General features: G+C 43.9%; 2 protein-coding genes and 1 long non-coding RNA gene across 3 annotated transcripts in view; 1 reads left to right on the top strand and 2 right to left on the bottom strand.

Annotated features, from left to right (window-relative positions):
* Positions 1-14,559, top strand: part of cyb561d1 (cytochrome b561 family, member D1) — a 14,926-nt gene extending 367 nt beyond the window's left edge. The window contains exons 2-3 of the mRNA XM_078546477.1: positions 2,494-2,531; positions 10,984-14,559. Coding sequence (XP_078402603.1) covers positions 2,494-2,531; positions 10,984-11,487 — 542 coding nt within the window. The 3' untranslated portion in view covers positions 11,488-14,559. The remainder of the gene's footprint in view (positions 1-2,493; positions 2,532-10,983) is intronic.
* Positions 14,560-48,575: 34,016 nt separating this feature from the next.
* amigo1 (adhesion molecule with Ig-like domain 1) lies at positions 48,576-59,361 on the bottom strand. The gene is made up of 2 exons (XM_078546480.1): positions 57,077-59,361; positions 48,576-49,726 (listed from the first exon to the last, which is right to left on the bottom strand). Exon 1 carries the CDS (start codon positions 59,076-59,078, stop codon positions 57,558-57,560), a length of 1,521 nt encoding a protein of 506 aa, XP_078402606.1. The 5' UTR covers positions 59,079-59,361; the 3' UTR covers positions 48,576-49,726; positions 57,077-57,557.
* LOC144683453 (uncharacterized) lies at positions 52,528-59,495 on the bottom strand. The gene is made up of 2 exons (XR_013577258.1): positions 59,356-59,495; positions 52,528-56,732 (listed from the first exon to the last, which is right to left on the bottom strand). It is a non-coding gene; the product is annotated as an uncharacterized LOC144683453 (long non-coding RNA).
* Between the last annotated feature and the right edge of the window lie 12,594 nt (positions 59,496-72,089).

Raw genomic sequence — 72,089 nt, 5'->3', positions numbered from 1 at the left:
TAACGGGGTGGGGGGGGGGGGGTAACGGGGTGGGGGGGGGGGGGGTAACGGGGTGGGGGGGGGGGGGTAACGGGGTGGGGGGGGGGGGTAACGGGGTGGGGGGGGGGGGTAACGGGGTGGGGGGGGGGGTAACGGGGTGGGGGGGGGGGTAACGGGGTGGGGGGGGGTAACGGGGTGGGGGGGTAACGGGGGGGGGGGGGTAACGGGGGGGGGTAACGGGGTGGGGAGGGAGAGAGGGGGGGTAACGGGGTGGGGAGGGAGAGAGAGGGGGTAACGGGGGGGGGAGAGAGAGGGGGTAACGGGGGGGGGGGAGAGAGAGGGGGTAACGGGGGAGGGGGTAACTTTGGGGGGGGAAGGGGGTAACTTTGGGGGGGGAGAGAGAGGGGGTAACTTTGGGGGTGGGGAGAGAGGGGGTAACTTTGGGGGGGAGAGAGAGTAATGAGGTAACTAGGGCTAATGGGGCAACTGGAGGCAAAGGGGCAACTGGGGGCAAAGGGGCAACTAGGGGATTTGGGGGAGGGGCTAATGGGGCATTTGGGGAGGGGCTAATGGGGCATTTGGGGGTAACGGGGCATCTGGGAGAGAGGGGGTAACGGGGCATCTGGGAGAGAGGGGGTAACGGGGCATCTGGGAGAGAGGGGGTAACGGGGCATCTGGGAGAGAGGGGGTAACGGGGCATCTGGGAGAGAGGGGGTAACGGGGCATCTGGGAGAGAGGGGGTAACGGTAACTGAGGAGAGGGAGTAATGGGGTAACTGAGGAGAGGGAGTAATGGGGTAACTGAGGAGAGGGAGTAATGGGGTAACTGAGGAGAGGGAGTAATGGGGTAACTAGGGGTCACTGGGGCATCTGGGGAGGAGAGGGGGTAATGGGCTTCTGGGGGAAAGGGAGTAACGGGGCATCTGGGGGAGACGGAGTAACGGAGTTATGGAGTAACTGGGGTGGAGAGGGATTAATGGGGTAAACTGGGGGAAGAAGGAGGTAACTGGCAGGAAGAAGGGATTGGTGGGGTGAGGGGGTAATGGGGAAAGGGGTAATGGGGAGAGAGGGACTTAACTATGGGAGAGAGGGGCAATGGAGGAGAGGACTGGGGGTAAGTGGGGAGGAGTTGGGGTAACTGGGGGGCTAACTGGTGAGGAGATGGGGTAACCAGGCAATAACTGGGGAGAAGGAGGGGAACTGGGGGGGGAAGAAGTGTGTAACTGTGGGTGATGGTGGGGGGGGGGGGGCGGTGGAGAAGGGATTGGCGGGGGTTGACGGGGGAAGAGGGGATAACGGAGAGAGGGATAAATGGGGGCAGAGAGGGGGTATTGCGGTTAATGGGGAGGGGGAGAACTGGGGGGGAGAGATGGGGTATAAGTGGGGGGGGGAGAGGGCGTGAGGGGGAGAGGGGGGTCATTGGAGGTAACAGGGAAGAAGTGGGGGGTAACTGGGGAGGAAAGGAGTGGCTAACTGGTGAGGAGATGGGGTAACCGGGCAGTAACTGGGGAAGTGGGGGGGCAACTGGGGAGAAGGGTAATGGGGGTAACTGGGGAGGAGAGGGAGTAACTAGGGATTACTGGGGAGGTGAGTGGTAACTGGGGGTTTAACTTGAGATGGGGTAACTGGGCGGTAACTGTGGAGGACAGGTGGTAATGAGGGTAACTGGAGGAGAGGGGATAACGGGGGGGGTAGAGAGGGGGGTAACGGTGGGGTAGAGGGGGAAACTGTCCGGAGGAAATAGTAGTGGGGTGAGAGATGGGGGGAAACAGTCGTGGGGGGAGAGAGTGGGAAACAGCCGGGGGTAGAGGGGATCACAAGGGGAGGGGGTGGGAGTGGCAACAGGGGATAACACCATCTTCTCAAGCCATTCAAATAGGGCCTTGCCAGCTCCACCCAAATCCCATTAATGAACTAAAACAAAAAAGAGCCCCAGTATTTCAAGAATCTGAGACCCTCTCTTTTTCTCTCTTTTTGATTCAATATTTAGAAATGGGAGTGGGGAGATAGGGAAGAGGGGATGGAGCAGAGGGAATAAAGAGTTGGAACGGACTGAGAGTAAAGCTCCGTCTACACTCCCCACTAGATACAGCATGGGTCAGATCCAGATTACAACTCCTTTCAAATGTGCAACATCACAAACTCCAGAAATTCGTTCTTACTTTAGCTCTGTGACATTTCCAAATTCCGTGAGTCATCTTGTGGTACTCCCAGTTAATGGGGAATGCTCTGTGTGTGTAAACCTCTGCCCACAGAAACTGGACACAGTCCAGGAGGTTTAAAGGAGATAAAGAGGATATTTTTGCTGTCAGCCTGGGCTGGTTCAATCCCCGATTGTTTCCTTTTCCAATGCTGGTCAGAGTGCCTAGAGCAGTATCGACTGCTGATCAAAGCCCAGAGCAGTGCGTGGTGCCCAAACTGTGCTTTAACTGGCATCATCAAAAAGTATTTTATTCTGGATTGGCCTCAGTGCTATACTCATAATGCTCACCATCTGAATATTTTCTCTTTTCAGGTCGCTTCTCCTGGCACCCAGCCTGCATGGCTATCGCGGTAAGTGTTCTGTTTCAAAGCATTAAAATAGTTTGAAGTATAAATAACTTAAAAGAGAACATTCTACATATTGGTTAACGTACTGTGGTTTCCTTTTGCATGCAGCCTTCACAAGAGTTTCCTGACTTTTTTTCGGCAAAGGTGCCCCAGAATCTTGCGATCACCTCGTGAAGCTTTAACCCTGTCCCCGTTCATTTTTCCCCTACCCTGAGTTGGTAGCTTCGTAGATATTGAGGTTTGGATTTCAGTCCTGATTTATCTTGCGATGAGGCAATGGCAGCACCACCAGTCTAAGCACTCAATTCAAACTGAGCAAGCCAGGGAATAAGTACAGATTGATTTTATTTGTGGTTTGAAGGCCAGAAGTGCAGTGCTTGAGGTCTGCAGGATGTGAACCTCAAGAGACATTGAATGACTTTTAATAAGGGACAATGGAATGCTGAATTCTGTACATTCAATAAGCAAAATACAGTGTTGTGGAGCAAAGTGTCTCCTAATAGGGAAAGGAGCTAGCACTCTGGTGAAGGAAAATAGTGCTGTAGTAATACTTGATTTTTCAAAAATCATCCGTTTGTACGCTCTTCATGCCACCTGTTCCAGTATTAGTTCCAATGGCCACTTTCACAATGGCAGCTGCTTGTATAAATTGCTTGCACTTAGCTGAACTCTGGAGGTGCTGAAAAGTGTCACCGTTAGGAGGATTTAACCTCGTTATTACAATTCTAGATGGGAAGTTTCCATTATAAATATAGGCGTAAGAATTTATATTTAAGTATCATAAGGCAAGCTAAAAGCAAAATACTGCGGACGCTGGAAAACTTAATTAAAAACAAAATGCTGGAAAAACTCAGCAGATCGGGCAGCATCTGTGGAGAGAGAGAGAGAGAGAGAAACAGTTAATGTTTCGAGTCCATATGACTCTTCTTCAGAGCTAAAGAGAAGTAGAAATGTGATGGATTTTATAACTGTATAAGAGGAGGTGGAGCAAAATAGAAGGTCGATAGATAAATAAATAGATAGAACGGAGCTGAAGAGAAATTGGACAAAGATGTCACAGACACAGGACAAAAGGAGTGTTAATGGCAGTGTTAAAGACTAAAGAAGGTGCTGATAGTGGCATAAAGGTAAGATAGCAGAATGTTAATAGCAGAACAAGGGTCAGCGCTCTGTGAAAGCAAAACATAAAAACAAGTGACGGATGGCCCACAACAAAAGCAGAAAATGCTGGAAAAACTCAGCAGGCCTAGAGGCATCTATGGAGAGAGAAACTGAGTTAATGTTTCGAGTCCGTATGACCCTTCTTCAGACCTCTGTTGGGGGGGTGGTGTGGGGAAAAAGGATTATAAAAAACATAAAATAAAAATTAAGAAGTTTTTGGATTAAAAAGGGGTAAAGATGGAGGAAAGAGTTCATTGTCTCAAGTTGTTGAACTAAAGTCCGGAAGACTGTAAAGTCTACTTAAAGTCTGTAAAGTAGTCGGAAGATGAGGTGCTGTTCCTCCAGCTTGCGTTGGGCTTCACAGGAACATCGCAGCAGGCCAAGGACAGACATGTGGGCATGAGAGCAGGGTGGTGTGTTGAAATGGCAAGCAACAGGAAGGTCTGGGTCATACTTGCGGACTGAACGAATGTGTTCCACAAAGTGGTCACCCAGCCTGCGTTTGGTCTCCCCAATGTAGAGGAGACCGCATTGGGAGCAGCGAATGCAGTAGACCAAATTGAAAGAGGTGCAAGTGAAATGCTGCTTCACCTGAAAGGAGTGTTTGGAGCCTTTGACGGTAGGAGGTGGAGGGGCAGGTGTCGCACCTTCTGCGATGCAGTGGGAAGGGATGAAGAGTTGGGGGCAATGGTGGAGTGGACCAGGGTGCCCCGGAGGGAGCAGTTTCTACGGAATGCTGACGATGCTGACCATGAACTCGCGCCTCCAGCTTTACAAAGAACAAAGAAAAATTCAGCACAGGAACAGGCCCTTCGGCCCTCCAAGCCTGCGCCGATCATATCGCCTGTCAAACTAAAACATTTTGCACTTCCAAGGTCCGTATCCCTCTATTCCCATCCTATTCATGTATTTGTCAAGCTGCCTCTTAAACACCACTATCGTACCTGCTTCCACCACCTCCCCAGCGAATTCCAGACACTCACTACCCACTGCGTAAAAAACTGGCCCCGCACATCTCCTCTAAAGTTTTCTCCTCTCACCTTAAATCTATGTCCCCTAGTAATTGACTCTTCCACCCTGGGAAAAAGCTTCTGACTATCTACTCTGTCCATGCCACTCATAATCTTGTAAACTTCTATCAAGTCGCCCCTCAATCTCCGTCGTTCTAGTGAGAACAATCCGAGTTTCTCCAACCTCTCCTCATAGCTAATAACCTCTAGACCAGGCAGCATCCTGGTAAACCTCCTCTGCACCCTCTCCAACGCCTCCATATCCTTCTGGTCATGTGGCGACCAGAATTGCACGCAATATTCCAAGTGTGGCCTAACCAAGGTTCTATACAGCTGCAGCATGACTTCCCAGCTTTTATACTCAATACCCCTGCCGATGAAGGCAAGCATGCCATATGCCTTCCTGACTACCTTATCCACTTGCGTTGCCACTTTCAGTGACCTGTGGACCTGTACACCCAGATCCCTCTGCCCGTTGATGCACTTAAGGGTTCTGCCATTTACTGTATAATTCCTACCTGTATTAGACCTTCCAAAATGCATTATCTCGCATTTGTCCGGATTAAACGCCATCTGCCATCTCTCCGCCCAAGTCTCCAACCGATCTATATCCCGTTGTATCCTTTGACAATCCACTTCGCTATCTGCAACTCCTCCAACCTTAGTGTCGTCTGCAAACTTATTAATTAGCCCAGTTACATTTTCCTCCAAATCATTTACGTATACTACAAACAGCAAAGGTCCCAGCACTGATCCCTGCGGAACACCACTAGTCACAGCTCTCCATTCAGAAAAGCACCCTTTCACTGCTACCCTCTGTCTTCTATGACCAAGCCAATTCTGTATCCATCTTGCCAGCTCACCTCTGATCCCGTGCAACTTTACCTTCTGTACCAGTCTGCCATGAGGGACCTTGTCAAAGGCCTTACTGAAATCCATGTAGATAACATCCACTGCCCTTCCATCGTCGATCATCTTTGTCACTTCCTCGAAAAACTCGATCAAGTTAGTGAGACACGACCTCCCCTTCACAAAACCATGCAGCCTCTCACTAATACGCCCATTTGCTTTCAAATGGTAGTAAATCCTGTCACGAAGAATCTTCTCCAATAATTTCCCTACCACTGACGTAAGGCTCACCGGTCTGTAATTTCCTGAATTATCCCTGCTACCCTTCTTAAACAATGGAACAACACTGGCCATTCTCCAGTCCTCTGGGACCTCACCCGTAGCCAGTGAGGATACAAAGATTTCTGTCAAGGCCCCAGCAATCTCCTCCCTTGCCTCCCTCAGTACTCTGGGGTAGATCCCATCTGGCCCTGGGGACTTATCCACCTTAATATTCTTCAAGATGCCTAGCACCTTTTTTGATCTCAATATTGTCCAGGCTATCTACACACTCTTCCCTAGACAAATCGACCGCTAAGTCTTTCTCTTTGGTGAATACTGATGAGAAGTATCCATTTAGTATCTCTCCCATTTCTTCTGGCTCCACACACACATTCCCACCTCTGTCCCTGAGTGGGCCTACCCTTTCCCTGGCTACCCTCTTGCTTTTTACATATGTGTAAAAAGCCTTGGGATTTTCCTTAATCCTGGTTGCCAATGACTTTTCATGACCCCTTTTAGCCCTTTTGACTCCTTGCTTAAGTTTCTTCCTACTTTCTTTATATTCTCCACGGGCTTCATCTGTTCCCAGACTTCTAGCCCTTACGAATGCTTCCCTTTTCTTTTTGACTAATCTCACAATATCCTTCGTTATCCAAGGTTCCTGAAACTTGCCATGCTTATCCTTCATCCTAGCAGGAACATGCCGGTCCTAATTCTTATCAACTGACGTTTGAAAGCCCCCCACATGTCAGTTGTTGATTTGCCCTCAAACATCCGCCTCCAGTCTAGATTCCTCAGTTCCTGCCTAATATTGTTATAATTAGCCTCTTTTTTAAAAAATCCAATTATTTTTATTTATTTATTCATTTTAAAATTTATTTTTAAGTCCTTTTTCCCAACAGCCTCCCCCCCCCCCCACCAAACAGGGCCATCAGTCACTTGTTTTTATGTTTTGCTTTCACAGAGCACTGACCCTTGTTCTGCTATTAACACATTCTGCTATCTTACCTTCATGCCACTACCAGCACCTCTAGTTTTTAACACTGCCATTAACACTCCTTGTCCTGTGTCCATGACAATTTCTCCTTAGCTCCCACCTATCCCTGACCTTCTATTTGTCTCCACCTGCTCAACCCCCTCTTAAACAGTATACAATCCATCACATTTCTACTTCTCTATAGCTCTGAAGAAGAGTCATATGGACTCGAAACATTAACTCTGTTTCTCTCCACAGATGCTGTCTGACCTGAGTTTCTCCAGCATTTTCTGTTTTTATATCATAAGGCAAGAATGTTTGTCTTTCAAATGAGGGCTAACTGCATCTGCACATCCTGCTCTGTAACTGCATCTGAAGACTGCATTTGGCCTTGACACCCTAACTCTCTCCTTTCTACCTTTCCTCCTTTAAGATGCTCCTTAAAACCTACCCCTTTGATCAAGCTTTCCTAATGTGTGACTCAATGTCAAAGTGTGTTTCAAAAGCTTCTGTGAAGTGTATTGGGATTTTGTAACCACATTAAAGACATTATATAAATGCAGGTTATTGTTCTGCATGTGCAACACTGCAAGGGATGGACTAATTTAAAATGAAGCTTGGCATTAAGGAACAGTGTGATGACACTGGCAGTTATGACACCAACAGTCCAACAAACAGCCCTTCTTCGATTTGGATCATGGGAGAAAGCCAGGAATTAGTGAATTTACCCTCCGGAGTTTGGGAGGGGGTGGGTGGATGACTTTGGTTCAGTTTCCCCATCCTTTATTGCAAGGAGGTTGGAGTGCCAGAACAAGGAAGTCTTGCTACAATTGTAAGGGACGTTGTTGAGACCACACCTGGAGTGTTGTTTGCAGTTTTGGTCTCCATGTCTAAGGAAGGATATACTTGTATTGGAGGCAGTACAGCAAAGGTTGGTTTCTGGATGAGAGACTGAGTAAATTGGGCCTGTACTATGTGGCGTTTAAGGGAATGAGAGGTGATACCATTGAAGCATACAAGATTCTGAAGGAGCTTAATAGGGTAGAGGTTGTTCCTCCTGGTTGAGGAATCTCAAACATGGGGAGACAGTTTCAAGATAAGGGGACGATCATTTAGCACTAGAATAAGAAATTTCTTCACTCGAATCTTTGGAATTGTCTACCCCATATTTTTGTGGATAATCCATTATGGAGTATATTTAAGCCTGAGATAGGCAGATTTTTGGTGTCTTGGAATCCAGGGATATGGGGAGCAGGCAGGAAAGTGGAGTTGAGATAGGAGATCAGCCTTGATCACATTGAATGGTGGAGCAGGCTGAAGGAGCCATATGCTCCTATTCCTTATGTTCTTATCTCTGCTCAGGGTAATTCATTGCCTGGAGTGCTTTAAAACATTTCCTTGGCGTGTACGTAAACTGCTTTTAACTATGTGAATGCTGAGGTTCCTATACCAATTCCACAAGAACATCTCTGCCCAACCTTTTTAAATCTCAAATCTAACTTGGATTCAGTGAAGCTGTTTTTTCCCCCAAAAGAAAGCCACCTCAGTTATTTCTCACAACTGTCCCTTTGAGTGGCAACTACCTGTGTGGAAGATGTCCATTGTAAGACAGCAGTGTTGGTATGAATCTGACACACTCTTAAAAGCAGCTGTAATGGGCTATTTTTGTCTTGGTTTCTTGGGAGAGTGACTTCTGTATACCATGTTTTGCATTTGCCATTGAATGCTCATCTCTAGGTATGTGTGGACTTCACTATATTATGGGCACCTCAAGTGCATACAAACAGCTCTCTGCTTTCGCCTTAACTGGACTGCGCAGACTTAATCATACATCAGTCTGATAGACCTGCATTTTCATGGATTTATGACACCCTGAAAGCTAGGTCTTTCACACCTTGGAGAAGCATATATCTGTTGTCAGCTGCGCTTCCCTGGCTCCTCTTCAGGGCAATGGTGGTACCTGTGTAGGTACAGAACACTTTTCCAAAGAGGTTCCCTCCATCCAAAGAGAAACATGCTCCTGTTGCCATTTATCTGGGATTCTGGGGAGTTGTGAAATCATGAATGCAGTTTGCTGAAGATCACAAATGTGATAACCCTGGAAAGATGTAGTTTATGAAGCTCCTGAACTGGCGTGGCAACACCTGTCCAACCAGTGCACTCTTGTGTTGACATCAAACATAAATTCAGAACACAAGCATCATTGCAGAAACTGCTACTGCTAGGGCACCGTGGGAGTTAAGTAGTTACCTTGTGGCTTCCGCCAGAGCATAAAAGAGCTAAGAACAAGCAGAGAAAGAAATGTTAATTGTTATCATTTAACAATTTATTTCATAAGATTGGATAATGAAATACTCAATCTGTGTTGGCGTTTCAGTTTACTAAAGGCTACAGTAGCAAGCAGTGCGCAAGTTTGCTGTGGTGAAAACAAAGCTGTTAAAATTCTCTTCCTCACTGAGTAGCTGTTACTGGCAAGTAGAAAACATCTACTGTGTAATTTGTGTACTTTCTGCACATAGAAGTAATCAGTATGTATATAACTGCCTTGCTGGGTCATTGCTATCTGTATGTGGACTGAAAGAACACCAGTTTTGATTGTCACTCAGTGCCGATCTGGTCCAATTTGACAGCTGCACCATGGGCAGAAATTTTCGTTCGGCGGGCAGGCACGCGCCCAACGCGCTCATGTGTGAAATGATGCGCGTTGACGTCGGCTGAGCGTGCCAGCATCAAACCGCAGTCGCGCAATAGTTCGGTCGGTCGGCGCACGCCGGAGCTGGCAGCACACCCGCTGTCAATTAAAAGGCCACTGGCGGGATGAGGTTTCCAAAAGCAAATAAAATAAAAACTTTAATTTTTCATTAATAACATATCCCTGCTCATGTGACAATCACATGAGGGGACATGTTTTATTACGTTTTTATTTTCTTTATTTTTTTTATATCTCCTCATCCTCCTGAGGCAGCTCCGTGCCTCAGGGAGATTATGCAGCACTCACTCGCGCGCGTGAGTTAGTGAAGTTCATGCTTGGACCACTCGCCCTCCTTCCCCCGCCCCCACACAGGCTTTCACGCTGGGCGGGCCTTAATTGGCCCGCCCAGCGTGAAATCGCGGTGCGGTGCCGATCGTGGGCAGCGGTCGGCTTACCGACTGCCCCCACCGAGCCTGCCCGCCAAGGGCAAAATTCTGCTCCATGTGCCTCTGATCCTAGGGTAGTGAAGGGAAAGCAACCAGGTTTTCCCACTGCTGGTCGCTGTAAGTGATTCCTGCTCAAATTCCTGCAATTTGTGGATTATGTTAAGGACAGGATTAGTCTTTGCCAGTGATGGCCCATAGTTGACATTCATTTATGCAGAGTGGCACATGATGAATGACCACTTGTCCAAAGCACCAGAGGGCTGGAAGTGCAAATGGGCCCAGTTGCTTCATGTTGGTGTTTATACTCTGTACCATTTTTTCCCATAACCTTTAGAAACCATTTCCAGTTCAGTGAGATCCACGTGGGGAGAAGGGAGCTGGTTCAGAATTGCTTTAGTGACATGTATTTTTTTTTGGGAAACTTTCCTTAAAGGTTTGCATTTATGTATTGCCTCATCACACCTGAAAGCTCTTAATATATAATGAAGCATTTGAAACATTTCTGAGGCATAATACTGAGACGTGCAATGGCTGTTGTGCTGTGATTAGCTGCATCTAGGTTGAACAAACTGTACTGCTCGTTTATTTTCGTGGTGTTGGTTAAGGGGGGAGTGTTGGACCAGATGCTGGCCTGCTCTTCGGTTAATGCCTTTGGATCTTTAATGCCCAAGGATAGTGCCTATGTTAACACAAGAGCTTGAGTTTATATGGTATTTTTAACATAGTAAAGCATCCTGAAGCATTTCTCAGAACTGTTATCAAACTGAATTTGGCACCAAGGTATGTGAGGTTTTAGGACAGGTGACCAGAAACTAGGCCAAATGTAGGTTTTAAGGTGACTTTGAGGAGGGGTAGAGGGGTTTGGGGAGTGAATTCCAGAATTTGGGGCCTAGGCAGCTGAAGACACAGCTGCCAATAGTGCAGTGATGAAAATCGGAGATGCTGAAGGCATAAGAATTACAGCAATGGTTTGTGTCAGTCTGAACCTATAGCCACCTGACTCCAGGGTAGGGTTGAAGTTGAATTGCATTGATGAATGTGTATCTGTTTTGTTTTCCAGGTTTGTTTCTGTATGACAGAAGCCATTCTGATCTTCTCACTGGACAGTTCACCCTTCTTCTTTTGTTCAATTAAAGCCAAGGTACGAATTCACTGGATGATGCAGGTCTTCGCCACCATCTTTGGCTCCATTGGTCTTGTTTTCATCGTCTCCAGCAAGAACATCTCTGAGTCCCCGCACTTCACCTCGTGGCACAGCATCCTTGGGGTAGGGACTGTGATCGCGGTATGTGGCCAGCTGCTGTGTGGTCTCTGCCTCCTGTTTCCAAAGTTAATTAACACCTACTCAGTGGCCAGGCTGCGCCTTTATCATGCCACATGCGGTCTGCTGGCTTACATGATGGCCACAGCTACTGTGGTGCTGGGCCTGTGCTCGGATTGGTTCAAAGCCCAGGTTAACGGAGTTCTGTGGTACTTTTTCTTAATCGTTCCGCTAATTCCAGCTCTCGTCATCATGAATCAAATCAACAATGGTTACCTCTCCAAGAAGAAAATAGAGATTTAGTGTGTCAATGTTGACCATCAATAATTGCCATGGGCTGCTTGTGCAACATCTCCCTATTATGTCAAGTAAAGATGAGCCCGAAATCTAATATAGAGCTGGCAGAGTACTCAGCGATTGATTAGTCTGGACAATAGCTTTCTCCTTTGAACAAAAGCTTTAAAAAACCTTTAGTACTTCTTGCTCTTTTTTCACCATTAATTCCAAAACTGGTCAGTAAGAGGGGCTCGAAGCAGCACAGAATGTGGCAAATTGCCCTGTTCCTGCTTGCTGCTCACTGCAGGCTCCAATAATTGCAAGTAAAATTTCTAATGATTTATACAATTGATTTTAAATAATGTGGATAAGATGGATGTAAATGTGCGTCCTTGTGTGAAATGCTGCTGTGAATTAAGAGGGTAACTATATGCTTGATGTTTCTGGACAGTGTTATGGAGCAATTCATTGACACTTTCGGTGCAATGCCGCAAGATGTGAATTGTGAATTCCTGCCTATCCCTCATGCTCCCTGGCAGGGCAGAGGCAGGGGGAATCCATGGTCAACAGATCCCTCGGTTTGTCACAATGCACTGGCTGTCTAAGTGGAGAAAATATTATTTAAATTCGATATTATTTAAAATCGTAAAGTGGAGCAACATATCTTCTGCAGATTTATTTTTATATATTTGTATAACTGTTAACAGTGCAATTGAAAATGCTTTGACTATAATCAGATTGGTTATATTACTCTGAGGGTGGGGGCTAGGTAAGCAAAGGTGTATCTAAAATCATTTTTTAAGTTATTGCAAGCTAAATGACACTGGGATTTTGTTTTGGTTTCTCTGCGTCCTTAGGTAATGAATAAGACTTGTGATCTGTCACTGTGTGACAGCCATGGGGTTTTTATACTCTCTTATCATGCTGCTCTTCTGCAGTGTGAACTATTTTCAAATTTCAACTTACAGGATTTTTTTTTTTAAAAAGTAAGACCCATTGCTATAATAAGCAAAGTAATAAAAACTTAAAATTAAGCACCAGAATCAGCTAGATTATCGGAAAACATCATCAGCCATGATCTAACTGAATGATCGGCTCCTGTTCCTTTGGGTGCTGCTGTCTGTCAGCTGAAGTACAGTATTACAGGTATGTTCCAGCTACAGCCCAGGAATTCTGGAATATATAAATATATATATATCTCTTTCTGCTGGAATCAGGTTTGTTCCTGGTGCAAATTGATGTCTTTATGGGAACCCTAAATGCGGGGCATGGTGACAGTCTTGACCCAATTTATGATATGTGACAAGCTCAGCATAGTGCAGGTGTTGATCCTGATTTCATTCCCATGTGCTTAGCTAGCCTGGAAAGTGGAAATGCTGCAATTGTTTGGGAAAGAGTACATTTCGGGGGTTGGGTTGAAAATTCAAAGACCTGAGCCTCCATAGTACTATCCTTATTTGTATGGTGAAGACCCTTGATTTGGGTAGCTTAAGTGTGCTTGCCACTCTGTGCGCAGGTAGAATCATATTCCCATTTTCCCTCATTTTACCTTGTTAATGACCAAAATATTCGTGAAAGTTAAACTGTGTGGTCAACATCCCAGATCACCAGGAATTTTCTGCCAGTCGCTATACAAATTACTTTATTTTGTACTTTGCTACTTGAATGTTTTTGTATTCAGCTTCAAATGTTAAATTGGTCCCAAAGATTGCAATGTTGCTGTATGTAAAACAAAATTGACATCTAAACTCTAACCTGGCTTCAAATGGGTTGCACTGGAGTTGAATTTTGGTCTTCTATTGTAGGTAGCTCAGTAATTTCACGTTGAGCAGGGTTGGAGGTGATGCCTGAATTAACCAGCGTGATAGGAGCATGTCCATTTTACTTTCCTATAGTTTGAAGATCTTTTAACCTGAGAGGCAGCTTCATTCTGTTGCAGTATCGGTTTCCTGGCACTAGAGGTTGTTGTTTCACAGTATTTTAAATAGACCTGAAATATTACTTCCAGGAGGCTTTACAGAACTATCACTGTCTCTCATTTTGCCCCTACGTTGCGTTAATTTAAAATTCACTGCAATATAGTCTCTTTCTGATCTTTTCACTTTCTGAATAATAGGGATGCTACAAAAATCACGGCTGCTTAAAAATAATGTGCAGAGAATGGACACTGAAATAGATCAGATATTTGGTCGCCTGTGGGGCTGAGCTTTCACTCTCGGCAGCTAACCCGTTGTCAGAATGTTTGTTTGCTCTGTCCACCATCACCCTTCCCCTATGATCTAAAGGCCACATGACTGGTCCAGCTAGTACTTGCATTGGGACCTTATAATCCTGATTAAATTTAACCTTGCAACATAACCCAAAAATGTATAATAGTTTAGTTGGCATTTGAAACATGCAGATGTTTGGGTTAGGGCTCATCCTGAGCTGTAACCTCTGCCAGTATTTAGATAAATAGACCAGCTGTAGTTTCTTGTGACGATAGAAAGCTTGTTTTCAACTTTTATTTTCCTTAAATTGGAACAGTACTTAAGCACAGCGAATAATGCGGGTGATGTGCATGCATAATGACATTAAAGTCTATAACTGCACACATCCCCTTATTTTAAAGCCAGCTGGCCCAATTACAAGCATCTGTGTTAGAGGAGGATGTAGGCAGACTAGGCTCATAAAGACCAATTTTTATAATTTGCTGTTTGAATGCCTGGGTCTTTAGTGAAGCAATTGAAATGTGTTCATTTTGATTGCTATGTGACCTCTGACAATGTAGCACTTCTTCAATAGGCCACCAGCTTGTCAGGCTAGATTATGCAATGTGCACTTTCTGTTCAGTTCGTAAAATGGCAAGAATTACAAATGAGAAAGGTCATTTAGCCCATTTTAATCCATTCATCCTAATGGCCCCAAATGTTCCCCCCTCTCACCCCTGTTGTAGCATCCAGTTTCACTGTAAATGGTTCCAGCATTTTCACCTGCACCTCTTCGCAAGTTGATATGAGCAGAAGTATGATTTGAATATTAATGCAAAGTTCAAACTCCCCTCCCACTGGGCTTCCTGCTAACTCAAAATCCAGTGAGTCACTCAGCTTGTATGACTTATTCTATTTCAAGATGTCTGTAAGATAACAATTTAATTTTTTTTCTAAATTTCCAGCCTGTCATTTTCCCAGCCACCTGTTTATTCCTCTAAACACTCTTCAGTGAATAGTTGAGCCGTACAAACCAGGGAGGCGACTGGTTAAATCCCTGCTCTGTGCTAAGTAGCCTGATTCCCGGCTCGAATGACCATTTGAAGCAGCCACAGTCAGGCCAGGATTCCCATACCTTGTCCCTGCCCAGTGACCCTGCAGAGAGAGCACGTGTGTGTATGTTAGGTGAAAACAGAATCAAGGTCCACTGTGATGTCATTTATGATCAAATAGCCCACCTGAGCTGAACCCTCGATGTGGGAATTTTGAGAAATATGAGCTATACACTTGCAGCTATTTTGCTTCAGCACCCTGGAGGCAATAGGACAGACTGCTACTCAGGTCCCTCCTTAATGTGCGATGCTAAGCTAATTAGGATTGAAATCAGGAAGCATTTTTTCACAAAGGATGGTGGAAATCCACAACACTTTTCCCCAAAAAGCTTGGGTGCTAGGGGGACATGTCAGAGGGGGTGTGGGTGGTACATCCAGTGCAAGTATTCAAGACTCAGATCGATTGAATTTTGTTAGGGCAGAGGTATGATGAAAATGATTCCTAATTTTTTTAATTGAATGCCAAGGACCAATTTACAGAGTTAATAATTGTTTTTATGTATTAAAAATAAAACGGGTTCCCAGTTTGTGATGACTTGTAAACTGGACAGTTGTCAAGGTATTCCCTCTGAAATGCCAGCATTAGTTGCCCTTGAGGAAGTAGCTAAGTGAATTCAGCACTGTTAAGGGTGTAACTTTAAATATGAAAGGATTGAGAACACTTTATATTGTGCTACTGGCTGATTTGTATTCTCCACACTTGGGTTAATTACCTATAAATTATTTCAATGCTACATTTTCTTTGTATACCAAGAGGAGGAGTGGGCCATTCAGCCCCTTAGATCTGTTTTGGCATTCAATTGAATGCTTTAAAGTGTGTTTTATAATTGGGATAGGGAACAGGTGGTCACCCAGCTCCCCTCACTCACAAGTGTGAATGGAAACCATGCCTCAGGGTGAGCTTTACTCTTGAATTATATACTGTGCTGATTCTATCAGCAATAGCCATTTTGCCGAATTCTGTTTAGCCCTGTCAGACTCCCACTGAGTGTTTTAAATTTAATCCTTTCAGCTGCTACCCTTCTAACCCTTGTGCCATTGATCGATAACACTTATTATCTCTTGTGTTTGTCGTGACCAGGGAATAGATGGTGCAATCTTCGCAATGTCATGATCACCGTGCAGTCTGCAGCCTTGGAAAATACAGAATGCAATTTCCCTTTTTCTATTAGTTTTATCTCTGTTTTGTTAGAGAATAGAAACCCGGGAACCTTGTTTAAACTGTAATATGTATAATATTTTTCCCTTAAAGAATGATTTCATCTCTGATTCTTATATCGTACTAAGATCGGTAGCAGCAGCTCTTTATTCGGCTCTCTCCCTGCTGTTAGCGCACTACCAGGCTAAGCAATCTTGGTTTTCCAGGTCTTAATGCAATTTTAAATCAGTTTTTGATTCAAACTTTTGAAATAGTCGGAAGGTTTTTATTTTCAGGAAAATTAGTGACCTAGGAAAGGAAGGCAGAAGGTCAGGACAAGGAAATGGCAAAATATTTGAGGTGGACCTACGGTAACACTTTGGTTAGCCATCTGTTATATCTAACACATTTAAATGTCTCACTCTGCAATAAAGAATGATTTTGTTGTGAAATAATGTGAACACATGCAGTGGTCCACTGTACGAACCATATCCAACATATACAAAAGCAAAACGCTGCAGATGTTGGAAATATTGAAATAAAAGTAGCAAATTCTGGAACTACTCAGCAGGTCAGGCAGCATCTGTGGAGAGAAACAGAGTTGACGTTTCAGGTTGAGGATTCTGTCCTGATGAAGGTACATCATCGACCTGAGACATTAACTCTTTCTCTTCACAGATGCTGCTTGACGTGCCGAGTATTTCCAGCATTTTCTGTTTTTATTCTGGCATCCCTATATCTGCAGTGTGTGAGATAAATATGATGGGAAATGGCATCCACTGACGTGTTAATTTTTTGTCTGCTGCAGGGCTGTTCACTTTGGACGCAATAAATCCTTTGTATTGTGAATCAAAACATCAGCTGCCCATTCAACCCTTGATCATGTGACCAGGCCTAGACTGTTCTTCTCTCTGTTGCCACCATCATAGCATGGGCAATGTGATAGGAGTGTTACCTGGAACTAGAACCAGCCACAGTGTGTTTATAGATTCCAAACAGTTGCTGAATGTGCTACCAACATTTTTTTTAAATTATCAAGCCTCAAGGCTGAAAGAATTCCACCCCCCCCCCCCCCAACCCGCCTCACCCCCTACCAGCCCTACCCATACGCTGATAGGCAAGATAAAGCAGGATGGGAGGAGGCTCATGTGGAGTATAGACTTGCTTTGTTGAATAGCCTGTTGCTGTGCTATAAATTCTCATTAGATTGTAAGAAATAAGATTCATTAAGATCATGGCTGATCTGATTATAACCTTAGGTCCACTTTCTTGCCTGTCCCCAGAACCCTCGACTCCCTTGTCGATCATAAATCTGCCTAATTTAGCCGTGAATATATTCAGTGACCCAGCCTCTGCTGCTCTCTGTGGAAGAGAATTCCAAAGACTTATCTTCTGAGAGAAAGAAAGAAATTCCTCCTCATCTCTGTCTTAAATGAGAGAGCCTTTATTTTTTCAACTGTATCCCCAGTTCTAGATTTCCCCCACAAGGGGAAACATCCTCTGAGCATCTTCCCTATCAAACCCCCTCAATCTTATATGTTTCAATAAAAGCACTTCTCATTCTTCTAAACTCCAATGAGCATAGACCCAATATTTTCAACCTTTCCTCATAAGACTTTCCAGGAATCAACCTAGTGAATCTCCTCTGAACTGCTTCCAATGTAAGTATATCCTTAAGTAAGGAGACCAAACTGTACACAGTATTCCAGGTGCAGTCTCACCAGTGGCCTGCACTGTTATAGCAAACTTCACTACTTGTTTGCTCCATCCACCTTGCAATAAATCCATTTGCCTTTCTAATTATTTGCTGTACCTTCACGCTAACTTCTTGTGATTCATGTACAAGGACACCCAGATCCCTCTATACCGCAGCATTCTGCAGTCTCTCTCCATTTAAAAAATAATCTGATTCTCTATTCTTCGTGACAAAGTGGGCAACCTCATGTTTTCCCACTTTATACTCTATCTGCCAAATTTTTGGCCACTCACTTAACTATATCCCTTTGCAGATTCTTTGTATCCTCTCACAACCTGCTTTCCTACCTATCTTCGTATCATCAGCAAATTTGGCTACAATATAGTCAGTCCTGTAAATGGTTATATATGATGTTCTATGTACTTCTACGTAAGGATGACAGAATGCCAGAGATGTTGATCCTGAGTCAGTTGATGTCGTTAGAAGGAGCTGCATCTATGCTATTGAGAGAAGGAATTGAGAAATATTATTAGAGCTGTCGGACTCCTAATATTTGTGGCAGAGCTGAAGTGATTGGAGAGAATTGCATGATTGAAGTAACGTGCGTGGATTGGAAAGTGTGGGCTTCCTGGACCGATTAAAAAGTGGGGCTTGTCATTTCTACATTGTCTTTTACGACCTCAGGATATCCCAAAGCGCTTTGTAACCAATGAAATACTTTAAGTATAGCCATTTGTACTGTAGGGAAATCCGGCAGCCAATTTGTGCACAACAAGATTCCACAAAGAGTATTCAGATAATGACTAGTTGATAAATTTTAATGATGTTCGTTGAGGAATATGTATTGCCAGGACACTGGAGCGAACTCCCTTTCTGTTCCTCAAATATTGCTCATGGGAGCACTGAAAGGGCAGACAGGGCCCTGGTTAAACGTCTCCTCTGAAAGGTACCGCCTCCAACTGAGCAGCACTCTCTCAGTACTGCACCGGAGTATCAGTCTAGATTATGGGCTCAAGTGGGACTTGAACCCAAAATCTTCTGACTCGTGTGCAGAACCACTGAACCACGGCTGAGACAATTGGCCTCCTCTTGCTCCAAGCTTCATTTCATCACCACTTTAAGCTGCACTTGCATCTTGATTTTTCCCTTTCGTCTTGATGCTACTATTTAAATCCAGTGAGTGATTGAAATATAAGCTGGGCCTTGCTTTTTTTTTTGCACTATCTTGGCTTCAATGAAAAATCTGTTCTATCATTACAACATTTAGCCTTCAGTCACGTTTACAAGACTTGTACTTGCAGGTTAATAAATAAAATGCATGTGCACAAACTGGATTTATTTTGCTATTTTAAGTTGAAAATCTTTTTTTGTAAAAAGCGATGCTCACAGTAACACCTCTCATCACTGTGGGTCGAGTATGATCTGCAGCCGGATTTGTTCTTTCAGATCCAGCACTCTGATGTGGCTTGTCACTACAGCTATACTCCAAGTACGATTTGAAAGAAAAGACTTGTATAAAGATCTAATGCGTCTCATGTTTCAAAATGCTTTGCATACAGTGAATTAAACTGAGGTGCATCTGCTGTCACAGGGGCAAATCTGGCAGTCAGTTTTGTGCACAGCAAGGCCCTACAAACAGAGAGCGACCAATGGCCTAAGTGAATGTGTTTTTGGTAGTGTTGGGTGAGCCAGGACTTCCTGACCCTGTTCTGACGGTGCCACAAGGCCCTATTGCTCACTGCGCACAATGGACATGTGGTTTAATATCTCAACTGAAAGGAAGCATCTCCAAATATGCAGCACTGCCTCGTAATGAGCTGGAGTGTGAGCTTAGATTTATGTCCTACTTGCTACAAGCTGCAAGTGTTGGATGTGGTGTGAAAATTTTTTTGTATTGCCTGTTTGGTTTCTGATGAAACTTTGCTACATGTTACTGCAAATCCAACCCGTTGAATAGTGAGATCTATGCTTGTGTTGTATAATTGTGCATTGGAATTAAATTGCACTAAAACTATTAATAAAGGGAATTAAGCGATCATGTATTTTGTACCATCTTTTTAAATGTGTTATTTTAATAAAGTATATTTTGGGTGTTTGAATTGAGACAAAAGTGTTTTATTTTGAATATTTCACTTCCGACAACATATGAAGGGTCACATTACAGGTTCTGTGCATCAATTCTGCCAATGTTCATGGGGTCAGGGAAAAGGCACCCCATTAACATATGGATATTGCTCACATCACTAAGGACATATCCTGGGCACATGTCTTGGTTGTAACGTTACTTGAGCATAAAAATCAAGGCTGACTTGCCAGTGCAATAGTGAGGGAATGATGCACTGTCAGAAGTGCTGTCTTTTGGTTGAAATGTTAAACTGAGGCCCTGACTGCCCTTTCAGATGGATGTAAAAGATTCCATGGTGATATTTCAAAGAAGAATCAGGAGAATTCTCCCCACTATCCTGGTCAAAATTTATTGGCTGTAAAATGCTTTGGTCATAAAAGGTGCTATATAAATGCATTTTACAAAATGTGACTGAATACCTGCTTTAGTGGCAGGTTGGTTGGGTGGGATGGTGAGCCCCTTTTTTATCCTCCCCCCCGCCACCTCTTTACCCCAAAAGCATTATCCATCGGCCCATTTTATAACGCATAGAAAAATCTTTTAAGTTACCATCTTTCCTGGGGTCAGGTTCCTGTCCTGGACTCCAAAACTAGGCCCTGTTTCCACCTTGGATGAGCCACTATTGCTGAACCCATTTCTGTATCCATCACTACAGCCAGAGGAATAGGGACCCCACATCATGTGATATAAATTAATGGAAAACCTGGGCTTTTTGGGAACATTTGCTCTATTTCAGGGAGGGAGACGTTGAAAACCAACATTGTCCAAGTGCAAAACGTTGGTAACCCTAAGAGAAACTGAAGGTAATACACCCTCCAAAAACAAAATACTTTGGATGCTGGAAATATTCAGTAAGCCTGGTAACCTGGGGGATAGGGAACAGGTTAGCTCAGTTGGCTTGATGGCCAGTGTGTCATTCAGAATAACACCAACAGCATGGGTTTGATTCCTGCTGAGGTAGATGTGGGACCTGCCTCCTTGACCTGCCCCCGAGAGTGGAAGGCACTGGCAAACCATTAATCTGCCAAGAAAATGGCTCAGCTTGAAGCATCAGCAGACAATGAGCCTTCAAGAAGAAAACACATCACTCACTCACTACTGGCAGCATCTGTGAAGTTAAAAAGAGTTGACATTTCAGGACAATGACCTTTACTCCGATTTAAAGAGCATTTTATTGAGTAATTTCTCCATAAACTTATGAAAGTACAGGTGGTGCCACCTAGAACAACTAAACTTCCCCATGAAGTGTCCCAGGTTTTATGATTAGAATATGCAGGGAGTCAGTAATCCGTCTGACAGCATCGCTACTGCAAAAAAGACTTTAATATAATTTACTATAAAGACAGGACCTGGTGTCTCAACCATGCAATGATGTTGCTGAAAGATTAATACCGAGTTAGCATAAAAATTGCAGCTGTTACCTTAAATCAGTGAACACTGGTTTTGAAAACGTTTTTCTGTACTGACTGGTGGAAAGATACTAGCCGAGAGATGGAAAGGCCCTCTCTCTGTGGGAATGGCCAACACTGAGTACTCTGAGAGCAAGTATAATGCTGGCTAGGTAAAACAAAGAACTCCATTTCTAAAGCATCTTTCGTGACTACATGCTAACCCAAATTGCTTCACAACCAATGATGTACTTTTTAAAGTGCAATCACTGCATTACCGTGGTGACAAAGAATATGGCGATCTCCTACAAGCAACAATGTGATAATGACAAGGTAACCGCTTTCTTATGATGTTGATTGAGAGATATATATTGGTTAGGTTATCGGGAGATCTCCCTGCTCTTCGAATTGTGCCGTTGCATCTTTTACAGCCATCTGAGAGGACAGGTTGGGACCTTAGTTTAATTCCTCATCTGAGAGATGGCACCTCTGACAGTGCAGCATTCCTGTCAGTAATTGCAGTGTGTGTCAGATTTGGATTATGTAGTCCACTCTGGAGCAGGATTGGACCCCACATCTGACCCAGAAAATGAGTTATTTGCTGAGCTAGAGCTGTAGGGGTAAGGTGACCCTGGTTTGGCAGTTTCTTGTATTGGAAGTGGAATGATCCCTCATCCTTGGTAAACCACCTCATTTTACATGAATAGACAGTTTTTCAAACTATTGGTCCAGAGCTGTCGATATCTCATTCAAGGTTCTGATGGCCTGTGGACCCTCCATATCCCTTTGCCACATGCGATCTCATGTTTACCATAGAAACTTACAGACCAGAAGGAGGCCATTCAGCCATCGTGCCTGTGCTGGTTCTTTGAAAGAGCAATCATGCTTAGTCTTACATCCCTGTAAGTTCCTCATCCTCAAGTACCTATCCAAGTCCCTCTTAAAATTATTTATTGAGTCAGCTTCCTTTTCAAGTAGAGCATTCCAGATCCCAACAAATCGGAGTGAAAAAGATTCTCATCTCCCTTCTAGATCTTTTGCAAATTATTTTGAATCTACGTCCTTTGGTTATTGACCCACTTGCCAGAGGGAATACTTTTTCTCAATCTAATCTATCAAAACCTTTCATTATCATAACCTCTATGAGGTCATCTCTTAATCTTCTCTATTCCAGGGAGAACAGTCCCAACTTTTCCAACCTCTCCTCAGAACTGAAGCCCCCTTGGCCTTGGTAACATCCTGATAAACATCCTCAGTGCCTTTCAAAGGCCTTAACATCTTTTCTGAAGTTTGCTGCCCAGAATTGCTCACAACACTCCAACTGAGACCTAACCAATGATTTATGAAGTTCTAGGATGATGTCTTTCACATTCTATGCCTCTATTTATAAACCCAATTAACCCATTTGTTGTTTAAACACCTTATCAACTTACTGTGTCACATTTAAATATATGTGTACATACACCAAAGTCCCTCTGCTTATCTTTTCCAAGTCTTTCTATTTAACTGTTTTAACATATTATTCCTCTCTCCTTTGGTGAGACAAGATCTAAAACTTGGTGATAAGTATCTGACTCCCTCTCGCAGAGTATATTTGTTTTGATTTGATTAGGCAGAATTGCAGTATGCTCCAAAATGCTGGAGAATGCACCAATTAATGTATCAAAAATGTACCCTCAGACCCTCTTAGAGAATAAATTTGCAACTTCAATTCTATTAAATATTAGCCTCGTTCCAGTGATAATGCCTCAGATCTGAGGCAAAAGGTTATGGGTTCAAGCCCCACTCCAGAGTCTTGAGCACAATCTAATACCCAGGGAGCACAGCACTTTGAGGTGCCATCTTTCAGATGAGATTATAAAAAGAGGTTTACAATGGAAGTGCTGGGTGAGATGTTAAACCTGCCCCTTCAGGTGGATGTAAAAGATCAAGCAACACGATTCGTAGAGTGTGAGGGAATTCTGATGTGCTGGTTAACATTTATCTGTTGACCAATAACAGATTATCTGGTCATTTTATCTCATTCAGTTTGTGGGACCTTACTGTGCACAAGTTGGCTGCCACATTTTCTTACATTGTAGCAGTAACTACAATTTATTAACAGTGATGTGCTTTGGAATGTCTTGAGGTTGTAAATGGCAATATAATTATGCAAGCCTTTTCATGCTTTTTTTTAAAAAGAATTTTTGTAAATTTGCCTCTGCTGTGTCCTTTTCCTGCAAAACCAATACTGAAATGTTGAGCTTCAGTTTAAGCTACAATAAGACCATATCCCTCTGCACTTTCTGTGTAACAACCTGATCTTGTACATCGTAGGCCCATATTCAAGGGGCGTTTTCAAGTTGCCCGTTGCTTTTTCGAACCTGTTGATCAGCTTTGGCCAATTTTTCCAGTTGACATGTATAAGGGCAAATATTGGGTGGTACTTGGAATCTAATGAGCTTTTTCTTGGCAGGAATTAACACCTTCAGGGCAGGAGGAGAGACAACTAGCGAAATATAGAATGGAACCCTCAGCACATGTCTGCATACAACTGGTAAGGTGGTAGAGGTGACATTGTAGAAGGTCACTTTGCAGCCTGATAACAGACAATGTGGGATCTGACCCTAGGAAAGGGAGTGTGATACAAATGAGAAAATAACATTTAAAAACATTTGTAATTTGGGTGAAAAACAAAGCATAAAGCCCAGGACCCTTTCCTCACTCTGAAGTGAATATATTTGCAGCCAACAAACATCTGTCAGACTTCATGTTTATCCCAGCGTGACTAGGCGATTCTAGCTGAATGTGAAATTAGCTGGAACTGGGTCAGTGCAAAACTCCTTCCTTCCAGGAGAGAGAAATGCGATTACTGATCAAAGAGAATCATTACTGCACTGCTCTGAAATGATAAACATTGGATTGCAACAACCCATTTCTCTGAAGGTTTTGCTCTTGTCATCAGTTGAATTTCATCATTGATCAGTCAGTGGCAGTTCTTAGACATGGATACTTTTGCTGGTTACAACTTGTGCTTTCTCCTGACATTTACCTTTAATTGCAGGGGTATTGACGAACCGTATTAACTGTCCATAGACACATCCTGTGTTGGCAGTTCTTTTTGATTTTCTTTATAGCCTTGTCTCAAGAGTAGAAGCATTTTTAGGAGACAGAACAAGTCATTAGGCACAGCAAGGCTGCCACTCTTTCTTAAATCAACCTCACCTACTCTCCTTTTCCCCACATCACTAAACCCCATCTGTCAAGCTTTACACCTTATCCTTAGCCCCACCTTCTCCCTCCCTGTCCCTCAATCTCCCTCTCCAGAAAGATGTCCAATCGCCTCTCAAAAGCATTTATACTGCCTGCTTCAATGTCCTTCCATGGTAAGTTATTTTCAAAACTCTTGAATGGGGTTTTGTCAGCATCCTTCCATCTGTGTAAGATGATGGACATGCAGCAAATCATATCCATTGCGATAAGGTAGCGTCATATGGCGCACGTTTGCTGATGGCTGAAGAGGCCAATCCATGAGAGGCAGGTTCTACCACAAGAGCTGCAGCGAAAGTGGTTATCGGGTGTTGTTGTGGGTGGTTGTTTTTGGTGTTGGAGCCAGTTGCCAAGCCGTGGTAGCCACTGTTTGTCATGGTGGCACACGCAGGCGATGTCGCCATTTTCCTCTGTTGTCAGCTAGTGTCTCCTTGATGTGAGAATCAATGTTCAGGGTCTTCATGTTACGCTTACAAGCATCCTTGAAGTGGTGCTTTGGGCATCATGCTGATCATCTGGCTCCCATTACCTTGCCATATAGAAAATCCCTGGGTATACATCCGTCTTCCATTCTGTGTCGCCTCTGCTTGATGAGTACCAACAAACTTGGGAGCTTTGCCTTTGAGAGGACGGCTGCCTTCGTGACAACATGTACTGTACCGTACAGTTTGACGGCGCCAACTCTGACACTTTCAGGGTGAAGAGTGGAGTGAAAGAGGTCTGTGAACTAGCTCCCGCTTGTTTGGTATCCTCATCTCCACGCTCCTGAACCTTGCCTTCACTCCAGATATGGACGGAGTTTACCTGCATACTAGGTCAGGCAGCAAGCTCTGCAATCTATCCAGACTGAAAGCGAAGACGAGAATACATTGCATCCTGATCAGGGAGCTCCTCTACGCTGATGATGCTGCTCTAGTCACTCACGAAACCCAGCTACAAAGACTCATGGACTGTCTCTCCCATGCCTGCAACTTGTTCTCCCTGACTATAAGCATCAAGAAAACCGTAGCCGTGGGACAGGGTATCACACCTCTGCCCCTGATCATTCTAGCACCTCGCTGAAATTAATTAGCAAATTCTGCTACCTCAGGCTCACAGTGACCAAAAAAAAAGAGTTAAAAAACTTTAACTCTTGCAGGCCAGAAATTGTCTGTAAAAGAGTCATTAATCAGGAATATTTTGTGCGGAAGAAATAAATCTCTTTTGTCAGAATTTTAGCAGAGGGTCAAATACAGGATGGGGTATCTTTAGTTATGACGAGGATTGGAAGAGTTAGGATTGTTCTCCTCGGAACAGAGAAGGTTAAGAGGTGACCCAGCAGAGGTTTGCAAGATGATGAGAGGTTTTGATAGAGCAGATCGAGAAAAGCCATTTACTCTGGCGAGCAGATCAATAACCAAAGATCATCGATTCAAAATCAAAAGCGGCGGAAGTTGATCCCGTAAATGATTTTAAAAGGAAGTTGGACGGATACATGAGGGTGAAGAACTTATAGGCTAACAGCCAAAAACGGGCTGTGGGACCAAGTGCGACTGCTTTGTCAAAGGGCCAGCACAGGCACAATGTGCCGAATGGCCCCTTCCTCTGCTGTCAGTTCCTGAGATTCTAGGAGCACATTCCTGGCCCCCCCCACCCAACACTTAACAGTACAAATACTTTTTAACACTTCTTAAAATTAAAAACTTTATAAGCTTATAATTCTGGAACAGTGACATCCAAAAGAAAGCATTGTTTATTGGATTGCAATGACCTTGCATTCCTTCCACTATCTTTGTAATCACTGAGCTGATGCTGTTGCTATAGTAACTGCTCAGGCTGTGACTCAGCATCCACATCCCTTTGGGATATCATGCCTGTCTCAAACGCCACATAGCTGTTTGTGGAATATATTCCCCAGATACGATGATCTCGGGAATGTTCCGTAGACCTGTGAAGTTACCAGGACTCACATGAAATGAAATTGATTTAAAAATCGTCTAACCCTCAAAGGTTCCGTAACTCCTTATGTACTGATCTCTCCAGCACTTTCAAAAGCTCAGTCTTGCTTGGTTTCCATCATGGATCTATTCTACTGATTTTTAGTTGAGCGTGTACAGAACCATAGAATGGTTACCAGCACAAAAGCAGACCATTTGGCCCATCATGTTCATGTCAGTTCTCTGAAAAAGTGACTTAGCTGTCTCACACCCTCACCATTTTCCCTGTAGCCCTGCAATTTTTTCTCTTCAGCTGCTTATCCAGTTCCCTTTTGAAAGCCATGATGGGACCTGCCTCCCCCACATTTCCAGGCAGTGCGTTCCAAACCCTAACTACACACGTGAGAAAGTTTTTTTTCCCATCTCGCATTTGCTTCTTTTGCAAAACACTTTAAAACTGTGCCCTCTGGTTTTCGATCCGTTTACGAGCGGGAACGGTTTCTCCCTATCTACTCTGTCCAGACCCCTCATGATTTTGAAAACTTCTGTCAAGTCTCCTCTTAGCCTTCTCCTCTCCAAGGAAAACAGTCCCAACTTCTCCAATCTTTCCTCATAACTGAAATGTCTGATCCCTGGAACCGTTCTCGTAAACCTCTTCTGCGCTCTCTCCAATGCGTTCACATCCTTCCCGTAGTGTGGCACCCAGAACTGTACACAATACTCCAGCTGAGGTCTAACCAGTGTCTGATACAAGTTCATCATAACCTCCCTGCTCTTGCACTCCATGCCCCTGTTAATGAATGGCTGTATAAATGAGTAAAGGTTTCATTTCTGTATCTTGTTCCTTTTTCTTCTTCACCTGGATGGTACAGGATTAATCCTATAACCCTGCTTTCCTCAAGGGAAAACCTCATTTGAAGAGGCAAAGGCACCATTACTCCACTCCCCTGAAGCACCCTCCCTGCCAGGCTTAGAATATAGGAACAGGAGGAGGCCATTCAGCCCCTCAAGCCTGTTCCTCGCCATTCCACCAGATCGTGACTGATCTGTATCTCAACCCCATTTATCTGCCTTGGTTCCATAATCCTTAATGCCCTTGCCTAACAAAATCTATCAATCTTAGTGTTGAAACTTTCAATTGATCCCCAGCCTCAACAGCATTGTGCAGGAGAGAGTTCCAGATTTCCACACTTTGTGTGAAGAAGTGCTTCCTGACATCACCCCTGAATACCCTGGCTCGACTTTTAAGGCTGTGCCACCTTGTTCTGGGCTCCCCCCACCAGAGGAAATAGGTTCTCTCTATCGACCCTATCAAATCCTTTAATCATCTCAAACGTCTCAATTAGATTGCCCCTTAAGCTTCTATACTCCAGGTCATACAAACCAAGCCAATGCAACCTGTCTTGTTAATTTAATCTTTTTGGACCTGGTATATTCCGGTGAATAATTCTGCTGTGTGTGCAGGAGAGAATGAAATTAGTTCTTTCACTATACATTTCATATTAAAAGTAGCAGACCTGGAGAAACTCAGCAGTGATGAGTGAATGTGAGAGATTCTGGAACAGCTACCTCACTCTGTGGGCCCCATTTCAATGAATTCTTTATTTTATTATTAACGCAGTGTGTCACAATTTATAAATTGTTCATCAGATTCATAAATTTTCACAAGTGCTTTTCACAAAGATCTTCAGCTCTGTTACTGCAGTGTTATCGCTGGACTGACAAGATTTACATGGTAAAGGTTGGTACTCAGCAATCCATGAGAACTCACTGTTTATTCATTCTAATTTATCATGGAAAAAGCTGTAAATTTTTGTTTATTATAAATCTGATGTTAACTTCAGTAGAACAAAATGTTTTTTTCTCTGCTTTACCCGACTAAGACAGTCACGCTGTGTTCCAGTTCACTAATTGTGCCCCATAATTCATGGGATTTCAAAACATTCTGTGGGGAACTCCCAGGGCAGGTACAGCACGGGGTTAGATAGAGAGTAAAGCTCCCTCTACACTGTCCCCATCAAACACTCCCAGGACAGGTACAGCACAGGGTTAGATACAGAGTAAAGCTCCCTCTACACTGTCCCCATCAAACACTCCCAGGGCAGGTACAGCACGGGGTTAGATAGAGAGTAAAGCTCCCTCTACACTGTCCCCATCAAACACTCCCAGGACAGGTACAGCACAGGGTTAGATACAGAGTAAAGCTCCCTCTACACTGTCCCCATCAAACACTCCCAGGGCAGGTACAGCACGGGGTTAGATACAGAGTAAAGCTCCCTCTACACTGTCCCCATCAAACACTCCCAGGACAGGTGCAGCACGGGGTTAGATACAGAGTAAAGTTCCCTCTACACCGTCCCCATCAAACACTCCCAGGACAGGTACAACACGGGGTTAGATACAGAGTAAAGTTCCCTCTACACTGTCCCCATCAAACACTCCCAGGACAGGTACAGCATGGGGTTAGATACAGAGTAAAGCTCCCTCTACACTCCCCTACCAAACACTCCCAAGACAGAGATACAGAATAAAACTTACTTTGTTCTGTTCATGATTCATTCTGAACTCTGACCTCAGTATCATAGTCTGTGGTGTGTATGTGTGGGATTCCCTTGTAATTTATTTGAGTGAGATGGTCACTCTGTGTCTAACTCTGTTGAGTTTGCTGCTATGGGTTCACCCCTGGGCTATATTAGAGTCACTGAGCTCTGGTTTTGTCTGTCCCCGAGAGCAGGTTTTGGTATATTTCAGTTTGGTGTTTTGACAGTTAGAAGGAGAATATTTTAGGTGGTCAATGACTCATTCTGGGGAAAGATCACTGTGCAGAAACAGTGCAGTGGAGATAACATTGCTGCATGAACTCATAAATGATTTAACTTCCCCTCATTCATTCCTTTGTTACCTCTAAAACGGACAATTCTAACAATTCTAGCTGGTCTCCCATCTTCCAGCCTCCAAAAAGTGGTGCTCATGAAAAATTCTGTTCCCTGTATTATAACTTTTATCTTGTCTTGTTCACCCATCATTCTTGTGCTCACTGACCTACATTAGATCCTGGTTGGACAACAGTTCAATTTTAAAACCCTCACCCCTGTTTTCAAATCCCTCCATGTTCGTGCCCCTCCCTAATTCTGTAATCCCTTCCAGCCCCACAACCCTCTGAGATCTCTGCGCTCCTCCAATTCTAGCCTCTTGAACATCCTCGATTTTAATCACTCCGCCATTGGCGGCTGTGTTTTCAGCTGGCTGGGCTCTCAGCTCTGGAATTCCCTTTTTAAACCTCTCCACCTCTCTCTCTGTCCTTTAAGATGCTCCTTAAAACCTACCCCTTTGATCAAAATTTGGGTCACATTCTTAATACCTCCTAATGTGGTTCTGTGCATAGTTGTTTTATGCTGTACTTGTGAAGACCCTTGGGATGTTTTACTATGTTAAAGGTGATACATAAATGAAAGTTGTTGTTGTTGCTTTGTGCATTACCAAGGGGTCCCCTTAGGTTCAGACTCTTCTCTCTGATGAATTGGTAAGTAGGACACATGACTGAGATGTTCGTATCGATGGTCATTAACTTGTTACTCTGCTGGAAGGTGCTCTTTTTGGGATATCGGGATATTGAAGAGGAGATTGCAGCCAAGTGCTGCCACAATGGTTGAATAGCTGTTAACTCTTGCTGTGTCAGATAACACATGAGGAATAACCACTTGGGGAAATTAACAGAGGATTTCTGGAGCCCTCCACACTGTATCAGAGTAAGGAGAGGGGAAAGATCACTTCATCTAAAGTATAGGCAGAAAGGAAAAGGAGGTAGGGTAGCTTTGTTAATAAAGGAAGGTACCAGTGCAGTGGTGAGTAGTGATATAGGTGTAATAGATCATGATGTTGAATCAGTTTGGGTGGAAATAAGGAATAGCAAGGGGAAGAAGTCACGGGTGGGAGACGTCTATAGGCCCCCGAAGAGTTGCCTCACTGTAGGACAAAGTGTAAATCAGGAAATAATAGAGGTGTGTAAGAAGGGCGCTACAATTATTTTGGGTGATTTTTATCCGCATATTGACTGGACAAATCAGGTTGGCAGGGGTAACATTGAAGATGAATTTGTAGAGTGCATCAGGGATTGTTTCTTAGAACAATATGTTGCGGAACCTACCCAGGAACAGGCTATTTTAGATCTAATAATGTGTAATGAGGTGGGGTTAATAAGAGATATCATAGTTAATGGTCGTCTAGGGGGTAGCGATGACAACATGGTAGTATTTCAAATTCAGTTTGAGGGCGAGCAACTCGGGTCTCAAACCAGTGTCCTCAACTTAAATAAGGGCAATTACAGAGGTATGAAGAAAGAGTTGTCTAAAGTGGGCTGGGAAAATAGACTAAGGGGAAGGTCAATGGATGAGCAATGGCAGACATTTAAGCAGATATTTCAGAACGCTCAGCAAAAATTTATCCCGGTCAAAAAAAGGACTCGATGCAAAGGATGAACCATTCGTGATTAACAAAGGTGATCAAGGAGAGTATCCAATCAAAAACTAAGGCATACAAAGAGGCAAAAACTAGTGGTAAGCAGGAGGATTGGGAATTAAGGAACCAGCAGTAGATGACTAAAAAGCTAATAAAGAGGGAGAAAATTGATTATAAAAGTAAATTGGCAAGAAATATAAAAACAAACAGCAAGAGCTCCTACAGGTAAATAAAAAGAAAGAGAGTGGCTAAAGTGAGTGTGGGACCCTTGGAGGATGCGACTGGAGAATTGATAATGGGGAACAGGGAAATGGCAGATAATTTAAACCAATATTTTGCATCAGTCTTCACGGTGGAGGACACTAAAAACGTCCCAAAGATATCAGATAAGCAAGGAGCTAATGGGAGGAAAGATCTTGTAACAGTCTCTATCACGAGGGACAAAGTATTTGACAAACTAATGGGAATAAAGGCAGACAAGTCGCCAGGACCTGATGGCCTGCATCTAAGGGTTTAAAGGAAGTGGCTGCAGAGATAGTGGAGGCATTGGTCAAAATATTCCAGAACTCACTGGATTCCGGGAGGGTCCCAGCAGATTGGAAAACAGCTAATGTGACACCCCTGTTCAAGAAGGGACGGAGATAAAAAGCAGCAAACTATAGGCCAGTCAGCCTAACATCTGTCGTTGAGAAAATGGTAGAGCCCATTATTAAGGAAGAAATAGCAGGACATTTAGAAAAGCTTAACACAATCAAACAGAGTCAAATGGCTTTGTGAAAGAGAAATCGTGTCTGACCAATTTGTTAGTGTTCTTTGAGGATATAAAAAGTAGAGTTGATAAAGGGGAACTGGTAGATGTAGTGTATTTGGATTTCCAGAAGGCATTTGATAAGGTGCCACATAAAAGGTTATTGCGCAAGATAGGAGCTCACTGTATTGGGGGTAATGCATTAACATGGATTGAGGATTGGTTAACACACAGAAGACAGAGAATCGAGATTAATGGGTCTTTTTCAGGTTGGAAAGACGTAACTAGTGGAGTGCCACAAGGATCAGTCCCAGGGCCTCAATTATTTACTATCTATGTTAATGACTTGGAGGAGGGGGCAGAGTGTAATGTATCCAAATTTGCTGACGGTGCAAAAATAGGTGGGAAGGCATGTTGTGATGAGGACATAAGGAACCTGCAAGGGGATATAGATTGGTTGAGTGAGTGGGCAAAAACTTGGCAGATGGAATTTAATGTAGAAAAGTGTGAGGTCATGCACTTTGGTAGGAAGAATCAAAAGGCAGACCATTATTTAAATGGAGAGAGACTCCAAAAAAGTGCAGCACAGAGGGATCTGGATGTTCTTGTGCATGAAACACAAAATGTTAGCATGCAGGTACAGCAAGTAATTAAGAAGGCAAATGGAATTTTGGCCTGTATTGCTAGGGGGTTGGAGTTTAAAAATAGGGAAGCTTTGTTACAACTGCACAGGGTGTTGGTGAGGCCACACCTGGAGTACTGTGTACAGTTTTGGTCCCCATATTTAAGAAAGGATACACTGGCATTGAAGGCAGTTCAAAAGAGATTTACTAGGCTGATTCCTGGGATGAAGGGGTTCACTTATCAAGAATGGCTAAACATGTTAGGCCTTTATTCATTAGAGTTTAGAAGAATGACAGGTGAACTTATTGAAATGTACAAGATTCTGAGGGGGCTTGATAGGGTAGGTGTTGAGAAGATGTTTCCACTAGTGGGGGAATTTCAAACTAAGGGACATAGTAACAGAATAAGGGGACACTCATTTAAAACTGAGATGCGAAGGAATTTCTTCTCTTAGAGGGTAATGGATGTCTGGAATTCTCTACGCCAGGAAGTTGTAGAGGCTAGATCACTGAAAGTATTTAAAGAGGAGATAGATAGATTTTTGAAATATTGGGGATTTGAGGGTTATGAGGAGCTGACACGAAAGAGGAGTTGAGTCCTGAGGCAGATCAGCCATGATCTTATCAAATAGCAGGGCAGGCTTGAGAGACCGAATGGCCTACTCCTGCTCCTATTTCGTATGCTCTTCTAAAAGCCTCAACAGTGAAAGAACGTTGTGTGTATGTGTGAGAGTGTGTGTGCGCATGTGTATGTAAGTGAATGTGTGTGTAACTGCAACAGATCAAGCAGGCGACTCACACGGAGTCCTGGCCATTATTTATCGCTTAACCACCATCACAAGAACAGACTTCCTGGTAATTATCATATTTTTCCAATTTATTCTTTCACAGATGTGGCTGTTGCTGGCTAGGCCTGCAGACGCTGCAGGCAGGAAGACAGTGACTGGGTTAGTCACTGAAGATGTCGAGGGAACTTATTCAGCTGACCGACCACCCGGAGATGAACTCTTGTACATGGGGTTCCCAACTACCAGTATGGTGAATATACCTGTAGTTTGGGTTTAAGGTAAATAAACCAGTTTGTGGGAACAAATAATTGTTAAGTGCCAGTGATATCAAGAGTAAGGCAAGACCCTGCAATATTTGGGAAGTTCTCTGGGGTAAAGGGGTGACAGAACCACAGTGGCTGGGAGGGGAGCTTGCAGGTGGTGGTGTTTCCATGGGCCTGCTGCCCTTGTCCTTTCATGTGGTTGTTATAGAGTTGATCTTCAGACAACTTTTCTTAGTGGAAACATTAGGCTTTATTTACAAGAAGCAGCAGCAACTGCACATGTTCATCAAACTCCATAACTAAAGAAGGACTCTCCGTTGTAGAGGTTCCCCGCGCTGCTAACACATTGGCTTACACAGATCATGTGATCTTACAGCACAGGATTATTCTTAAAACCACAGCCCAACATTTCCCAAAACTATAATTACTACATCCCTCCCCCTTTAAATTTTCTGTGCATTTTGTATTTACAAGGAAATTTATCTCATGACATTTCAATATTTACAAAGGTCATGAAATTACAAGTTCAGTCGTTCAGGTGGTTTCCTGATCCATGTGGAACGTTGCAGCTCCACGACTTCCAATTCTTATGTAAGAAACACATTCTCTGGAACCACATTAACATCAGGTACCTCATTAAGCACTTGCAGTTCAGTGTCTTTCATTTCGACAGAGACATCAGGCATGTCTGTCCTTGGTTGAGCATCTTCAACAGGAACCACTGGTTCAATAATGGTTACAGATGGAACAATATCTTCTTATGGTATCTCTCTTTCTCGTAAACGATCCACATGCTTATGGGTGATCCGGCCCTCCACTTCCACGTGGTATGACAATGGTCTGGTCACAGAGCTTACTTTACCAGGTAACCACTTCGGTCCTCCACCGAAATTCCTTACATTTACTGCTTCTCCAACAGTAAATTATCTCTCATGACTATGCAAATCTTGAGTTGCCTTTGGGCTCCCTTGACTTTTCTCCACCTTCACTCCAAATTGAGAAGCATTAGGCTCGCTCTTGTCTGAAGACGGCGCCTCATCAGTAATTCTACAGATGTTGCTCCTGTTGTAGTGCGGGGGGGGTTGTTCTGTAGTGAAATAGAAAATGAGCAAGTTTGGTCTCCAGCGAGTCACTTGTTAACTTTTTCATTCCCGCCTTAAAAGTTTGTACTGCCCTTTCCATCAGTCCATTTGGTGATGGATGATACGGTGCAGTCATCGCATGGTTGATACCGTTGAGGCTGATAAATCGTTGGAACTCAGCACTCATAAATGCAGTGCCATTATCCAAGACAACTACCTCCGGCAATCCGTGGATGGCAAAGCTCTGACATATTTTTCCAATAGTAGCACCTGACGTTGGTGACTTTATCTCATAGACGTCTAAGCACTCGGAATGAGCATCTATAATCAGTAGAAATGTGGTTCCAAGGAAAGGACCGCGTAGTCAATGTGCAATCTCACCCAGGGTCTACCAGGCCACTCCCATGGGTGTAATGGGGCTGCCACTGGCAACTTTGGTAGCTGCTGACATTGCACACGGTGTTTTACACATTGTCAATATCGCCGTCCATCTCCGGTCACAATAGATAACTGCACGCGACGGTCTTCATTCTGGAGATCCCTGGATGGGCACAGTGTAGCTCTACTAAAAGTGGTTCCCTTCCCTGTGGAGGAACTACTAATAGTGCACCCCATAATAGAATACCACCTTGACTGCTCACCTTGTGTCTTTGTTGAAGAACGGTTTCAATTTATCGGAGACTGGCTCCTGGGACCAACCATGTAACACTTGGTCTCTCACTCGAGACAGGACTGGATTCATGATTTGTCCAGTTTCTTATCTGTCTGGCACAGACTGGCGAGGAATCTAGAAAATTTATCACTAATGCGAACTCCTGTGGAACTGGGACATGTTCGACATTCTTTTGCAAAGGCAGGCAACTCAGGGCATTGACATTTTCTGTATGAATCCCTGGTCTATGTACAAAGGTGTACTCATATGCTGCCAAAATTAGGGCCCATCTTTGTATCCTTGTGGAGGCTATGGGAGGTATAGCCTTTTCCTCGCTAAACAGACCCAAAAGTGGTTTGTGGTCTGATACTATTGTGAAATGTCACCCATGCATGTATTGGTGGAATTTTTTTTGCACCAAAAATAATCAATAAACCTTCCTTTTCGATCTGAGAATATCCATTTCCAGCTGTGGTAAACATCCTGGATACATAACCTATTGGCCTCTCTGTGCCGTCATCCATTTTATGAGATGGTACTGATCCCACTCCATAGGGGGACGCATTGCAGGTTAGTACCAATTCCTTCGCTTGGTCATAATGCACTAACAAATTGAAAGAGTGTAAGATCTGTTTTACTTTCATGAAGGCTTCTTTTTGGGCTCCCTCCCAAAACCAATGCTGATTTTTCCTTAGCACTGAATGCAGAGTGGCCAGAACTGTGGTGTCAAGAAGATATTATAATCCTCATAATGTTATTGGAATTTATTGTAAAATAGAGTAATAGTTGGATGTGTCTATGTGTCTATATGTGTCTGTGAGATTTAATTGAATTAGAGGCAGCTAGTCTGGGTGCTTTGATCTAAGAAGAGAGAGTAGGCTTAAAATGTTAATTCGATAAACGTTGGGAAGTTTAGAAGCAAGGGTGCCAAGGGAACATTTGCATTTTGAAATAAACCAGATTAGATTAAGACAAAAAGCTAAAAGCTACTGCGGATGCTGGAAATCCAAAACCAAAACAGAATTACCTGGAAAAACTCAGCAGGTCTGGCAGCATCGGTGGAGAAGAAATCAGTTAACGTTTCGAGTCTTCATGACCCTTCGGCAGAACTGAGTATAGTTAGGAGAAAGGTGAAATATAAGCTGGTCTAAGGTGGGGGGGGCGGGGGGAGAGAGAAGTTGAGGGTGGGATGATTGTGGAGATAAGCAAGCAGTGATAGGAGCAGATAATCAAAAGATGTCACAGACAAAAGGATCAAAGAGGTGTTGAAGGTGGTGATATTGTCTAAGAAAGGTGCTAATTAAGAATGGAAGACAGGATACTCAAGGTACAGCTCTAGTGGGGGTGGGGTGGAAAGACTGACAAAGTTTTAGTTTTAGATTTAAAAATAATGGAAATAGGTGGGAAAAGAAGAATCTATATAAATTATTGAAAAAAAAGGGAGGGGGGAGAAACGGGGTGGGGATGGGGGGAGGGGGAGTTTAAGATCTAAAGTTGTTGAATTCAATATTCAGCCCGGAAGGCTGTAAAGTGCCTAGTCGGAAGATGAGGTGCTGTTCCTCCAGTTTGCGTTGGGCTTCACTGGAACAATGCAGCAAACCAAGGACAGACATGTGGGCAAGAGAACAGGGTGGAGTGTTAAAATGGCAAGCGACAGGGAGGTTTGGGTCTTTCTTGCGGACAGACCGCAGGTGTTCTGCAAAGCGGTCGCCCAGTTTGCGTTTGGTCTCTCCAATGTAGAGGAGACCGCATTGGGAGCAACGAATGCAGTAGACTAAGTTAGGGGAAATGCAAGTGAAATGCTGCTTCAGTTGAAAGGAGTGTTTGGGCCCTTGGACAGTGAGGAGAGAGGAAGTGAAGGGGCAGATGTTGCATCTTCTGCGTGGGCATGGGGAGGTGCCATAGGTGGGGGTTGAGGAGTAGGGGGTGATGGAGGAGTGGACCAGGGTGTCCCGGAGGGAACGATCCCTACGGAATGCCGTCAGGGGGGGTGAAGGGAAGATGTGTTTGGTGGTGGCATCATGCTGGAGTTGGCGGAAATGGCGGAGGATGATCCTTTGAATGCGGAGGCTGGTGGGGTGATAAGTGAGGACAAGGGGGACCCTATCATGTTTCTGGGAAGGAGGAGAAGGCATGAGGGAGGATGCGCGGGACATGGGCCGGACATGGTTGAGGGTCCTGTCAACAACCGTGGGTGGAAAACCTCAGTTAAGGAAGAAGGAGGACATGTCAGAGGAGCTGTTTTTGAAGGTAGCGTCATCAGAACAGATGCGACGGAGGCGAAGGAACTGAGAGAATGGGATGGAGTCCTTACAGGAAGCGGGGTGTGAGGAGCTGTAGTCGATGTAGCTGTGGGAGTCGGTAGGCTTGTAATGGATATTGGTGGACAGTCTATCATCAGAAATTGAGACAGAGAGGTCAAGGAAGGGAAGAGAAGTGTCAGAGATGGACCATGTGAAAATGATGGAGGGGTGGAGATTGGAAGCAAAATTAATAAATTTTTCCAGGTCCCGACGATTGGTTTCAAAGGAGGGGTGAAATATGTCACCTAGCCATGCGAAGTTTAGTAACATGTGTTTATTTGTCCCAAAGATTACTGGTAAGACTTAGTGCTATAAGAGGGTTTTATTATCAGGGAGATAAAGTCCAAAGAGACAGTGAAACAATGGGTATTTGCATTCAACGAGGAAGCTATGTATAAAGAAGGAGCAAGGGCTGTGTGTAAGGGAAGGCTTTTTTAAGGTCTTACAAAAGCCTTTAGCACCTATGCCTCAAGCTGCTGTCTTCAAAGGACTGAAGTTAAGAAAACTCACTTGGAAGTCGACTTGTTCAGGGTATCATGCTTCTTTGCTTGGGTCTTTTGAAACCTATGTGTCTTACTGTTGCCTTAATGAAAGTATAACTGGGAGTTAGATTGATTAGGGGATTTAGAGCTTATCATAGTAGTAATTTATAGATCTATGTATGTATTTACAATCATTTCTCTTGTTCAGTCTAGTTTTATAAAAACCTACAAGACTTGGTCTTATTACTACTGAATTCAATGCATGCATCTCGAAATTTATACAAATTGAAAATTAGTTGTGATAGTTGTTTCAAGTTTCACTTGGGATTTGAACAGCTCAGCATTTACCATCTGCTGTGTTATAACAGTGGATAAATTTGGTAAAAATCACCCATAATAATTTATCATCACTAAAAATGATTTAAGTTCAGAGGTGTTCCTGGGTGCAAATGCCTTTCTTATTTCTTTAACCTTCTCTCCAACTTGGTGTAACCCTTGAGCATCTACCCAGTGGCCCAAATAGATGACTTAATTTGCTTGAAAAGTGCATTTTTCCTTCTTCAGGCGCACACCTGCTTGTAAAAATCATTTCAGGACTTCCTCTAGGTTAGCCAAGCGTTCTTTTTCTGTGAATCCAGTTATCAGTATATCGTCCAGGTGGACCACAACCTGAGGTGGTCCCTACAGCAAGCTCTCCATTGTCCTCTGGAAAATGGCACAGGCTGAGAAAACACTGAAGGGTAGGAGTGTATATTGGTATAACCCTTTGAGGGTATTTGTGGTGATGAATTCCAGGGAGACATCATCCAGCTTCAATTCCTTCCTTCCATCAGAAGGTCAGAAGTGGGGATGTTCGATGATGACTGCACAATGTTCAGCACCTTTCACGACTCCTCATGTCCAAATGCAGCAAGATCTGAACAATATCCAGGCTTGGGCTGACAGTGGCAAGTAACATTCACACCACATAAGTGCCAGGCAATGACCATCTCTAACAAGAGAGAACCTAACCATTGCCCCTTGACGTTCAATGACATTACCATCACTGAAGCCCCACTATCAACATCCTGGGGGTTACCATTGACCAAAAACTGACTAGCTATATAAATACTGTGGCTACAAGAGCAACTAGGAATCCTGCGACGAGTAACCCACCTCCTAATTCCCCAAACCTGTCCACCATCAAAAGGCACAAGTCAGGAGTGTGATGGAATACTCCCCACTTGCCTGGATGAGTGCAGCTCCCACAACACTCAAAAAGCTCAACACCATCCAGGACAAAACAGCCCGCTTGATTGGCACCCCTTCCACAAACATTCACTCTCTCCACCACTGACACACAGTAGCAGCAGTGTGCACCATCTATAAGATGAACTGCAGGAATTCACCAAGACTCCTTAGACAGCACCTTCCAAACACATGACCAGTATCATCTAAAAGGACAAGGGCTGCAGATAGATGGGAACACCACCACCTGGACGTTCCCCTCTAAATCACTCACCATTCTGACTTGGAAATATATCGCCATTCCTTCACTGTCGCTAGGTCAAAATCCTGGAACTCCCTCCCTAAAAGCACTGTGGGTGTCCCTACACCACATGGACTGCAGCAGTTCAAGAAAGCAGCTCACCACCACCTTCTCAAGGGCAACTAGAGATGGGCAATAAATGCTGGCCCAGCCAGCGAAGCCCGCATCCCGTGAATGAATAACAAAAAAATTGCTGATATGCGTGACTCATGTCAGGCTTTGTATACGTTGTCCCTCTTGTTAGTTTGGCATATAGGTCTTCAATTTTGGGAATAGGATACCTGTCCAGTTTGGCTGCTCTGTTGGCTGTTAATTTTTAGTCCCCACATATCTGGACGGCCTGGTCTGGTTCAAGGACGGGGACTATGGGTGCTGCCCACTCTGAGAACTAAACCGCTTTTATGACACCCAACCTCCCTAGCCGGTTCAGCTCAGCATCAACCTTCTCTTTCAGGGCATATGGCACTGGCCTTGCTTTCAAGAAGTGAAGGGTTGCTTCTGGATCCACGTAAATTTTTTTAGCAGCTCTGGCAGTCCACCTGCTCTAAACTGGAAGATTTTGGACCAGTTTAATTTAATCTCCTTTAACCAATCTAGTCCTAGAAGGCTTGGTCCTTCACCCTCTATCATCATCACAGGTAGCTGTGCCGATTTGTTTCTATATTGAACAGTTGCTCTGGTGATGTTTTTTACTTGGGGTAGAATCTCCCCCCCCCTTTAGGGTGGAAGTTTATGAGTGGGCAGGCGGAGGCTATGCGCTCCCTGTGCGGCCGGGGTGGGGGAATTCCCTGAGCCGAGAGTGCGCTCTTACGCGCATGCGCACGATAAAGCGCACACATCTCCCTGAGGCTAAGTGCTGCCTCAGGGAGATCGGCTCCACATTAAAACATCTGAAAAAAAGAAGAAAAAAAATTCCCTGACGTGTCCCCTAATGTGACACTGTCACATGAGTTGGGACATGTCCATAACTTTTACATACACTTTAATTACATTTTTTAAAACCTACATGAAACCTCATCCCGCCCGTGGATGAGGTTCCATGCTTTTTCTAATGCTCGCCAGGGCTCCTGGCCTGCCCGCCAACCTTAAGGTTGGACAAGCAGGTCCATAAATTAGTTTGATGACTCTATTAATGGCCTCAATTGGCCATTGACAGGTCGGCGGGCGCACAGCTGATTTTGCTGAGCCCCTGCCTACCTGAAACTTTAAATGGGGCGAGGTGATGTCGGGAGTTCCGCCTGACATCATCCCGTGTCATTTTACGCATAGGTGAGCAGGCCCCACTCCCCCACTCCCCGGCCGGAAATTCCTGGCCCTGGATTTCTTCGCCTGTGTATGTTTTCAACTTGGCAGATGCTTGTTCCAAATTTAATTGCTGATCACTTTTACTTAGATATCTGAAAGCGAGTTCTCCTATTACAGTGGTGGAAGCTCCTGTGCCGACTTCCATTTTTAATGGTTTACCATTCTCTTGCACTGTAACATATATTGGCTCTGTCTTCCCAACTTTCATGTTGAATAATGAATAAATGTCTGAATTGGTTGTTTCTGGCTCTTCTGCACTACAGACTTCATTGGGCTTCGTTTGTTGTTTGGAGGCCTGTTTAAATCTTGCTTTGCACTGTCTCATTATGGGTCCACTTCTGTGACAAAAATAACATTCTACTTTTTTAAATTGCCAATTGCTAGAAGACTGATTGTTTCCACGTTGCTGAAAGTTATTTTTCGATTTGGTTGCTAAGCTGTTTCCTCTCATTTTTCGATTAGAAGGAGCCATTTCCCGCTTCGTGGTGGAGTCCCAGCTTTTTGCGCCACTTTCGGCTGACTGTTCCCACCCGATTTCGTGCATAGTGCCATGTTGCGCCCCTTGAATTGCTTGTGAATCCCTTACAGTGCTTTCCATCATCAGCACTATTTCTAACACTTTCTTAAAATCAAGATTTACTACAGCTAGCAACCTTCACTGGATAGTGTCTTCCTGTACATCACATACTGAACAGGGTTTCACCAAAATCACAATATTCTGTTAGTTACTTTATTTTCGCCACTTGGGAAGCAATTGTCTCGCCCAGGGCTCTACTTTGTGAATTGAACCTGAACCTCTGCATTGTAACTGAAGGCTTGGGTTGAAAATGTCCCTTAACGAGGTCTACTAATTCTCTGAAAGCCGTCGAATCTGGGGCACTGAGGCTGTCAAGCTTCAAATTAAACTCTAGGTTTTGCTCTCACAAATACTCAAGAGGATTGCTCTCCTCTTCTCTTCCCCTGTGATTTTGTTCGCTTGAAAGAAGAATGCAAGACAGTCTATATACTGAGACCAATCGTCTGTAGCTGGCTCAAAGGGGTCGATCCTGCCAAATTGTGGCATTTCGGATGAGCACATCTTTTGTTATTTTTAACGAACTTAGATACTCACAATCGCTGGGCGAGGTACAGCACCGATTCTGATCCCATCCTCATCATCAGTTTGTTATAGAGTTGATCTTCAGACAACTTTTCTTAGTGGAAACATTAGGCTTTATTTACAAGACAGCAGTAGCAACTACACACATTCATCAAACTCCATAACTAAAGAAGTACTCTCCTCTGTAGAGGTTCACTGCACAGCTAACATGTTGGCTTACACAGATCATGTGATCTTACACCAAGGATTATTCTTAATACAGTCCAACATTTCCCAAAACTATAATTACTACTATAAGTCACGGGTTGGAAGGTGCTGTTGAAGGAGCCTTGATAAGTTGCTGCAGTGCATCCTGTAGTTGGTACACACTGCCTCCACTGTGCGTTGGTGGTGGAGGGACCGAATGGTTAAGGTGGTGGATCGGGCACCAATCAAGTGGGCTGCTTTGTCCTGGATGGTGTCAAGCTTCTTGAGTATCATTGGAGCTGAACTCATCCAGGGAAGTGGAGAGTATTCCATCACACTCCTGACTTGTGCCTTGTCAATGGTAGACAGGCTCTGGGGTGTCAGGAGGTGAGTTACTCATCACAGGATTCCTAGCCCCTGACTTGCTCTTATAGCCACAGTATTTATATGGCTAGTCCAGTTCAGTTTCTAGTCAATGGTAACCCCCAGGATGTTGATAGTGGGGATTCAGTGATAGTAATGCCATTAGATGTCAAGGGGAGATGGTTAGATTCTCTCTTGATGGAACTGGTCATTGCCTGGCACTTATGTGGCACGAATGTTACTTGCCACTTGTCAGCCCAAGCCTGAATGTTGTCCAGTTCTTGATGCTTATGGACATGGACTGCTTCATTACCTGAGGAGTTGCGAATGGTGCTGAACATTGTACAATCATCAGCGAACATCCCCACTCCTGATCTTATGATGGCGGGAAGGTCATTGATGAAGCAGCTGAAGATGGTTGAGCCAAGTACACTAACCTGAAGAACTCCTGCAGTGATGTCCTGGAGCTGAGATGATTGACCTCCAAGAACCAACCATCTTCCTTTGTGCTGGGTATGACCCCAACCAGTGGAGAGCTTCCCCTCTGATTACCATTGACTTCAATTTTGCTAGGGCTCCTAGATGCCACACTCGGTCAAGTGCTGCCTTGATGTTAAAGGCAGTCACTCTTACCTCACCTCACTGGATGAGTGAATTTGAATGTTAGTCTGTGCATCTGTGAGTGTGTGCCTGTGAGAGTCTCTCTGAGTGTCTGGTTGTGAGTGAATATGAGTATCTGCTTGTGTGTGTGTGTGAGTGTGTATGTGTCTGCGTGAGTGTGTGCTTGGATGTGTCCATCTGTTTGAGCAAATGTGTCTTTGTGTGCGAGTGTTTACGAGTGTTTATGTGTCTGTGTATGTGTGCCTGTGTATGTGTGTCTGTGAGTGTGTGTCTGTGCATGTGTGTCTGTGAATGTGTGTCTATGTGTATGTCTGTGAGTGTGTGTCTGTGTGTATTGTCTGAGCGTGTGTCTGTCAGTGTGTGTCTGTTAGTGTGTGTCTGTGAGTGCGTGTCTGAGTAAGTGTCTATGAGTGTGTGTCTGTGCATGTCTGTCCGTGAGGGTCTGTCAAGTGTGTCTGTGAGTGTCTGTATTGTATCTTAATCATGAAACCTTACCACATGATCATGAAAACAAATTGTTACTTCCTAATAAAACCTGTTAAACAACCTCCCACACAGCAACATTTGCTTACTGTGGGCTGGAGATTTATTTATCTTTTGTTTAACTAACAATACAGAATTATGAGTGGAAAGAAATTGCTCCAGCTCCAACTAACCTTTGTTCATTCAAAATGAGACAAGGATGTCAAACTTCAAACTGCAATTTGATGGATTAAAAGGAATGGGATTTGGTGGACAGAGTGTCTGTAAAAACAAATTGCATTTACAAATGTTGCATTTCTCTCTCAATGTTTCTGCTTTCTCTCCATGATCACTGGCTCTCTGCTGATGGTCCACATGGTTTGTCTTTCCCACACACGGATTATTGTTATGTTATTGTTCTTGTGTGAGAGCGAATGGTGGTGACAGTCTGCGGAGGAACATCCGAGTCAGGCCCAGTCCTGTCCGGTACCTGGTGCCTGTGTGGAGCCCATTGCCCAGCAAGTGTTGTGGGACAGAGGTCTGAACAGGAAAACTGACCAACTCTTGCCTCCCTTTCATAGGGACTGAAACCACCCGAGTCTGATCATAACTCCCTGTGACCGTCAAGGGGCTGTTGATGGGCAGACAAAGGGCCGTCTGTCTCTAGGCCTCCCATCTGAACCCAGTGGGAAGAGCCAGCTCTCCAGCAGGCATAGGCAGGGTTTCAGAGGGCTAGGAGGAGGCTGCTTTAGAAAACCTTGCCTGGAGCTCGTGGAATGGTCCTCACCAGTCAGATGAGTCCTTAATAAATAGGAAGGCAGACTGACAACAGACCTTCTATTTTCTTCAATTCCTCCTTTCCCTTTCCTTGGATCTACACTTGCTTAAAACCTGTTACATCTCCAACATTTTCTGTTTTATATCAGTATTTAAGGAGTTGCAAATGGTACGGCACATTATGCAATCGTCAGCGAACATCCTCGCTTCTGACCTTACGAATGAGGGAATTTCATCGATGGAGCAGCTGCAGATGGTTGGGCCTGAGGAACTCCTGCAGCAATGCCCTGGGGCTGAGAGGGTTGCCCTCCAACAACCACGACCATTGCTGAATTACGAGACATGCTGTTGAAACTCTCATCAGGACGATGCAAGAATACCAAATTTCAGAGAACAACAATTGAAACTGCATGAGAAAAGGGTGCTGATTGGTTGGCAAGTGGACTCTGGTTGGTTGAGGCATTGCCATGGGGAATGCACCAGGGAACAGTTATCCCTCCACCTTTTGTCTAAATTCAAAAAAGACAAGTCGACTCTGACCAGCCAAGGCACTGCTATGGAGAATGTACCAGGGAATAGTTATACCCCAAGCTTTTGTTTAATTAAAAAATACCCAATGCCCGGACATATTTCTGTTTGCTAAGGATAGGGCCTGAGTACGAATATATGTTGCTCCTAGCAAGCATAGGAAGAACTTTTTTATGCAATGAGTGGTAATGACCTGGAGCTCACTGTCTATGAGGGTGGTGGAAGTGGAGATGATCAATGATTTCGTAAGGAAATTGGATGGGCACTAGAGGGAAATAAACTTGCAGGGCTATCAGGATAGAGCTGGGGAATTAGACTGCATTGCTCTATAGACAGCTGGCATGAACTTGATGGGCTAACTGGCCTTCTTCTGTGCTGTAATTGAGAAAGGCACAATGTCTGGACATATTCTCTCTGTCTACAGAGGACAGGGCCCTGGAAATTAATAGACGTAGCTTCTAACAAGCGTAAGTGAGCCACATTATCAGCTCGACTGATAATCTTGAATTGGTTGTTAGTGTAATTCTTAGCACACTTGGGATTGTTCAGTAAGTGCTGACCAATCACAAAATCACGTCTAATATTAGACATCATGTTCTGAGATTTTTAAGCACAGGCTGGTTAAACACGACCTGTCTACCACACAAATGAATAATGTGGTATATGAATTTCAGTGCTGGTGTGATACAAGATATGTAGGCCAAATGTCCCAATGACTGGTGACTTGTATCAAATTGCATGTCAGTTTGGCTGTTTGCAGCAGGCAGAGTACTGACTGTACCTTTTCGCATGCAGTATAAATTGTTGTTCCCTTTGAAATTGGATATTCTTGCACCTGTCCTGATGAGTGCAAGCTGAAAAGCTTTGACTGCATGTCCCTTTTTTCAGCAATACTCAAGTTCTGTACGACCAAGTGACAAACACAACCATCTTCCTTTGTCCTAGGTATGACTCCAACCAGTGGAGAGTTTTCCCCCTGATTCCCAGTGACTCCAGTTTTGCTAGGGCTCCTTGATGCCACACCCGGTCAAATGCTGCCTTGATGTCAAGGGCAGTCACTCTCATCTCACCTTTGAAATGCCTTTCTTTAAGCTAAATAAAAATAGGACAAAGAGTGGGAAAATTAAGAGCAATATTATGGGAAGAATTTAAAATTATTTTTTCTGAAATTTTAATAATTATTTTAAGTGTATATATATTAATTTTATAGGATTAATGATCTCTCTTGATGTTTGAGCAACTTTATTACACTAATGATGAACTTGCATTTATATAGCACCTTACATGCTCTCAGGACATTAGCACTTTACAGCCAAATAAAGTATTCAAGTAGTTTTGAAGTGTAGTCACTGTTGTAATATAGAAAATGTAGCAGCCAATTTGCACACAGCAAGATCCCACAAACAGAAATGGGAAAATGTCTAGATCACTTGTTTTTTGTGATGTTGGTTGAGGAATAAATATTGGCCAGGGCACAAGGAGAGTTCCTATGCTCTTCTTCAGAATAGTGCTCTGGGATCTTTTACACCAAACAGAAAGGGCAGACAGGCACCCCTGTTTTCATCTCAACCAAAAGGTTGCACCTCTGACATTGCAGCACTCCCTTTATATTGCATTGGGAGAGTCAGCTTAGGGATTATAGGCTCAAGTCTCCAGAGCAGGACTTGGACCCACAGCTAGCTGACTCCAGAGGCAAGAGTCCTACACACCGAGCCAAGGTTGGCATATAGGTTATTATAGTATGTAAAATACCATCTAATACTTGATATTGGTCAGACCAAGAAGATAGATGAATGTTTGGCCTCCATTGGAGACACTAGTAAGGAGGAACGTTACACCAAATTTATTAAGTGATAATAACATTTGGATAAATTTTATTTTTTACTAATGTGAATTAATAGCCCCTGGATTGCAAAATTCACTCACACTGTCAGTGAGTAATTCATGCTGGAACCAATCACTTAGTAATACCTCAGTATTAGTATAATGAGAATATGTTTAATTAAAGATACCACGACATGTTGGGCTGTAGAGGAAACTCTCCTCCAAATCAGGTCACCAATGTGCCTTTAATTTCAGGCTAATTAAAAACCATAATAATGGTGACCGAAATAAGGTCATGAAAATTACTAAAGAAAGGTCTCTTAAGCATATACATTTTATTATTAATAGGAGAGACAGGAGAAGCTGGGATTGGTCCCCTTGGAGCAGAGAAGTTTAAGGGGAAATTTAATGTGTTCTAAATTCTGAAAGACAGTAGGTAGAGAAAAACTGTTTCTAGTTACATGAGTCAGTGACTAGAGAAGACAGATTTAAGATAATTGGCAAAAGAACCATAGGGGAGATGAGGAGAATGTTATTTTTTTAAATGCAGGAAGTTGTTACGATTTGGAATGTGCAGTGAAAGCAGAATCAATAACAACTGTAAAAAGGGAATTGGATGTATACCTGCAGGGGATAAAATTCTAGGTCAGTGGGGAATGAGCAGGGGAGTGGAACTAATTGGATGGCACTTTCATAAAGCTCACACAGGCACACTAAGCTGAATGGCTTCCTTCTGTGATCAAACAAGTCGGTCTGATTTCAAAAGAGCAAGCCCCACCTCTCCTTGATCTCCCGCCATCACTCTGTTGCTTGTTCCTCCTTCCCTTCACCCCATGTTTCCCAATCCCTTCCTCTCTACAAACCAATATAATTGGCTTTTTAATCCATTTGAACTCGTTACTTCCAATGTCCTTCCTACTAAGTTTCACCCTGTCGGTGAGAAAGTTCTCCAACTATCTATCTTACTCATAACCTCCTCGTTTTGAATTAGTGGCCGTAAGTTTTCAATTCGTCAAAATACTCAAGAGGAATTATCCTTGTCTCAACTCAGATACTGAGAGTTACAAGACTACTTACTTCGCCTTGGAGGGCAGCACAGCTAATCCCGATCCCATCTAGTCCCCCAATTTTCCATAAAACCTCACTGGATGACTATCAGGAGTAGAATCTGGGACCTTCCACTCTCAACTGTTTGAGATAAGTTGTCACTGCTGCCCCCGCTCACTCAGGACAGATTGGTGACCAACGCTGGGATCGTCCTGCTTTGGTCCGCATCTTCTAACAAGGAAAGAGCTGGCTAAAGTCAGCGGGCATGAGAGAAAAATATCGTCTCCACTTTTGGTAAGAAAATGAAGAGTTCAATTCCCCCAAACACAGTGACACGTGGCCAGTAATGTTTATAGAGTCAGCGAGTTATTACGACAAAGAAGGAGGCCATTCAGCCCATCGAGTGCATGCAGTTATAAATTTCACAATTGCCACCAAGAATTGCAAAGCTGTGAATTTTCAGGAGTAGTTTTGTAACTTTCGTTCTTTAACATTTGGAAGTGTGAAGTGATTTTATGAGTAACAGAAACTTTTCCCTATTACAAACACACAAATTTAAGTACTTTATCACTCAATTTAATGTAACTTTTTGGACTTTTATTATAATATTTATACACATTTTTATATATTTCTCTCTATATAGAAATAAAAAGTGAGATGTTATACAATAATATTTATCTGAATAATAATTATGTATACAGTGTAAATTTAACCAGCACTGTGTCTTTTATTCAGGTCTTATTTTGGAGTCTGTCGGAACTTTGCTGGAATATCTATTGATGCTGTCACTCAGACACTTTGGGTTTTGAGTGCGTTATCCAGATATTCCTGAAACATAAACCAGATGGTCAAAACCTGGTGATTAACAGAGTGATTTCTGTGTGGGATTAGGGTTCCTAATCCCTCTAGGAATTAAAGATTACTCTCCAGGAAACGGCTGCAAACAATTCCAAGAAAATAATCCAAAGTGGCATTAAAAAAAGTCAGCTTATTCATTTGCTTTGAACATTTTGTTCATTATGTTTAAAAGTATTAGAGTTGAGGGGGAGAATGCTGCTTGTCTGACAGTCAAGGATCATCCGGTGACAAAGGGTGTTTTCCTTTCCAGTTGGTGCGTTGCGAGGATGTTGATGACCAATCACAAAGGTGTGGTGGGGGAGTGGTGTTGGATGGGGATTGGTTACAATTTTGGGGAGGGGTGATGTCCTTGCAGGGCTGACAACCCTGTGGGAAATGTTTTAGTTCTTCTATTTAGGTCAATAACAGAAGGCACTGGAGGACAATGCTGAGTCTCATTGGGTTCTATTCTACTCCAGTTTCCCCCAACTTCTGTTATCTTGTCTCTTAGTTAAGATTTCATAACCACACCCCACCCATGAGGGCTGGTTGATCTCTTAATTAACCACTTACATGGATGGGGAGGGGGGTGGTGTTTTGGGAACAGGACCTGTCAACACCAAAATGAGACAGAGGAGGGGGCTGCGGTGGGATGGTAAACTGAAGTGTTTCTCAGAGGGACAGTATGTTACTGGGTTGCCGTGGGCCCCCGAACTTTCTCTGCCCTGCCCCCGCTGCGGTAAATTGGTCAGCAGTGCAGCAGATATCCCTTCTTATATAGCCATCGTTCTGGTGTGACAGAGGAACGGGAGCAGGGAGAATCCATGCGGCACTCTGCCTTCTTCACCAACGCTGACGGAAGTTTGAATCTTTATTTAAGACGAGCCTCTGAATGACTGCTGGAATTCGGAAGCCATTCCTCCATCTCTCTTTACAAAGCCACACTCTGATTTTTAATCTGTTGTCAGCTGTAGCTCAGTAGGTAGCACCCCTGACTCTGAATTAAGAGATTATGGGTTCGAGTCCAACTCCTGGGTTTAAGAAAAAAAAACCTGGGCTGACACAATGCAGTACTGAGGGAGTGCAGCCCTGCTGCAGCATTAAATCCTCCTGTCAGGTGGATGTAAAAGGTCCCATGGCACTATTTCGAAGAAGAGCAGGGGAGTTATTCCCAGTGCCCTGGTCAATATTTATCACAAAAACATCACAGTATCTGGTCATTATCACAGTACCGTTTGTGGGAGTTTGCTGTGTGCAATTGGCCGCCCTGTTTCTTAGATCACAACAGTGACTGCCCTTCAAAAAGTACATCATTGACTGTGAAGTACTTTGGAACATCCTGAGGTGGTGAAAAAGTCGCTATAGAAATTCAGATCCATTCTGCTTCATCTGAATGCTCAGACACCAGTAACTTTGGCAGTCAGTTCCCAGTCTTCTTGTTGGTTAAAGTCAAATGGCCAGAGGCTTCAGGAAAGATCTTCATAAAAAGAAAATCACACAATGAAATTCTGTATATCAAACAATCAGGGCTAGTACCTGCTACCAGATTTAATTTCAGACCAGGCTGTCAAATAACACGTAAAATCACAAATACGATAATACTCCAGCCTCAAAACTGATTCAAGCCCCACAGCACAGTGTAAGAACAACTCAGCAACTTCCCTCGCGATTGTTTTTTTCAGTGATTCAGTTTGTAACGCACAAAATCAGAGACTTGGAGCGGGGAGAGAACAGGCTTTCCAGCAATTGTTGCTTCACTCATATTTAGTGATGGTCGTTTGATGGGAGGAATGGAAACAGGAATGGAAAAACATGAGCGATAACAGAACCTGAAAAATCCGGGACTAAACCTTTCTTGTATGTCGTTCTTCATGCATCAATCCAGTAGAGAATTCAGGAGAAACTTCTTTATTGAGGGTGGTGAGAATTTGGAACTCGATACCACAAGGAGTGATTGAAGTGAACAGTATTGATGCATTTAAGGGGAAGCTAGATAAGGACATGAGGCAGAAAGGAATAGGAGGGTATGGTGATGGGGAGATGAGGTTTAGGATTAGAATTTACAAGACAGAAACAGGTCATTCAGCCCAACTGATCCATGCTGGTGTATATGCTCCGCACAAGCCTCCTCCCACCCGACTTCATCTCACTCTATCAGCACAACCTTGTATTCCTTTCCCTCACATGGTTCATGTGGAGCATTAACACCAGTACAGACCAGCTGGGCCGAATGACCTTGCCTTTGTTCTTATTCTTGGCCTGTGTGACGTTCTTTCATTAACAGCTGCATTTGTCGTTCAGATGTCGGCTGAAGACTCGAGCTGCTTCAACAGGGAAGAATTTTGTGAGACACTCAAGAGGAGTAAAGTGTTGTGTTGAATTCTTAGCTCCCAAATCAAGTATGTTTCAAATGTGTGATAATCAGTGAGTGTCTGTATATGTGTGTCTATGTCTGGGTGTGTGTGTGTGTGTCTGTCTGTTTGTATAGGGGTGTGTCAGTGTGTTTATGCATATGTGTAATAGTGTATCTGTCTGTTTGTTTTCCTGTGTGTGTATTTATATGCTTATCGACCTGGTTTTGTATATCTATAGTGTGTGTTTCTCTCTATGTAGCTGTGAGTGTCTGTATTTCTCTGTATGTTTCTGTGTCTGATTCCAAGGGCGGGTGGGTTGTGTGTGTGTGGCTGTGCTATTCTCTGTGTTTTTGTGTGTATGTGTGTACATCACAGTATCTTTACAGTGCAGAAGGAGGCCATTTGGCCCATTGAGTCTGCACTGGCTCTCTGAAAGAGCATTCCACCTAGTCCCACTCCCCTGCGTTATCCATGTAACCTTGCACATTCTTTCTTTTTCAGGTGGCAATCCAATTCCCTTTTGAATAGCTCGATCAAACCTGCCTCCACCACCCTTTCAGGAAGTTTGTTCCAGACTCCAACCACCCTCTGGGTGAAAAAGATTTTCCTCACATCACATTTACTCCCTTTGTCAATTATTTTGAACCTGTGCCCTCTAGTTCTTGATGTTCTCTTGAGTGGGAACAGTTTCCCACTATTTATCCTGTCCATACCCCTCAGGATCTTGAATACCTCTATCATGTCTCCTCTCAGCCTTCTTTTCTCCAATGAAAACAGTCCCAGCCTCTCCAATCTACCCTCATAGCTACAGTTCTTCATCCCTGGAATCAATCTTGTGAATCTCCTCTGAACACTCTCCAATGCCTTCACATCCTTCCCCAAGTATGGTGCCCAGAACTGGACACAGTACTCCAGATGAGGCCTAACTAGTGTCTTATACAAGTTCAACATGACCTCCTTACTCTTGTACTCAATGCCCCTATTAATAAAACCTAAAATACTATATGCTTTATTAACTGCTCTCTCAACACGCCTTGCCATCTTCAATGACCCATGTATGTATATATCGAGGTTCCTCTGTTCCTGCACCTCCTTTAGAGGCTCTCCCTTTATTTTACACTGTCTCACCATATATTTCCTGCCAAAACGAATCACCTTACACTTCTCTACATTGAACTTCATCTGCCACTTGTCTGCCCAATCCACCAACATGTCTAAATCCTTTTGAAGTTCAAGACTATCCCCATCACAGTTGACAACATTTCTAATCTCTGTATCATGTGCAAATTTTGAAATCATGCCCTGAGCACCACAGTATAGGTCATTAATATATATCAGAAAGAGCAAGGGTCCCAACACTGACCCTTGGGGAACTCCAGTACAAACCTTCTTCCAATCTGAAAAACAACCATTTATCACCCCTCTGTTTCCTTCCCCTCAGCCAATTTCTTGTCCAAGGGCCTACTTTCTCTTTTATTCCATGACCTAGAATTTTGCTCACAAGTCTGTTGTGTGCCTTTTGAAAATCTATATACACCACATCAACAGTGTTTCCTTTATCAACCTTCTCTGTTACCTCCTCAAAAAACTCCAGCAAGTTAGTTAAATATGATTTTCCCTTGATTAATCCATGCTGCTTTCCTTAATTATCCTGCACTTGTCTAAGCGATTATTGATTTTATCCCGTACTGTAGTTTACAGAAGTTTCCCTACCACTGAGGTCAGGCTGACTGCCCTGTATCCTTGCACCCTTTTTGAACAACGGTGTAACATTCACAGTTCTCTAGTCCTCTGGCACCACCCCTGTGTCTAAGGAAGACTGAAAGATTAAGTATGTGTGTGTCTGTGTGATTCTCTGTGTTTCTGTGTGTGTGTGTGTGTGTGTGAGATGAGAAGTTCAGCCCAAGAGAACTTCAATGAAACATTTTCCTTCCATTCCATGTGCCTTTAATTCAGCTCTACATACAAATCTGCAGGTGAAATTGTTCATCAGCACTGGAATAGCCAGGGGTTCACAAATTAACAACACATCAACTTACAAATTAAAAACATTGTCATTCAAAAATAAAAACCCTTGAGAACAGTGTTGATGGTTCAGTGGGGATTATCTGTGATCAAATTCAGTCTCCAGCGAAAGCTGCTACACATTCAACCATGACACTCACTGAAACGCGCTCAGTGGCAGAAAGCAATGGCTTTGGCTGTGATGCCCTCTGTAGTCAAATAGGCCATCACCACCAGGGGGCATCTGTTACCTTGTCCAGAGAAAGGGAGAGAAAGAGAATAATAACTAGTGTAGCTCATTATTGGAGGACATGCTGAGAGCTAGGGAGAATTATGGTATAGATTCAGTGCACACAGGAAGAGTTTGTACCCACCCAGTAAGATAATTCTTACTAAAATCATGATACAATGTACTCAAGAGTGACATTAGATGGAACGTAGATCACATTTGCAGCAAGCAGTCTCTTTCAGGCTGCTTACAAGATATTAGACAAAAACCAGCAAGACAAGCAATGTTTTCTGTGCCTGACACATTCAACAACGCTAGTGACAGAACAATATTTACATGAATCTTTTAAACATCTTTGAGTTTACAAGCGGACACACTGATGGGTTTGATTGCTGAGTCAACTTAGAGTGATGAGGGTTGATGGTCTCCAGATGTACTGCCAATCCTGCATCGTTCACTGGCTGGGAAGATGCAGAGCTCTGTACAGTGTGCTTAAATTTGAACAGAACTCCATCGATCACTGTGCAAATACCAGGAAAACTGGGTCTACGCTGATATGGATTAAGTTTAAAGTTCCTGGGTGGTCCATTTTGGGATTTGTCAGATGCTGCGGTTACACTGCAGCCAATGAGAGGCTGAAGGAGAGTTAAATAGTCCTCTCCAGGTGCTTCCCAGAATTAGGCTGGAGCCCATAATCCAGTGAGACACTCCCTGTGCGTACTGAGGAAGTGTTGCACTGGCAGAGGCACCATTTTTTGGATGTAGCATTAAACCAAAATTTGCCCACTCATGTAGATGTAAAGGATCCCACAGCACTATTTCAAAGAAGAGTAGGGGAGTTCTCCCTAGTGTCCTGGGCCAATATTTATTCCTCCACCAATATCACTAAGTGCAAATTAACTGGTCATTTATCACAGTGCTGATTGTGGGAGGTTTTTTTAATCATTTACGGGATGTGGGCGTCGCTGGCTGGGCCAGCTTTTATTGCCCATCCCTAATTGCCCTTGAGAAGGTGGTGGTGAGCTGCTTTTTTGAACTGCTGCAGTCCCTGTGGTGTAGGTGCGCCCACAGTGCTGTTAGGGAGGGGGTTCCAGGATTTTGACCCAGCAACAGTGAAGGAATGGTGATATATTTCCAAGTCAAGGTGGTGTGTGACTTGAAGGGGAAGTGCTGGTGTTCCCATTTATCTGCTGTCCTTGTCCTTCTAGATGGTAGTGGTCATGGGTTTGGAAGGTGCTGCCTAAGGAACCTTGGTGAATTCCTGCAATGCATCTTGTAGATGGTACACACTGCTGCTGCTGTGCGTTGGTGGTGGAGGGAGTGAATGTTTGCGGAAGGGGTGCCAATCAAGTGGGCTGCTTTGTCCTGGATGGTGTCAAGCTTCTTGAGTGTTGTGGGAGCTGCACTCATCCAGGCAAGTGGAGAGTATTCCATCTCACTCCTGACTTGTGCCTTGTAGATGGTGGACAGACTTTGGGGAGTCAGGAGGTGAGCTACTCGCCGCAGGATTCCTAGCCTCTGACCTGCTCTTGTATCCACAGTATTTATATGACTAGTCCAGTTCAGTTTCTGGATGTTGCTATGGTACAAATTAGCTGCCACATTTCCTACATTACAACAGGAATTTTTCTTCCACAGTTATGTGACCTACTGCACATTCTGTATCTGTTTGGCTTGCAAAACTATAACAAAATAATGTTTCTATTTTTCTCGCGGAATATAAACACACAGCGAACAACCAGATCTCTTATGCCTAGATCACAGACATTCTCCTGGGGCCAGGGAATCACTTCATCTGAACTGAACATCTCTTCAGCAACCCAGAGGCCTGTGCTTTAATCCTCTATCCACTGCACCACACCAACACCTTCAGTACAAACAGAGCACCCACAACACACGATTACTCACTCACCCTGAATTCTATGGACAGGGATGGACTAAGCAACACCCATTAAAAGAATCCCGGTGTATCATATGCCTCTACCTCATGTAGCTCAGTTTGAGATAGGAAGTGGGAACAGGAGGAGGCCATTCAGCCCCTCGAGCCTGTTCTGCCATTCAATGAGATCACAGCTGATCTGCGACCTAATTCCATTTACCCACCTTTGCCCCATGTCAAAGTTAATTTAGTTAACAGAAATTTATCAATCGCAGATTTAAAATTAACAATCAATCTAGCATTAGTTGTCCATCACTTGCCTTTTGCAAAAGAGAGTTCCAAACTTCTGCTACCCTGTGTATGTAGAATTGTTTCCTAATTTCACTCCTGAAAGGTCTGACTCTGATTTCTAGACAATGCCCCTGAGCCACAGTCTCTGCAGCCAGCAGAAATAATGTCTCTCGATCTATCCTAACTGTTCCCCATAATATTTTGAAAAACTTTTCAATTCATCCCTTCAACCTCCGACTTCAAGGGAATACAACCCCAATGTGCAATCTCTCCTTGTATTTTAACCCTTGGAACCCAGGTATTATTCTGGTAAATCTGTATAAAGATGTGTCTGCCAGACATGCATAGCATCAGAAACCTCCTACACCACATGCCCTCTCCACCCCCGCACCCACCCCCCCAAACCCCGATCCCCTCCCAAGAACCAGTGGATACTTTCCTGCCAGCCACTTGTTTCTCTGCGTCTCGCCAACAATCAGCACATTCTCTGCCTCACTGCAAACCAGGACATTACATAAAATAGTCAAAGACATTGAATCAAATCACAGGGAACTAGGTACAAGACATGATCAACATTCTCTACGTGTGATTGCCTATATCCTGTGGACCTGCTGTTGCTTTGAAACAGACTATCTGTAATTGCAGACACCATGAAGACATAAATGATTATATTTTTTAAGTAAATATTTGCATCTACCAGCAGCTGCATGCAGTGCAGCCGGGCATAACCCATGTGCAGAGCCTGTTTTTAAGTTCTGACTAATGAGGTTCTAGTTATATACATTTTTATTTTAAAGTTCTTAAAAATTCTATGACTCATTATACTCTGGATTTTAATTATTCATTGGAACTTTTAGTTAATGCAGTTTTCATTCAGGAAGATAATGCCCACCTTCCCACAGTGGGAAGTGGACGAAGCAGTGAGTTGATCAATGCACTGGGGTAAATTCGGAAAGACACTTAGCACTCTGCTTCACTGCATGCTGCAGAGAGCCTTCAATGATTCATGTACTGCAGTGCTTACAGTGGACAGTTATAGTAACAGTGTAAAAGGTAGTACACACAGCGATGCAGGGACAAGGGATATTTGACATTAAACAATGTCAAGACCAGAGACCCACATTTCCTACATTAACAACAGCAAGCGCACTTTGAAAAAAATGCTTCATTGGCTGTGAAGCACGTTTGGGCATCCCGAGGTTGTAAAAGGCGCTACGTAAATGCAAGTTCTTCCTCTTCTTTATAAAATGGCTGTTCTCCCTCAGTTACTAGCTCTGACAAGTCTCAGGAGTTTATTTCATTCATTTCCACTGCTCTCTTTTGCTCACTCCTGTCCAAAGGCTGTTAACTCTCGCTGGGCTACAGGATGCTGATTAACATTACCCTCCAATAGCTTACCTTACTCTTTATAACATGAGTGAGTCACTGAAAGCCAGTCATGGTGGAACCCAATTCAGCTTCAGGTCAGATCATCAGGAAGAGAGCCGGGGCCCTGACTGACTGTCACCCTGCAGATGCTAAGCCCAGTATCATGACCCATAACAGTAAATGAACTGCACATACATAAAGTGAGACAACATTAGTAGCGATACAACAGACAGGTGCAGCTGAACATTATCAGATGTCCATGAATTTCTCCCTTTTTTCCCCCAATATGTCCTGGATATTGTTTTTGAATTGTGTCACTACGAAATCCTTTTTTCTCGTGCATTTCTTCTCGCTGTGTCTGTGGGGAAGAGACATTTTGAGGCAGGGTGAATCAGTAGAGAGAGAACAGTGACTACACAGTGTGAAGATTCGGGCCTGCCCTCCAACAGGACAGTGCTTGTGTAGTGATCACTGACCAAACAACACAGGGAGTCGAAACGCAGGCTGGCTCTTCCCAGACACTTGGAGTCTCACAATCACCGCTGGTGAGATCAACAGCTGAATCTTTAACATATTCACCAGACACTGGTTTAGGGACTCCTCCGAGGCCTGTTCTATTAATGGAGAACTTTGCTGGTTAAAAACTGATTCCCCAATTCACCAGCAGAAATTTCTAGGCTTACATTTCATTCTTTCACTCACCCTTCCCACAGAGGTGCAGCCTGCTGAGGCAAGGTACAGGCTTTCATTTGGTTTGGATTTTGCCACCAGCCTTTTTAGAATTTGCAGGTCTCAGGTTGAAGCATTCTCTTACCCGAGCAATCGCAGTCAGTCGATTCAGGCCCAGTCACTGCGACAGCATGTAGGTTGGTCACAGTTGCATTTTGGAAAGCTGCAAAGCCTACACAGTTAGTCAGATAGGAGTGTGAAGAAATTTAAGAAAATAAATAAATATGAAATATTGCAGACAGTTAAGATCCCAGCCTGACATGTGCAGTTTGCATTCTCACATTGTGCCTGATCTAATTTTCTGCAAATTGTCTTGGCCGGACTGAGAGTTCTAAAGGTAGCCCAGGGCCTGCTAATTATTCCCATGCTCAGATACGAAGCATTGGCCGCCCTCACCCTGCAGTCTGCCAGCAGCCTGTGTGCATTACACAGAACATGGCTAAAGTGTGCCACGTTAAACGACAATGGGAGAGTCCGAGGACACGGAACCAACAGAGCCGCAGTCAGATTTCTTTCTGGGCACCGTTAAGAGTCTCTTGTCCTCAAATTCTTCCACAGCATTGGGCTTGAGTTTCCCATTCTGCCCTTGCATGTCCTTAGTTGGCTCTATGAAGGCCACACGCCGATCCATGGCAGCTTTGTCCCTGGAGATGTCATGGGTGGAGGTGGCACTTAGCATGGATGAGTGAATGCTTTCCTCCTGCTGGCTCTTCTGCTTATCTGCTTTGCTGCTGCACCGACAGTGACACGGCGTGAGGTACAAATAAATGAGAACCAAAATCACGCTGGCAACGCACCCAACCAGAGTGGTGTAGGCTGTGTTCAGTGATTCGTTTGTGGGACTCACGGTGGAATTGTGCACCCTCAGTTGCATGTGGATCGTCTCATTGAATTGGCTGCTGGTGGCCAGGCAAGTGTAAGTCCCTGAATCTTCCAGTCTCAGGTTACCGAGCCACAGGCTGCCATTGGGAAACATCTTGACACTTTGGTTGTTGTGGCCAGCCTGTATGGTCTCGTTGTCTGGGGTCACCCACACTTTCGTCATGTTCCTCAATCTGGTGTCGCAGTGAAAGGTCAAGGTCCCTTCTAGGAAGGCCTCCACCTCCGAATCAATGACGGTGCTGCAGTTCATGTAGTCTTCTTGCAGCTCAAAGAGCTTGATGGACACCTTGTGGTTTAAGGGAAGGATACATCTGAACTCATTCCTGAAGTCCACTACAGAATTGAACTGCCGAGCGTGCCATTGGGTGACCATGAGGTAAAGGCTGCAATGGCAGATCAGGGGGTTGTTGTGTATGTAAAGACTGTTTTTGAGGTAGGCAGGTAGATTGTTGAGTTCCTGAACAGGCAGAGACTTTATCTTGTTATTTGACACATCCAAAAGTTCCAGTCCAGACAGCCTGGTATTTTCCATCACTAACTCCTGGGGAAAGCGGGTGATCAGATTCTGACTCAGGTACAACTTCTTCAGCCTGTCCAAGCCTTCGAAGGCGGTCCTGTCGATCTGAGAGATCTGGTTGTTGTACAACAGCAGCACCTCCAGCTCTTCCAGCCCATTGAAGTGTAACTCTTCCAAAACTTTGAGCTTGTTGGAGGACAGGTCGAGGTACCTCAAATGCGGTACCTCGGTGAAAGCTTCTTCAGATGTGAAGAACAAGCCATTGTGGCTGAGGAGCAGGGTGTGGAGTCTCAACAAACGAACTTTGGTCCACTCAGCTCTCAAGCGAGTCAGGCTGTTGTAGCTGAGGTCCAGGACTGCTGTATATTCCGGGAGAGAGTTGGGGATATTAACCAGTTCCCTTTTGGAGCAGCTGACGATGTTACTGGCGCAGATGCAGTCGGAGTGGCAGTTCAGAGCAGACACGCTCATGTGACAGTGGTTACTCAGAGTCACTAGAAGTAAAACAGACAGGTAGGAAATTCCACACTGGTATCCTCTGGTAAGGTTGGACTCCAAGAGGCAGTTTAACCACATTGTTAGGCTTTAGGAAGTGGTCATTGAGCGCACCAGATGAGACCAGAATTCACACCACACAAGGGGGAGAGGTTGGCTGCAGAGGAACATTTCTGGCACCGGGAGCTTGTATTTGAAGCCATAAATAATTGAACATAGTGCGGAGAGCAAGTGGTAATGGGCATGGTGCCACAACCCTGCATTTACCAACAAAAGTCACTGTTGGATTTTCAACCATTCCTGGCTTTTAACTCATTGCGCTTCTCATTCTGGGTCAAACATGGAAAGGTTTACTTACTGGTAACAATAATCAATCTTCTGGATTAGCAGTGAATCCCCTTTGCACATTCTTCAGGGCTTCCTCTGGGTGATCACAAGCGGCGGTGTGACTGCTCGCGGTTAATCACCCCTTTTCAGACCCTCCTTCAATGCGGATCAACGTTCAATGCTTCAGCCGCGGCCACAAAGCCTCAAACATCTCAAAGCGCGACCACCGGCTCAACACAGCACAGAAAGACGGTAAAAGATGCGAGAGAGCCAGCTGAGGTTGCACAGGACGATCCCAGGTTGAGAATGCAGAGCTCCTCTCTCTCTCTCTCTCTCCCAGCCTTGCCATTCAGCTCTCTGCGCACCCAGTTCTTTGCAAGTGACAAGACTGTTTATTTCTCTGCTCTTTGCTCTTTCCCTATTGGAGGAGAAGAGCATCCATCCACAACTCTTTGCCAGCTCCGCCAGCCCATTGGCCAAAGCGCAGAAGCCAACCATCCAATGAGTAGTGTCTCAGGTTAACCCATTGGGTGACAGTTTTTTACTGCAGTACATTCCCAGTCTCTGCAGTGTCACTTGGACAAAACATTCTACAATCGTTTTGAAGATTACTTGGCTTTCCCCCCTCCTCAACGATAATATTTTTAATGTTTAATAATTTTGCAGATTTCCCAACCTGATTAACTGAAAATAGGTTCCCCCTGCCTTGAAGATAAGGGTCCAATATCGGAATGGGATCGAGGGAAACGCAACAACTTTTAAAATGCAGATTAAAAGTCACCATCGTCTCATTGGGGTTTGATATTAAAATTGGATTTGATTCAATTATACGCAGGCCCCGTGTTATCCTTCGCTATCTAATTCGCTAGCTAATAACTGATATTAAAATATTCCATTGCTTGTCTGTTTCAATTAGGATTGAAACATTGCAATTTCAGTGAGTCATGATGCCTAAGTCATTGTCCTTCAGTGAGACAGTCTCAGTGACAGAACTCAGCAACACCAGAGGGTTTGATGATGCAATTCTGTCTCTTGTTACCAATGCCATATTCAATTTGTCACTCGTTTAATCAGAGTTGAAAGATGCAGTGAAAAGACAACGATAGACTTGCATTTCTGTAGCGCCTTTCACCGTCTCAGGAGGTCCCAGGGTGCTTCACAGGCAATGAAGTATTTTCGAAGTGCAGTCACTGTTGTAATGTAGCAATCAATTTGCAATAAGTAAGTGCCAACAAGCAACAATGAAATCAATGCCGAGATTATCCATGTTAGGGGTCGGCTGAGGAATAGAGATCGGGGGGACCCCCTTCTCTGCTTGGATAATGTGTCATCATTTACATTCACCTGTGGGGAGAGAGAAGTTTAACGTCTCATTCAAAAGATGGCACATCCAACAACGCAGCACTCCCTCAGTACTGTACCAGAATCTTAGTCTGGATTTTGCACTCGAGTGACTAGAACAGTGTCGGTGTTGGATGCACTGAAAATTCTTGGATGCAAATGTTGAACAACGTGCTCTGTATCTATCCCCGTGCTGTACCTGTCCTGGGAGTGTTTGATGGGGACAGTGTAGAGGGAGCTTTATTCTGTATCTAAACCCGTGCTGTACCTGTCCTGGGAGTGTTTGATGGGGACAGTGTAGAGGGAGCTTTATTCTGTATCTAAACCCGTGCTGTACCTGTCCTGGGAGTGTTTGATGGGGACAGTGTAGAGGGAGCTTTATTCTGTACCTAACCCCATGCTGTATCTGTCCTGGGAGTGTTTGATGGGGACAGTGTAGAGGGAGATTTACTCTGTATCTAAACTTGTGCTGTACCTGCCCTGGGAGTGTTTGATGGGGACAGTGTAGAGGGAGCTTTACTCTGTATCTAACCTCATACTGTACTTGCCCTGGGAATGTTTGATGGGGACAGTGTAGAGAAAACTTTACTCTGTATTAAACCTGCATCCAACCTAATATTTTCCAGGAGTTCCCACTTGTTAAGGCAGGCCCTGCTTGGTCAGCACTTTCTCCCGGGGGCTCGTAGACTCCAGCTTGAGAAACACTGAAATGTATCTAATCACTAATAACACCTTCAACACGTAGACTGCAGTGATTCAAGAAGGTGGCTCAACTCTTACATCCTCAGGGCAGCTAGGGCTTAAATACCAGCCTTGCCAACTTCAGCAATTTAAAAAAATATTTGTTCATTGGATGTGGGCAATGCTGGCCAAGCGCACATCCCTAATTGCCCTTGTTCAGGGGGCAGTTTTTAAGAGTGAACCACATGTAGGCCAGCAGATTCCCTTCTCTAGAGGAGGAAGTCCTTCATAGTGTCTTTCACTGAGGACATTAATGAACCAGATGGGTTTTTGCAACAATTTCATGGTTGTTATCAGACTTATAATTCCAGATTATTTTTATTGCATTCAAATTTCACCACCTGCTGTGGTGGGATTTGAACCAGAGCATTACCCTGGATCTCTGGAATATTAGCCCAGTGACAATACCATTATGCCACCACCTCCCCATAATTTGAAATAAGTTGAAGCCTCTTATCTCATTAATTGCTCCCTCTGTTCATTACTTTGTGCTGTACCACTACTCAGCTTGATGCTGTCCCTTTATAGGGAGTTAAGTGCAACCTGTAAGCTGTATATTAGTTTCAATGTGTAATTGTCCTGCTTCACTGGAAATGTGGAATTCTAGTAATTGGCACAGTCTGTGAGATGGTTTCTGATGACAGATGAGGAAGGCGGTGGAGATATCAATTAGAGGAGGTAACAAGCGGGTAATGGAGAGGCATAAAGGAAGTAAAAGCCACAGCAATTAATTGATTTATCTGGTTAAAGGTCATTTAACTAACTCTCATACCTATTTATTACCTGTACTTCAGAGAAACCTGGTATCTGCTGACACTACTGAGAGTTATCGATACTGTGCAAATACTGCCTTTGATGTTCAGTTATACACATGGCATTGCCTTGTCCTAGAACTATGAACATGATTAAAAGTGTCAAGATGTATCTGTGCAGAGTTTTGCAGTGGTAGGGGATGGAGGATGGGGAATGTGAGTGAATAAGTAATGAAAGACTTAATTGTATTTAGCATCTCTTCCCTTTTCCCATCAGTATCTTTCTTCTTCTGTTGCTTTTTCTCGGTATCTCTCCTTCCCCAAAGAAATTTGTAGTGAGTGTAACGTGCTCAGAAGGAACAGGACCTGGAGTTTGGACCTGTGGTTCCCAAAGCTCTCAACCACTGAGGGTTTTCCTCAGCTCATGTCTGGCTCTGTTGGAGACTCATTGATCGAGAGTTATCACTGTGACTCGTCAACAACAGCAGTTTCGTTGAATCATATAACTTGAAAGGTAGAAGGTAAACCAGGTGGACTTTTGTCTTTTTTCATTCAGAAATTCTTATGTTATAATGGAGAAGATATTTTCTTCTCTCTCTGGAGAGTGATCTGGAGGGTGATTGGGGGAAATATATGGGATGGAGTGATAGCAAATATCACAAAATAGTTACTTAATAGTTAATTAATCTATTCAGAAAAGCTTTATGGACCCTCCTCCCCAACTGAACTATCCAATTGTCTCTATGGAATTGAGAGGGTTGGTAGAGAGACCATAAGGCCATAAAACCATAAGACGTAGGAGCAGAAGTAGGCCATTCAGCCCATCGAGTCGGCTCCACTATTCGATGAGATCATGGCTGATCTGATAAGCCTCAACTCCACTTTCCTGCCTTTTCCCCATAACCCTTGATTCCCTTACTGATTAAAAACCTGTCTGTCTCAGCCTTGAATATACTTAATGACGCAGCTTCTACAGCCCTCTGCGGTAAAGAATTCCACGGATTAACAAACCTCTGAGAGAAGAAATTCCTCCTCATCTCTGTCTTAAATGGGCGACCCCTTACTCTGAGATTATGCCCTCTGGTCCTAGGCTCTTCCACAAGGGGAAACAACCTCTCAGCATCCGCCCTGGCAAGCTCCCTAAGAATCTTATGGCCAGAATTTTTAGCGCGTTGGGTGGGCGTGCACCCGACTCGAATGAGCATATAATGACATGTGATGACATCAGGCGAGCACCCCGATGACTCGCACGATATTTCGGTTGGTGGGCACGTGCGTGAGTTGGCACCACGCCCGCCGACAATTAACAGGCCTATTAAAACCATTAAAGTCCAAACTGAATGTAATTTTTCACTGTCCGTCCAACCTTATGGTCAACGGGCAGGTGGAAAGGCCAAGCGGCCTTTGCATTTTTTAGGAAACCTCATCCACGGGTGGGATGAGGTTTCCAACAGCAAATAAAAATAAAACAAAAATGTTAACTTTTCACTAATAACATGTCCCTGCTCATGCGATAGAGTCACAGGAGGGGACAGGTTTTGTAGCATTTTTGAAATGTTTATTTTTGACTTTTTATATCTTCAGCTCCCTGAGGCAGCTCTGTTCCTCAGGGAGCTTGTCCTGCGGGCAGTTGTGTGCATGCTTGAAGTTCCCCGCTCACCCTCTTCCCCCCCCACCCCGTCCCCACACAGGCAGCGCTGAGTGCAGCAGCACCCCCCTGCCGAGCCCACCTGACGAGGGCAAAATTCTGGCCTATGTGTCTCAATAAGGTCACCTCTCATTTTTCTAAACTCCAATGAGTACGGGCCCAACCTACTCAACCTCTCCTCATAAGAAAATCTCTCCATACCCAGGATCAACCTAATGAACCTTCTCTGGACTGTCCCCAAGGGATCAGGAACTAAGGTGGCTAGATGGAGGTAAGAGATCAGCAATGATCTATTGGCAGGTGGGACAGGCTTGAGGGGCTGAAAAATCTCCTGCTCCTAATTTCCTAAGTGATTCCAGGGTTTTTACCATCACTAATTATCTGGGAGTTTATTACATATGTTAATCACTTTCTTCCTGAAGAAGAATTGCTTAATATATCGACTTAAATGTGCCTTTTGCTAGTTTTAACTGGTGTCGGCTAAATCCAGAATATTGCATCTGGATGTATCTTTTCCATTTCTTTAAGAATCTTACATTGATCTATCAGATCACCTCCCAGAGGCCTCCTTTAAAGCCAAAAAAGCTTTAGGTTCCTCCAGTCTTTCCCCATGAGGATCGATAAAATGAAAAATGGCTGGATAATCCACCTATTGACGGATCATTCCAGTTTAACCGATTGGGAAGAACTAGGGCTCATGTAAGAGTAGGAATAGACTGGGTGACAGACGGTTCCTCTGCTCAGAGAGCAGTGAGTGTCTCGACTGGCATGCTGGTTGGTGTGGTGAGGGATGACTCTCTCTGTGCCTTTAAGAGGGAGCTGGACCAGTTCCTGACTGGAACAAATATCACATCATTTCGAGGGTAAGTGTCTTTATAGATAGCACTTTCTCACTGTGACCTCTGGACTGGTTTTGATTACCTAAGGCGGCTGGAGAGGAATTTTCCCATGCATTTTTTTTCTTTATTGGCCCTGGGTTTTCTGCTTTGCTTTGCCTCTCCCAGGACATTGCATACTGCTAGGTAGGGGACAGTGGGTGAGGAAGTGTCTGGTCATGATGTTCCAGCCGCCCTTTTTTATATATTGTTATGTTCACCTGTAACTCAGACCCCTGACATTGGGAAATCAGCCTTGTGGTTCTTCTGTTTATTGCCTCAGTGCTTCTGTCTCACTGACTATACTTGGACGCAGTGCTCAAGATGCAGTCTGCCTAACTTAATCACAACTTCCTCTGTCTTGTATTCTACTGTTTTGGAAATTGTACTTTCACGACCAATTGGATTATTGATTCCGGCTCTGCATGGGCTTTTTTCGAGTACACAAGCTCCAGGTGTCTTGGCGATTTCAGCACCATTTAAGTCCCCATTTCCTTCCAGTGATTTCCCAAGATTCCGACAACCGTGAAAACTCTCACAAAGAGTATTGAGAGAAAGCAAGACGTTTCACAAGCGTTAGGGATATAGTCCACAACGTGAGGAGACAGCAGCTAGAAAAATGCATTGTACTGTAGGAAATTCCAACTCAATGACGGAGAATTGGTAAACGTGTCATTCCTAGAAATGCATAACAGATAAACTCAGAGTGGAGCCTGTTACATATTGGAAAAAACCATGGGAGGGACGATAACAACAGAGTGGAATATACTTCACACAGGATAAATACCATTATCTAAATAATGCACTGGAGCAACTCGCCAAGCCTTTGTCAACAACATCCTCCAAACCTACAATCTCTACCATTTAGAAAGCAAGGCAGCACCTGCAAGTTCCCCTCCAAGTCATACACCATTCGGACTTGGAACTAGATCACTGTTCCCTCACTGTCTCTGGGTCAATTCCCTCCCTTTCCTTCCCTTCCCTTCCGAACAGCACTGTGGGTGTATCTTCACCACACCAACTTCAGCGGTTCAAAAAGACGGGTTCACCTTCTCAAGGGAAATAAGGAATGGGCAACAAATGGCCTTGACACCGAGGGATAATCACACATGGGCCAGTATTTTTCGCTCGGCATGTGGGCGTGTGCCCGACATGCTTGAGCGTAAAATGATGCGCCATATTTCGGTCGGCGGGCACATGCGGGAGTTGGCAGTGTGCCCGCCGACAATTAACAGGCCTGTTAAGGCCACTAAAGTAATAATTAAATGCAATTTTTCGCTGCCTGTCCAACCTTACAGTGGACAGGCCGGCGAATCGGCCAGGCAGCCTTTGGATTTTTTAATGAAACCTCATCCACAGGCGGGATGAGGCTTCCAACAGGAATTAAAGATAAAATAAAAACGTCGAAATCTCATTTATAATGTGTCCCTGCTCGTGTGACAGAGTCACATGAGGGGACATGTTTTTAGCGTTTTTAAATTCTTTATATATGTTTTTAAAACTCTTCGGCTGCGTGAGGCAGCTCTGTGCCTTCAGGATGCTTTCAGTGCACGCACCCCTCCCCCCTCCGCACGTGCGAACATCCACGCTCGCGGTCCTCCCAACCCCACCCTGGCAGCGCTCTGCGTTACAGCGCACGACTGACACTGGCTGGCCGTTCATTGGCTAGCCAGCACGAAATCGCGGTCGGGGCCCAATCGTGGGCGGCGGACGGTTTCGCGACCTCTCCCGGGCTTGCCCGCTGCGCCCGCCTGCCTGACTGACGAGGTAAAAATCCTGCCCGTGGAGTGAGTATATAACACACAAAATAAGACACGGGACAGCGGTTAGAGGAGCCCGTGATTAAGTAGTAGATCCTGCGGTGCGTAGCATACTGAATAGTAGGCCAGATATGCATTCTAATAAACTCTTGCGTGGACATACGCAATGGGGAGCTGGCTCTATGCTCTCAGGTTGTCTCCTGGGGTATGGTGCTGCCTCTGTGGGCCCCACAGCTTATGTGAATGAGATCAGCTTACAGCAGCAGGGACACTACAAACAGTTCTAGCAGCTCAATGCCTGTGTGATGATAGATGATTTCACTGCTTTGCTGAGTGAGGAACCTCCGGACAACTGTATCCAATCCACACATTGCTATTTGTTATGGATTTAAGACCAGGCTGCATGCTTGGCCAGTGATATGTGGTTAAATGCATATTATTTGATAAAAAAAATGCATTTTGAAAGAAAATTAGATTTGCCTTCATTTCACCAAACATTTTTCTGCCTCATTGCCATCTGCCCTCCACCGCCCACACAGAATCTGTGTGATTGCTCTCGGAGGGGGGGTGGGGGGTGCAGGATAGGTCAGTTCAGGGTCAACATATTTCTGTTTCAACAATTGCAGTAAATAATTCATCTCCAGATCTGAAAAGGTGAGAGTGCAGATAGAAAAAGGGAATGAAATGTAAAGTGAGATTTATTTTTAACACAAGAACATTGGCTATTAAAGCAAGGAAATGATGTTGAGATGAAAACATGAAATGCTGGAAGACACTCTGCGGGCAGGCAGCATCTGTGGAGAGAGAGAGAGCAACAGAGTTAGCGGGTGAGATTTTAACCCATTAAAAACTCATTCACTTACACATGGTTAAAATGCAGCCATGTTTCGGGTTGACGATCCCTCGTCAGCACTGTTGAGATGTTGGACGCTTAACAATTTTTAAGAAGGTGCAGAGCCAGGAAAATATTGGGGGACCAAGTAAAGAAAATTAGCCCAATCTGCTGCTGCCTCACGAGGCACTTTAATTGGAACGTTTCACTATGTTAAAGATGTTATGTAAATGCAAGTTGTTGTTGTTGGTGATGTGTGCCCGGAACCAAATCATAACACGGATTGTACCATGTCCTTGCAGCTTATAACATCAGCTTCGAATTCACTGCTGTCCTGTGAAACATTCCCTGCCTCGATCCTCTGTCTGAGTTCAGTTCCCGTGGAATGACTTCAGACCCTCTGCCTGTTATTTGTGTGAGACTGGCTCTGCTGGAGACTTTGAAGGGTTAAGTGGATCTACAATGGATACGCTCCTGCTTTAGCACAACAAACAGTGCAGAAAGCTATAAAGGCCTTGGTTGTGTTTGCTGCCAGACCATGTCTCAGCTTTTCGTTCCTTATATTTTCTCATCTACGTGCTTAAGAACCTGCTCATTTTGTTTCCAGTGCAGGCTGGGCTAGGCGCCACTATCAAAAGTATTAATAGGTGCCTCAGCTGTGCCTTCAGCGATGGTGCACTGCGTGCGAACTCACCCGCAGTGCTAATGATGAAGACAGGATGAAAAGATTAACATAATGCAATGAAGTATTCGCAGTAGGCCACAGTTAGACAGAGACTTGGAACTGGGCTCATTAAAGCACGGCCTTGTGATTTCAGCCTGTGTGTCTATGGCTATATTTCTAGGCTTGCTTCTGGAACCCATGGCGCAGTTATAGATGATCATCCTCTTCCCACTGCCCGCATTCCCATCTGCTTCCACGCAAATCTAATGTTTCGCTGTTTGTGGGAGCTTGCTGTGCACAAATTGGCTACCGTGTGTTTCATACAATACAACAGTGTCTGCACTTCCTAAGTACTTTATTGTTGCAAAGCGCTTAATTGGGACATCCTGTGATCATGGAAGTGTTATATAATTGCAAGTTCTTCCTTCTTTCACTGGTAACAAGAAAAAATTAAAATAATCACAAAAAGAATTAAACAGGGGGTTTGAAAGGAATCTTTTCAAACAGAGGATGTTTAGAATATGGGTACTTTGCCAAAAACTGCAGACTCCACAAAAATTATTTTCAAAGGGAATTTAAAGAAAGGTTTTCAAGGTGTGGTCAAGGCTGACATTTATTGTCCACTCTCGCTGCCCTGAGAGGGTGGTGTTTGGGGCTGGGTGTGTCACGGGACAGTCAAGAGTCATGTTAACATGGTCTGGAGTCATGTATTAGCCCAGACCAAATAAGGAGAACAGGTTTCCTTCCCTAAAGGGCATTACCGAACCAATTGGATTTTAACCACAATTTGATGGCTTCACTTTTCCTGATACCAGTTTTTAATTCCAGATTTTTGAAGCTGATTTCAAATTGACAAACTGCCATGGTGGGACTTGTTATCTGAATTCATAGTTGGGTAACATAATCACTACATTTCTGTATTCCCTGTGTTTCTTGAAAAGATGAGTATTAAAGGACAAAAGAATGGTATTAGACGATACGGCATATTAAAGACTGTAGAGAGTGAAGGGAAAGTGGGATTAGACTGGATGGGATATTAAAGGGCACAGGGAGTGAGCAGGATTGTGGAATTAGACTGGGTGGTTTGTGTGTGAACAGTACTACCACAGACTCAATGGGTTGAATAGCCTGGTTCTGTGTTGTAACATTCCAGGGCCCAGATTCCCCACACAGGGTCCTTACTTGGTGTATTATATCAAACATATTTTCCATTATTTCCCTCAATTATGTGATCGGGTCTCCAGAATGGGGCTTGAACCCATGACTGAATCAATAGCATTCTAAAAAGTCAGTGTGCCCTGTCTCCCAATGTTAATGGATCGTTAAAAAATGCCAGCATCCAGATCCACAAAAGCTAATCAATTCTTCCTTGGATCATACTCTATCTGTGTACCAAGTTTTGTTGAAATCTATCCATTAATTTTTGAAATATATGCTTGAGCTGAGGCTGACTCTGGGCTAACGAAAGGCGTTTGCAGAAACTAATGATTGAAGAGGGCACTCAGCAGAGCAGATACTTACACCACGTTTTGTTAACTCAACTTCATTACAATTACACAGCTCTTCCTTGAGGCTTTTCCCTGCCTGGTTGAGGCTCTGTGACTACAAAGCTGAAAACAGAAGTCTTTTTATTAAGAGCTTCCATCTTACTGAGGAGGCTTCAGGCCAATCCACATCCAACAATCTGTTCTGAAAATTCTGCTGACATTTTGACAGCTGTGTCAAATTCCACCACAGCAGCTGAGACAACCTTCAACAACATTCTAAAAAAATGTCAATGTGCCCTATCCCCCAATGTTAATGGATCATTAAAAAAAATTCCATGATCCAGATCCACATCTTCACCAAAAACTAGTTAATTCTTCCTTGGATCATACCCTATCTGTGTACCAAGTGTTGCTGAAACCTATCCATTAATTTTTGAAATATATTGTTTACAAACAAACTACCCGAGATGAAAACAGTACTTCTGCTGCTGTGATCTTCATCAATGCTAAGTCAATTTAGTGGCATGTTTTCCTTCCTGTAACATTGCCTAGTGGCAACATGCTCATTGCAGCAGCTTCCCCTGTGTTTGTAATAGGCCTTCCATTAATGGTAGTGATGTGAGGTCTCTATTGACCTCTTACACAGAGAATCTTGCTGTTTGGGTTATCAATTATTAATAGTAACTGCAAGGATTGGAATTGCAGTTTACAATCTATTTGTTTACAACCCGTTCTCCACTTAAAAAAAAACCAATAAATGCCCATTACATCGAAGATGATTCAAAAGCATAAAGGAGCTACTACTTACAATATGGAGATAATGGAGCAAGATATTTTCATTTGGCTAAAACACATTGCAAATTCATTCTAATAATTCAAGTATGTTTTTTATAAGCAAAGCTAATTGAATTACACATTAAGGTTGATTTAGGTGACAATCTCTCTCCTGCTTTATGTGGCCACAGCAGCTCCACTTTGAGATCTCTGAAAATTCTGTGACTTGGTTCCGCAATGACAAGCGCACCTTGAACCTGGAATCAAAGCCCAAATTCAGATGTAGCTCGGGTTTTGAAAGTGCTTTCCATTTCTGTCCTTGAAGGGAATCCCGGAGTTTATCTGAAACCTTATGAAAGTGTTGAAATTTCTCCAAGTACCCCAAGCAATGAATTACTTTACAGAACAGTCAGCATTGTCAAGGCATAGGCAGGCATATGGCAGCCATTTTATATCCAGCAGCCATTTTATATACAACACAATTCACTGACAGCAGTGAGATGATGAACTGCTTACTTTGATTTATTTGGTGTTGGCTGAACGAGAAATGTTGAAGAGAATGCAAGGGGAACTTCCTGGTCTTCACTATTTCTGTTGGATGTCTGACAGCCATCACAAGGATGAAAAACACGTGTGGTTGTGTGTGGATTATTGCTTTAACATTACATTTAACATCATATATCCTTCCGGCCAGCCATTATGTTCTATTTGTAAAACCTGCTTTTTATGAAGTCCTACTTCCAACAAGGTAGTGATGTGAGGTCTCTATTGACCTCTTACACAGAGAATCTTGCTATTTGGGTTATCAATTATTAATAGTAACTGCAAGAATTGGAATTGCAGATAACAATCTATTTGTTTACAACCCGTTCTCCACTTAAAAAAAAACCTGCTTGGCCCACTTAGGGCCTCCCAGGAATTTGAGTGTGAGCTCCAAATTTTCAAGTCCATTAATTCTATCCATCATTTCTCACTTTTCGATCACAGTGGATGAGACCTGCTACCACTCCCTGCCGCTGGGAATTCAAAGTCAGAAAATCACCACTTCAGCTTTTTGTTCATTTCTTTCTCCATTACCTCTCCACCCCATTCCAGCTTTGGTTGCAATTATTGATACTTTGTTTTTCTTAGAGCAATGCTGCTGGGGTCAGACTGTATTTGCAGCAACTCCCATTTATACAGACGCTTTGAAATATGTCCCAATGTGCTCTGCTGACAGAACAATGCACACTGAACCAAAGCAGGGGATGCTAGATAGGATGACCAAAAGCTTGGTCAAAGAGGTGAATTCTAAGGAGCATCTTAAAGGGGAAAGAGGTGGAAGAATTATTGAGGGAATTCCAGTGCGTAAGGAATATACCAAGTTAGGAACAGGAGGCCAATCAGCCTCTGCAGCTCATTTACAATTCAGCCAGATCCTGATGATCTGAACTTTAACTCAATTTACCCACCTTAATTGCTCCATATCCCTTGATAGTCTTACCCAACAAAGATCTATTGACCTTAGTCCTGAAGATTTCAATTGGCCCCCAACATCACTGCCTTTTGGAGGACAGATTTCCAGATTTTCATCACCCTTTGTGAGACCTGGGTGAGAAGTGTGGGGGACAGGGGGGAAGGCTTAACACAAGAACAGGTCAAAGTTAGAGAGGTCAGGGATAGGGGTTTAGACAAGGTGTCCCAGATGGTCGACACCTTGCGGGCTTGGAGGTGGGGTGGGGGGGATTGGGGTGGGATGAATGGTGATACAACCAGAAACCCCGAAACGTTAGTAAAAATAAAGGCAATTCTGTAATTCTTTAATTTTACACAATGCAGAAGTGACATTTTGAGCAGTGATTTGCTCTGAAATCAGATTGAGCAGCTGTCTCTCCTTATGCTCTTCAACAGG

The sequence above is a fragment of the Cetorhinus maximus genome, chromosome 8 (assembly GCF_964194155.1).
Source record: "Cetorhinus maximus chromosome 8, sCetMax3.hap1.1, whole genome shotgun sequence".
In the NCBI taxonomy this organism is placed as follows: domain Eukaryota; kingdom Metazoa; phylum Chordata; class Chondrichthyes; order Lamniformes; family Cetorhinidae; genus Cetorhinus; species Cetorhinus maximus.
The sequence above is the reverse complement of the archived record's forward strand: the minus strand, read 5'-3'. Positions and strand labels throughout refer to the sequence as shown.

Bases quoted from the DNA above. Each gene is read 5' to 3' on its own strand.
- amigo1 (XM_078546480.1), bottom strand. From the start codon at position 59,078: ATGTGGTTAAACTGCCTCTTGGAGTCCAACCTTACCAGAGGATACCAG.